This window comes from Neolamprologus multifasciatus, chromosome 18, assembly GCF_963576455.1.
Source record: "Neolamprologus multifasciatus chromosome 18, fNeoMul1.2, whole genome shotgun sequence".
NCBI classification, from domain to species: domain Eukaryota; kingdom Metazoa; phylum Chordata; class Actinopteri; order Cichliformes; family Cichlidae; genus Neolamprologus; species Neolamprologus multifasciatus.
Window position 1 is genome coordinate 11395514 of NC_140456.1, and position 64230 is coordinate 11459743.

Sequence of the window (64230 nt, forward strand, 5' to 3'; positions counted from 1 at the left end):
CAGTCCTCTGAAGATGGCCTGATAACCTACCTCAACTGGTCCGACTCTCGCCATCCTGATCAACAAAGACATACATTGTCTGTGGACACACAGGGTCACAGTTAATAAACCTACATCTATGCAGTCTGATGGGAACGGGAGGGGAAGCAGGTTCGAATAGGGAGGCCCATGCGTTCAAGGTGATGAGTGAACCGCCCCAGGAAAATTCCTCAGAGATCCTCCTTGCATTAATGTGACATTCACTCTGAAGACGAGCCGTTAACCGAGCGTTATTTTACAGTCGTGTCACTCTAAGTGCTATCCCACAAATCAGTTTAATAGCCCGAGTGTGTTTATACAGTACATAAACTGGAGATGCACAGTTGTTCAGTGATTTATACTTTTCTTCTTCAACATTTAAGATGCCTCAGAGATCATATCGGGAGCATAAAACTACTCGTGAAAAGACAGCAGAGGACAGAGCGACACAGCACGATCAAAAAAAGTCCCTTTAGAGCTGAAGAAATTCCAGATGGCGCTCAAGTGGAGGACAACATCGTAGGAGACTATATGGCTCGTGAATGTCAGCAACTCTGATTAAAAGCCGTTCTCCGCCTGGGAGGAAATAAAACAAAAAAACCCAAAACAAAACAAAAAAAACCTGCTGGCTTGGCCTTTCATTCTCATCTATCACAAGGAATTGTTTATATACAGTTATATTATTCTCCCCAAGCGTGTGTGTATGTGAGTGCGAGAGAGATGAGATGAATGTAATTAAAGTTTTTTAATTAGACACTGTTCTTTTCTGGGAAGCCTGTGGCAGCGCTGGGTGGAGCCACAGTGGAGACAGGAGGTTTGTGGTCTGGCTGAGGGAACCACGCCGGCCTGGGTAATGGAAACCGGGTGTTCATTGTACACATATACACATACATGCCAACACACACTGTTGTACACATGCACTCGCGCCCCCACACACAAACACACACACACATAAACCAAAGCTGAAGAGAGAGTATGCACGCAGAGAAAGCCGCATAAACTTCTGCAGACATGAATCTGAACGCACAGCCCCCCACACTACTAATGTATGCCACATTCAAATACATATATTCATTCATGTGACGCGGAGCATTATGGAATTCATACTGCTGAAGCAAGAATTCCCTAAATAGTGTTGATGTGTGCTTCTGCACGCACGCGCAGGCAAGCTCATGCATACGGAAGAACATATAAGCACTGACACACAAATGCATAATCCTAATACAGGCACGAATGGGTGCGCACGCACGCATGAATACACATTTACTCGTTGCCTGTCACTCACACAAGAATGTGTGTTTGCACACAGAGAGCTCATTATAGATGCATGTAGCGCACAAAAACACTCAATGCAAGCGAACACACACACACGCTATCCACCAGCCCCTCCTCGCTCAGTCATCACACATGCATGCACACGTGTACGTGCGTGCACGCACATATAAATGCGCTACTTTAAAAAGCACACAAAAAGCTCTCATCACACCAATCCCTAGGCGTGCACAAACACACACACACCAATTCACATACACATTACATTTCAACCTCCTTCACAGATACTGACGTGCAGGCAGTCACGACACAAAGACGCACACACCCAGCCTCGTTCAGCCTAACAATGTGATACAAACCCATATCCTGCATCAGTCACTGGCTTTAATGCACACTCCCACAACCCCACATACACACACACACACACACAGTACAGTCCAGCAGGGCCAGGAAATGCAGAAAACAGATCTCGGGCATCTACTGACATCAGTGAGGCAAGGCTCGCCTTTTCCATTAGACACTGACGTCAGTTTCCCCACAAAAACGGCTTCACCCCAAACTACAGGCGATCAAATCTGTTGACAGCTTAAAATAGATCAATGTGAGATACAGGCATCAAACAGGATCAGCGCTGATGATGTTCTCCTCTTCCTTAAACTGTGTGGTCAAACTGTCATAAATGAGCACAGAGCTTCTCCATCTGCCCGTCACTGCAAACAGAAAGGAGACTGTAAGGCCCCGATGCTGCAACTGGCCTCGCTCCAACCACTGGAGTCAGATGTATGTAAATATATGGAAAAAACTGAGGTGTGAGAACGCATACATTTTCAACACACAGGAACCATATGTGCTCCCCCCCCTCTCTTCTCCTCCCTACCAGTGAGCTCAGCATCCATCCGAATAACTTTTATACTGATACCTATATCTTTAGCTCCAGACAGTCAAAGAGAGAGCAGGTCAAGCTGGGCAGCAATAGGTCAATCACTATGAACAGGGCACCATCTAGTGTTGCATGCAGAGTATGAGAGAGCTGCACTTATGTTTGTCTTTTTTTTCCCCCCCTTCAAGATTAAAGGACAGCCATGTTGGGTGCGCTCGCTGGCTTCATGCCGTGTGCAAATTGGCTTTTCGCTCACATGATGCTCGGGTCAGTGCGAGGTTCGTTGCATGTGTTAAAGTATAGAGATGCAAGAAAGCTGAAACAAGCTGGACAAACACACAAAGGGCTCAGCGGACTTGAGCGCTGGTTAAAGCGGGTGGGAGCAGGGAAACAGATGTGATTGTTTGCATAGGCCAGGCTTATAAACCAAACCCCGAGGTGCTGCTACATGTGCGGGAGAAAGGAAGTTTAAGCTTCAACTACCTGCAACATGTTTTGTTTTTTTCCCCACTCTCAGTGAGTCTGTTGTCCATTTTAGAGAAACATTTTTGAACAACTAAATTATTGAAAAACACTTAAAAAGTACCAACCTAAAAAATAAATAAAAACAAAAAGCTTCCCCAAGATCATTTTGGCTTAACAGGAGGGCAGGCACAAGTGGATTAACGATGGCTGCGGTCCAACTTTGAGGAGCTCCCGCCTCTTTGCTGGTTTGCCATCAAGGCTTACTGGGAAACTTAATGGATCGGAGCCACTTGTGCTTTCTCTGCTGTGACGAGTGGACACGCCTGCTGCTGTTTCAGGCAGCTCTTTGCTTCATGTAGCAGACCAAACTCCATCATTGCATGTTGCTCAACTTTAAAGAAAAAGAAGATCAGATCTGTGTCCTGCGGCTGATCTGGGTGTGGCACCGTTACCTTCATGGTTTGATATGACAGGAAAAGTTATTCTGCATGACACATATCCCACGGAGCGTGCTCAGCTCACTTCTACCTTCCAAAAAACCCCTTTGACAAAGCAATAAAACACAGCAAATGGTGTTTATTGTCAAAGTGTTGGAGTAGGACAATGTTATATGTGCATAATTCATTATTGTGTACTCTAATTGTGCAACAAACTAAGCTACAGTATATACAGACATCTATCATTAACTGTTGATAGCTGGATGACAGTTATACTGTATAACAGTAAATCTAGTTGGCCGGTTGCTTGGGCAGGACAACCTCAATAAAGGCGATCCATCAAGAGTCCCAAGACTTTGGTATCATCTGCGCTGAATGCAAAATGGTGACTCTTACTCTTACAGTGTAATATCAATCAATACAACTAAACACAGCCATTAAAAACATCCACATGAATATACTCAATGCAACAAATGTTATGCAGAAATATCTCCCCGCCCTCCCCCTTTCTGTATTACACTCTCTCGTTTCATCTCCATAAAATCCAGTAAAGGTTAAACAAACATTTAAATGTTACATATCCCATTAAAGTAAAAGAGAATAATGTTATGAGAACCCTCAGTCTACATAGCAACAATGCTTTGTGAAAAATATATGTAGAGTGTGAACTAAACATTTACATGATTTTACAGGTGGAAAGGAAACATCGCTTTGACATAACTCTTTAGAATAATAATACAGCCCCACAGTCTTATTAACATGCTATGATCTCTTGTTACTCACTCCGATTGCTGTTCATGTGATGTCAGGCCACGCAGCCTGTCACAGGTTTGTGGTTGTGTCAGTCTGTATACATATTTATTTGTATGTAAGTGTGTCTGCGTGTCAGTATGTGTGTCTGTGTGTGAGTGTATGCACGTGTGCTTGCAGGCTCAACAGTCCCCAGAGTTATGCGAGTGCAGCCCGGTCTCCATTTTCCAGTCTCTCTGGTCGGTGGCGTCTCCCTGGCCTTGCTGGGAGGCGGCGGGAGACAGCGACATCTGTCTGCGGGGGTTGGCGCTGTGCATGGTGTTCCAGTGGCGCTTCAGATCCGACGCTTTGATGAAGGCTTTGTCGCAGGAGCCGCAGTTGAAGGGCCGCTCGCCCCGGTGCTGCCGTTCATGGTCTTTCAGGTGGGACTTGTGCTTGAATGCCTTTTCGCACATTTGGCACGCGAAGGGCCTCTCGTTGCTGTGGACCCTTTCGTGCCTCTTCAGGTCGGGCCCCCTGATGAAGGCCTTGCCGCACACCACGCAGCGGTGTGGCTTGAAACCGGAGTGGATCTTCAGATGCTCCTTGAGGTGGGCGGCAGTGGTGAAGGCTTTGGGGCAGTGCTCACAGCCGTAGGGGCGGTTGGCGGTGAGCAGCCTCTCCTTTTTGGCGTTGTGGTCCATGGGTTTTGCTCCCGTGCTCTGGCAGGAGCCGTGGTCGCGGTGGCCATACAGCAGGTACTCCAGCTTCATGTCGCTGGAGGTCGATGAGCCCCAGGTGTGGCTGTGCGGCTCTTTGCCCATGTTGGTGTTATAGTTGTGCGGCTGAGACACGTGTGAGCCACCAGGCCCCATGCTATCCATCCCCTGATCATAGAAGCTGTTCTTCCTCACCTCCTCCATAGCCAGCTCCTTCAGGATGGCATCCTGAGCTCTCATCCCATGGTCACCCGGAGCCTGGTTTTCCCGCGTTTTCATGTTGGTCAGCTCCCGTTTCTGGGTGCACAAGTTATCCAGGAAGTTGATGCCCAGGATCTGACCAGACGACATCATCATATTGATGTCCTTCTTCCTCACAGCCAGCCTGGCTGTGTACATGTAATTAAGCACCTCCTCGAAGATATCCGAACGGATGAAGTCCAACTCCACGATGGAGTTGTCCTCGTCGCTTTGTTTCTTAAAGAGCTTTTTGAAATAGTTGCTGCAGGCGGCCAAGACACAGCGGTGAGCCCTGAACTCTATGTTTTCCACCACGACCACCACATCACAGTGCTCACCTTCCAACCTCTGCTGGTTGAGCATCTTCAGAAAGGTGGCTTTGTGGTCATAGTCGATATATCTTAGTAAATCAGACATGTTGCAGGACAAACTGGAGCAACCTGCAGAGGGGGCAGGGAAAAAAAACAAAAATCAGCAAACGTGTCAAATATTTTGATTCCCACCAAAGAACGAGGGCATGCATGCACCCTGCACAGCTGAGGGGTGGAGCTCTATTTGCATGCCACTTTGGAAAATATATACAGGTAGCGTATGCAGCGCGCCTAACAAACAAAGTATCGGAGAAACTTGCAACCGAAGGTGAACCTGTTCATAAATAAGCGCCCGACAGACAAGAGAGCAAACAAGTGGCCAAACAACCGATGCAGAAACCCCGAAGAAAAAATACGGCAGGGCCCATAGCCGCAGTAGCGCTAATAATAAGAAGCAAAAAGAAAAAAGTAACGGCAGCAGAAACAAACACGCGCACTATTCTCCACTTAAAAAGCGCGTTTTGCCGCCGAGTTCGCGTGACAGTCGCGTCGCGTGCAGGAAGGATAACCTTAGCAAGAATATTTCACATTTCACTGCGCCCAGCCATTTTGGTCAGCAAGCCTCCATTGGCATGTTTCTGGTGCCTTTAACTGAGTTCACAAACAGCGGAGGAGACGGCGGCGAACAGACCGACAAACCTCCAAAAACCCGCCGCGCGCTGTTCCGCGCCGCCCGAGCAGACAAAGAGGAAATAAAAAATGTTATTACCCGAAGCCTGAACGCGATTCCCTGTGTTGTCACGCAAGGCAGTCGACGACGATCCAGAGCTGTCGTTTTTCCTCTTCCTCCTCTTGTTGTGACTGTGCGGCTCCACAGGAAATGCTGCATTGTTCTGCTGCCACCTACAGCACCGGAGCGAAGCGCGCTACCGAGATCGTCTACACACGCGGCGGTGACTCACTCTGCCGGAAATCAGACGACGTGCTGAATATGATTGATTTTTAAATATAATACAAGCAAACACCCATCAGATAGCCCGTCTGTTCACGTCTTGAAGTCAAAATTAAGAACATTTGATTACAAAAAGTATTTATTTATTCATATTAACTGAACAAAATTCCCAAGAAATGCAGATACACAGTGACACTCAATGAGACACCCTCTTAAGGGACAATTCCCACTAGGATTTAAATACCCGGGACTCTCCACCATTTGGTTTTAGAATTGAAGAAGTCTGTTGGATGAAAGTAGGGCTGGGCGATATGACCCAAATTCATATCTCGATATCTTTTTAGCTGGATGGCGATATAAGATATATATCTCGATATTTTTTTTAAAGCCACAAGGTAAGAACAAAAAGAGAGTTCTTAGTCAAAGCTGTGTCCCAGATGTCACACGGGCACTTATTAACATACAGCATAGATGTACATGAAAAAAACTACTCAAAAATAAATTATGAGCATTTATTAAATAATAATGCTCCATAAATAAAAGAAAACTATGTTGTTTTTGTGCATAACAAAGAGCTCACCGTAATGCCGTGAGCATTAATGCTAGCCGTAATGCTCCGACAATCCATCAAGCCGGTGCAGCTCCGTAGCTTACCAAAGTTGTACTAAAACATTTTTGACAGATTGCTGAGCGCCGTGTACCACATAAAATCGGTTCGCGGTCATCAAGCACAACCAGAATTCATACATAAGGCGCGCTGTCAACTTTTGAGAGAATGAAAGGATTTTAGGCCGTATATAGCGTTAGCGTGGTTAGCTCGTCAACACGTTGACGCCGTCCAGCCCCACGCACGGGGCGATGCGCTGTAACTCGTTAACGGAGATTTGCCGTGTCCATCTTGTCGCTGCCTGCAGGTGAAGCAATGGGGGAGGAAGGGGAGTTGTGTTCAGTGAAGGAGAGGGAGGCCGAGTAACGTTGCGTAAAGACAAAAGTGGACGAAAGAGAGGCAAACCTGTGGCTCCACAACTATAGTTATAACGTAACATAGACTATATCGATATAAAAGATATTGTCACATCTTATATCTCGTATAAAAATATATCGATATTTTTAAAAAACTCGATATATCGCCCAGCCCTAGATGAAAGGTGAAATGTCTTCAAGAAACATAAAGAAGTCCACTCGCTTTCAGTCCAAGTCTTAGACTACCATAACCTGGATGTCCGAAAACCTACCGACAGACACAAAGTATCATCTGGGCTCCAAGCTTTTCTTTTTGATAAGCTTTTAGCAGGGGGAGACCTACAGGGGGGCACGGGGAAGCAACAGCCCCCAGCTGCCCACCACAACTTTTATGTTCATCACCCCAGTACAGTAATTTAAGTTCTTTTTCTGTATTTATTTTGGGGAACTTTTGGGGATGTCTCATTTAAACAAAAAAATTCTTTGTTTTCTCAAAAGAGATAATAATACAATAAATAGATTTGAAGTGTTTTTCTGGATATTTTGTTGACTCGGTTACATAGGGATTTTCACATACTTGCTGAAGAGGTATGTGCCCCTCCTTTGCCCCCCACCCCACACGTACAATTTTCTGTTTTTTGGTGGCTGAAATTAAGGTGCTGAAATTTAAGAGTAGCGTTCACAAGATTAGAAATTACGGTGGCCCCTAGAGACAAAGCACGTACAAACTCCAAAACACTTGCAAACTCCAAAACACTTGCAAACTCCAAAACACATGCAAACTCCAAAACACTTGCAAACTCCAAAACACATGCAAACTCCAAAACACTTGCAAACTCCAAAACACTTGCAAACTCCAAAACACATGCAAACTCCAAAACACTTGCAAACTCCAAAACACTTGTAAACCCCAAAGCACATGCAAATTCCAAAACACAACGGAAGTGCTCCAGGACGCTAGGGGCAGTGTTGAGCTTTTGTTACCTAGTAACTACACAAGCCAGGATGTACCAATGACCGGATTTGGGGTCTGCAGCCTTAAAGTCCGCATTTTAAGGCCGATTACGTCACAGCGACACGACGAAGGCTGTCCCAATTCAAAGGCTGCTCGAAATGCGGCCCTCAAATGCGTCCTTAATTTCCCTGAATTTTAAGAATGGGTCGCTGTAGCCTTCATGGCCCAACATATCCCAGATTTCATAGCTCGCCTGTGGTGTGGATAATTTTGCCGAAAAAAACGGCTGAAGCGGAGCCGCCGAAGAGTAAACTTTCAGAAGTAAGTACTGAATATTATGTCACTTATTTATGCGCAAATGTTTTTTATAATGAAGAACATTAAAACATTACTGTTGGCCACATGTCGGGAAAGTTATGTGACATTAGCGATGTTTGTACTAACTTGGTTTTAAAGCCTTTACTCCAAAATATACGCCGTTCAATAGTTGACTTTAATCTTACAGAGAATGTGATGATTTTATGGATAATTAAAGTCAGTCATATATCCACAAACACAACAGGCTGAAAGTCAGTGATGCTGCTCGGTTTGCAGTCCTGAATATCACGGCACAAGCAGGATTCACTGCACTGTTAATGTTAGCTATGTTATATTGCTGCCACTGTTCGGTGGTGTAGAGCCAAACGGACTTTAACGTGTGTTTGAACGAGCTGACGGTTCACTCGTTAAGCTGAAAGAAAGGTGCTTTAATCACAGGAGTCACACACGTGTCCACTGTACCATCTGGGAACTCTTCTTGTTTCGTAATAACACAGTCCTCCTTCTTTTGTGCTGTTTTGTAGCAGTGTATACACCTGAGGCTGTCACCTGTCTGTCTGTCCTGCACTCTCTCTCTTTTTCTTTCTCTCTGATTGTGTAATAAAAGTATGAACATGTATTTATAAGTTACATTTGTGTTTGAATCCTGCAGCTTATCACGCATTTGATTTCCATGTGTGACAACTGCAAGTGTCCAGAGTGAGGACAGACTGAGGGACTCACTGCTGCACATCATCTGTGAGGCTTTGCACCCCTGATGATCCACCAGGACTCAGCAGTGTGTGAGGAAGAGGAGGAGGAAGAGCCAGCAGCAGCTGACAGATGGAGAGAATAGACAGACTGTTCCCTGTTTGTGAAGGACTGCTAGGAAAGTTTAACATAACTAATTGTCTGTCCTGAATCAGTCTTATTAGGTAATGTTCAAATAATTTTATCATTCCAGTGTTTGCAGTGTGGGAGAAAGTACTCAGGGCCTTCAAGTTACACACTATGAAAGGAAGAAACAAGTTTAATATTCAGAAACCTAAAGTATGTATCAGCAGCTGAATGGACCTAAAAATAAATGTTTGTTTCAGTTCTATGAAGCTTTGAGTATTTTGGATTAGTAGCAGTGCTGTGTTTGTTGCATCATATTGCTGTAATTGTTTATATGCTTTATATATTCTGAGGTAAGTTGATCTATAGTGTTACATCATATTCTATAATGATGCTATGTGTTTGTATACTTTCTGCCCAGTTTGACCCATTTAGCAGAAGTCAGCCTGTTTAAGGCTCTGATATCTATTCTGTATGACTTAAAGCAGTTATGACATGGTCTGATTTTCTCACCCAATAAAGGAATATTCAATATATCAGTCTACTCTTCATTTTATCAGAAACAGTTATCACAGCTCATATAATTTCTTTTTACACACGTATGTAAGCAATGAGCCAAATTTAGTAATGCCAACATACTGAAGGAACAACATTTCTCTCTTATATATGATACACCTATATATGCACTGTCAAAGATACTTGTCTTTGAGTGAAGATTTAAGGTGATAAGACCTATAAATAACTGCAACTTGAATCTGTACTGTGGCTCAGTATTTGACACAGAGTTCATGTTCACTGCTGTAATAGCTAATAATGATTAATATAATAACTATAATATTGGCCATATTATATTTACATTACCAAAGTGATATGACTTTAGTCTCATGAACAACATTAGCTAATTGTTATTTACTAACTAATCTTAAATGACTGTTCAGTACAGAAATGCAGCCCAAAAATCATGTTTTACTGTCCTGTGGTCTCAACCTCAGATACTTATCAAATCACACAAAGCTCTTGTAGAAACAAACAAACAAATGAACAAAATATGTTTTCCTTCTTTTCTGTCAAACAAAGTTGTATGACACGTTTCCAGCGGTTAGTATCATGGTTGCTAGGCAACCTGGGAAGCGCGACAGAGACTAGACCGTCCCATACAGACAAACTTGCCGTTTATTTTGCAAATCGAGCTCAACACTGCCCCTAGCGTCCTGGAGCACTTCCGTTGTGTTTTGGAATTTGCATGTGCTTTGGGGTTTGCAAGTGTTTTGGAGTTTGCAAGTGTTTTGGAGTTTGCAAGTGTTTTGGAGTTTGCATGTGTTTTGGAGTTTGCAAGTGTTTTGGAGTTTGCATGTGTTTTGGAGTTTGCAAGTGTTTTGGAGTTTGTACGTGCTTTGTCTCTAGGGGCCACCGTAAGAAATGAATACGTGAGGCAGAGTGGTTTAGAGAGGACAGGCTGAGATGGTTTGGACAGGAGGGATGGTAGATATACTGGACAAATGATGCTGAAGATGGAGCAGCCACGGGTGTTTACTCCAATATTGTTCAGCAGGAGTGTTTGTTCATGGGCCCAGTGTGGTCTCAAGTGGGCTAGAATGCTAAAACACTTACATAATACACCATTGTGCCACATGTTTTCTACTGTCACTACATGTGTGACAATTCTTTAAAACAAACAAACAAACAAACAAACAAAACATTTCTATTGTAGATTTTTAAGAGTTGCAAAAGTTTCCTTCCACCTGGAAATACATTCACTTTTTATAAATTTCTAATCCTGTGTGTAATTAATATTCTTTGTAACCACTGTGGTGACATTCATGCGACTCTGAGGTGCACTTTAGTAACAAATGCACATTTACTCACACAATAAGAGACGGAGTGAGCGCTCTTACTCTCTATAAATCTTGGGAAATAACCGCACGTACGCAGAGGGGCGGGGCTTCCGCGTATTCATAGTAATTACCTCTGACTGCACACCGCCTGTCTTAATTAGCCCGCGGGCTCTCCTTTTAACAGGTCAATTAAGGGTTTGGAGCATTTGGTTTCATAAATAATAGATGGGCTGCAGCTTACAGCCTCATCCGCCTCCCATCATCATATTTAAACATTAATTTAACTTTTATTATGTCATTTTTTAGATAATTTCACCCTGCTTAAGTTTGATTTTACCGCTTAAAGATCGATCCGTTTCTGCCGTGTACTCAGCATATTTCCATAAAGTGAAACTTTAAGATTGAACAATTTAATATCAAATTAAAATCAAAGTTACACATAATTTAAAAGTAGCATAACTATTCAATCATATTTCCACTATTTTAACTATATTTGGAGATGACAAAAACTGATACTTAAAGAGGCATAAATGAGTGCTGACACAGGTTTCAGTACTGTGGTGGTTTTTATTATTTTAGAAGAGACCAGCAAATTAAAAAAAAACAAAACAAAACAAATGCACTTGCCACTTTTGTTGCACCTTTTTGAGGAAAACACAGCTGTACATCAATAATACTCTTTTTTTTTTTGGATACATTAGAATGGATAAGAGGGGGGCAACACAGCTGATGTGTTCAGGGTGGGCGAAAGTGGAGGGGGATTATAGATCTCTCTTGGCTTTGAATGTAAATCAGGGGAGAGCTCGCCAGTCTGAACCCTTTGCCTCACAGTCACACAAACCTGGGACTTGTGCTGCAGCTGATCATCTACCCTGGAGAAAAAACAAACCCTCCACAGGCAAATAAAATCCATTTCATGCCCAGAAACCTTTGATTCCTTGACTTTTTTGCCAGGACATAGTCTCTAAAAACCTTGAAGTGGGGGAATCAATCAATGAGAAATGATGAAACACTGATATAAAGGAAAATGCTATTCAAGTAGACATGACAAAAAAAAACAAAAAAAAAAATCAACTGTGAAAGATAATTTGCTATTTTCCTAGGAAAGCTTTGATATGTACAGTACGTAGCTGTAGTGATTTCTGTAGTGACATACCTGCTGGATAACCACGGAGCTGTTTGAAGGAATGAGGCGATGCTTGCTTGTAAATAACGTTGGCACTTCTACTGCGAGGTTAAATAGTGTACGCTCTCTAACATATACAGCCTACAGCGATTTTAAGTTTCCGGAGTGATGGCTTTATTTCATAAATAAAACGTTGCTACAATAATTATTCTCAATAATCATAAAAATGCATCAAAGTCATATAAGGCAGTGAAAGCAAAAGGTTTTGCTTGCTGCACACAGGGATTTGGCGTGCAGATGGATTGAGGAACCACTTGGAGAATCACATGGTTTCCTGTATAATCTTGTTTGATAATGCAACGTTGCTTCCTTCTCATGCAAAATGCATTTAGTTGTTTTGCAGATGATGGCTGTGACTAGCGGCGGAGCTGCAGCACTTGGAGAGTAGGAGGCCTTTCTAGTCTTCTGAGAGTCCCGACGTTATATGTGGAGTTCTGGATGCTGGATTCTGGGAGGGTGCAGAGGTTTAAAAAAAAAAAAAAAAACAAAAAAAAAAAAAAAATAAAGCCCTCAGAGTTATTCCTGTAAGAGGAGAGGAAATATAAGTCAGTGAATCCTGTAAGCTGAACAACAAAGAGTGAAAATGAGCCTCACTTCAGCTTAAAGCAGTTAAGTTAAACAGACGCTCAGAGAGAAGTTAGAAAAATGCAAATATACAAGACAGATACACACAGGCTAGTCGGGCAACAGGAAATCCACAAAAGTACCATCCTGACAACTGATTCAACAACTCCTACACGTGTTTAGACCAGGGCTCTCAATCATGTGGCTCTTTTACCCAACCAGCAGCTTTTAGAAAAAAACCCAACAACTTCACTTTAGACCCAATTTCCCTGAACTTTAATTACAGTAGCTAGCACAGATGTATAGCACGGATGTATACACACAAATGATTTATCATTAGTCTCCCCCCCCCCCCCCCCCCCCCGACTAGGGATGGGTATCGAAAACCGGTTCTTGTTGAGAACCGGTTCCCACTGTTTCAATTCCTTGGAATTGTTTGCCATTTTTGCAAACGATTCCCTTATCGATTCCAGTCGCCCCGAATGACGTCACCACGTTGCGGAGCGTCATTTACCTGGCAGGAAACACGGCGCCTAAGCGGCTCAAACGCTCAAAAGTTTGGTTATACTTTACGAGAAAGGATGACAACAGGGCAACTTGCAATACTTGCAAAGTAGATATTTCATTTAAGGGAGGAAACACTACGAATATGCAAAAGCATTTGCTCACAAAACACGCGATAACCTTAAATGAATGTCGTGTTTTTAATTCCGCTCCGGACTCGTGAATCTCAACCCAGCAGCAGCGGTAATGTTTGCACGTCCTCTCCCGTTAATGCGGCAGGTAAATAATCAACTAACAGTGCATATTATGTTAGCGCGATCTGCCTTATTACAAAACCTGCCATTACTGTGCGCTGCATTTAGGTGACCATGATGAGAGAGACAGACAGAGTCTGGCTCAGATGCTGGCAGTTGTCGCTGCAGTCTACCGTTAGCGTCTCCTTTCAGGCCAGGATAGACGAATGTCACCGAGCAGTGACTAAGTTTGTGGTCAAAGGTTTGCACCCATTTGCCACAGCAGATGCCCCGATTTTAGGTAAGTGAATGTGTTTAATTGTAGGCAGGAACATTACTGGATATTCTTGTTTTATTGCTACAGAAGAATATTTATTTTATTATTTTACAGTTACAATTTTTTTCCTGGTGACCCTGTGACACCCCATTGAAAAGCCGTAGGCTGTGGATCTCTTAAGATCTCACTGTTGGGTTTGTAAGGCCATGTTACTCCTAAATTTCTATCTCATTCAAAGAGAAGATATAAAACAAAGTTCTAAGCTATTTGACCTTAGTGTTCTCCTTTTTTTAAAAAGAATCAATAAGAGAATCGATAAAGAATCGAATCGTTAAACAGAATCGAAAATGGAATCGGAATCGTGAAAATCTTATCAATACCCATCCCTACCCCCGACTAAGAATTATTATTTTATTTACTGTATTTAAAACTGCCTCCACTTAAACCCAGCTCCACTTTGTTGGTACTTGAAATAAATAAACAATAACTAAACAACTTCAGTTATTATGGCTCTAAAATGTCATAAATGCAACAAATGCTAATGCAATAAGAAGTCCAAATACCAAATAATCATGAACATCTGCATAGCAGTCACAAGTGGTAAACATTTGAACTATTTATACCTATTGGTAATGTTTAATGTTATTTATACTTTATTAGGTTGGGAGACTTTAGAAAAGTTGAGGTATTTTTTAGTGACAGCTGGTAAATAAGTTAAAAACAACAACCGCATCACTAATAGCTTAAAAAATAGGCCTTATAACATTGCCTTTTTAAGTTATTTTAAAAAGTTAGGTGCTATCATTACTTATATCTTCACTCACTGATTTATTGGTTAAGGGGAGGGAATATTTAGGAATCATTAAAATCACATAGTAACACTAACAAACTAGTTTATTTTCCCTTAAGAAGAACATGTTTGATTTTACCTGTGGCACTTCACAGTTTGACAGCTACTGATTTGTTTTTTAACTACCATAAACCACCAAAAACAAAGAAAAGAAAAAAAGAAATCATCATTGTCCTGATGAAGACGCCCGTCTGAGGCATCTCATAACAGTTTTTGTTGCGGGAAGTAAACATGCTTCCAACTGACATTTGTTTCCAGGTTGTGTTGACCGTCACAGGCGATTTGTGTCCATGTCACATTTCACTTTTTCAATCTGTCATGAGGCTGGGCTGTATATTTTTTTGCTAACGGTCTGTCTGCATGCACGTGGGAATTTTGGAAAGCATGGCTTTATTCTATGTGTTTTGGCCTTTCATCCACACGTAAACATCATTTTAGCCCCCCCCCAGAAACTCTGTTCTGTGTTTACATGTGGACAAGGAAAACCAGGATTTTGGCTTGCAATGTCAAACTTGTTCACCTTCATCTTCTTTTCCAGTGTCAGACTGTGTCACACTTTATCGCCCTTACTGGTCCCCCTACGGCTACGATTGGCCAACATTTGTATACAGCTAGGCCTTGAGTCACCACCTGTTGATATCAAATCCTTCACACCCACATTAAATTGCATATAAACAGGAAACTATCTCACGCAATTTAAAACAAAAAAAGCTACATTTTGACTTCATTGTGGACGTGTTCCTAACATGAAAAACAAAAAAGAAAGAAAATGGTGATTTCCAATTTTTCTGGTTGCACCACCACTCTGTGTGTATCTAGCACCCAAGGGAAACAACAACTACCCACAACACTACAAACATTTATTATTATGTTAACAGAGCTGTTCAAGCACACTCAGATAAGACAGCACACACGCAAACACAGGACTGAGGGCAAGGCTGCAGAAACAAAGTCAAGCATTCCCATCTGGTGAGTCACACAAGCACACACATGCACGCTCGCTCATCCCAAACGCAGCGCCTTGGGACCATTTCAGTCAGAGAATAAAGGAACAAGTTTCACTGCCAAAAGGTGAACTAGAGTAAAACTTGACAGCGAGCACTTTCCAGAGACTATAAATGCTTGAGAGAAGGCAACTAGAATGACATGCTGTGCTGCAGTGAAATGCAAGGTTCCTTTATAACAGCTCCACACATGAGAAAATCCTCACAATACCCACAGTGGTCAAGTTGAAACACAAATGGCTGTATTTGCAGAGTTTGTTGAAACGCCATAAGGACTGCTGGCCTATTTTTCCCTTCGTGCAAAAACAGAGAAGTGCAACTGAAAGCAGAAGTGTGTCACAGTGTGCCCTAGAATCATCTCAGGGATGAACCCCAGGCTCTGGTGTTCATTTCCATGAAAAGCAGGCTGCTGTCTGCTGCAAAATTATTGCGGTTTTCGCCTTTGTGTCACAAACTTTTCATAGAGTTTTTAAAATAACAATTAGTGAACAACTTTCAAATCAGATTAAATCTGAAATTTTATGTCACATGCATATTCAGTAGTTTAAAAAAAAAGTCCTAAAAATGAACTTCTCCAAATGTAATTTTTTTTGTGACCTGTACAACTGGGTACACAAGGATTTCTTCAGCTAACATATATAATTTCAAATTTAAGAGCAGAGTTGAAAATAGACCAAAGCACATCTGTGTGCACTCAAGATCAGATTTCAGTCCATACGGGCGCGTCTGCAGTCGCAGCCTCGGAGCGGAAGCCGGTTCAGCCGGAATTTAATCGCTCATCCCTGCCTGTGCTCTTTGTGAGCTACCACAATGCAGGCAGAACAATATATGGAAGATGTTTTCACTCAGTGTTTCACAACATGCAGGCATAATTTCAAACATTTTTCCACATGTGTGTCTAATAAACATTTAGAGAAGAATACACTTCTTATTTAGAAAACTGTAATATTAGCACAGCAATTTAAACTTACAAAATATCTTTAAAAAAGGGAGTAAAGACTTCTTTAAACACACAGTACATGACTGTAGATCTTAAATAAAAGTTCATTGTGTTTCTCTCCAGCAGAGGGAAGCGTTGTAGCCATATTGCACTAGATTGCATGAGACTGCCGGCAGCATTGCTGTAAATGTTTTTAAGCCTTGTCATTATGAATTGAGATTGTAATATCCGGCCTGTGTGCACACATGCATCTGTAGTCCTTTTCCCTGCAGAGGGGAATGAAATGACAGCAGCATGATGCATTAGTTGTAAGTACCACAGAAACAGGGCTATCTGCACCAGTGAGAAGAAGTGCTGATGGAAAAGCAGCATGCCTAAGAGAGGAAACCAGCTTGAAAGAAAAAACAAGAAAAACAAAGCCCAGTTCAACCAAATTAAAACCAGACTAAACAGGACAGCGCCGGGATCGGGACTTGGGGCCTTGCTGTCTTACCTGGTTCAGTCCTCCCCCTCCTCTGGCGTGATCTCTGTCTCTTTATGTACCACTACTTTGGTCACTGACATGTCAGGGTGCTGTTCTTTAGCCTCCTTTATGGCCTGAGCCAGAGCCTACATACGGGAGTGCAGTGCCAAAAGGGATCACCAGGGGGAGACAGAGAACGGAGAAAGGCAGGGAGGGAGCGGGGATGTTGGATTGTAAGTCAGTATGCCAACAGGGAAGTCATTTTTAGTCACATTTCTTATACGAACAGAACTTGTTAAGCCATATGATGAGTTAATTTGTTTAAAATGTCACGTTAGCCCATTCCTGTCCTAAATATCCTGACGGTTACTAAGTCACCGCTCAGCACTTGACCTTTTTAATTTACCACACAATCAAATAATCAGCTTTGCAGAAAGAGAAAAAATAATGAGTATGGGTAAGCAGAGGAACACTATGAAAGGACTAAAAGACCTCGTCATGGTCGATGTCTGCGTCTCCAGTGATAACGATCCTTTTCTCGATTCTTGTCTCCGATATGCCTCCTTTCACCGTCTGACCAACAGAAAACACATCAAATGACTGCAATATTCCCATCTGTCAGCTCGTCATAAGAAAATCTTAACCTAGGTATCTGAACTTGTTTGGCCTTTTTTGTAGCTTAAGCAGCTGATGATAATACTAATGATAATACTAATGATAATAATAATAATAATAATAATGAAAGCACTGATAAAAACAAAACTGTAATAACTCATGAAAATAAAAACCAGGGGATGGATATATGCAGAAAAACCTCCATCAGGTTTCTGTTTTCATCCCCTTGGGCAGGCACACACTTGCGATCACTTGATGAGAACACTTTCCCGGCTTATTCAGCGATTCAGGTTTCAAACTTGCCAGAAAGAAGAGAGACGCTCAGATGTACAACAAGCGTGAAGAGTCTAAAGCATAGGTGTCAAATTATGGCCAAATTTGGCCCGCAGCCTAATTACATTTGGCCCGCGAAGCCATACCAAATTACTATTAGAGCTGGCCTACTGGTATTATACAGCTAATATATATATTGTTTAGTATTAAGCTTTGCTTGTTCCATATTCAGTTTTTCAGCAAAACATGTTTGAGTCCATAAGAAAAGATTCATTCTTATATCTAGAGGAAGATTTTTTTCCCAATAAATATTAATGTTAGCCCGCGACTTTGTTCCAGTTTTGAATTTTGGCCCACTGTGTATTTGAGTTTGACACCCCTGGTCTAAAGCAACAACAGATGTGCCCTGACCTTTGTGATGTGTGTGGTTGTCGTGGTGCTGGTGGTCTCTGAGGTTATCGTCTGAGCACTCAGCAACACTCCGGGGTCTGCATCACCGTTAGTCTCAACCTGTTGATACACAAAACACTCTATATGAGCACTGTACATAAAACCATCCAAACACAGCAGCAGTACTACCTTCTTTAAATTAAAATAAATACCGATTAGTGGAAACCTCAAAGCTCAAACTCCTTCACGTTTAGTTCTTTTTCAATTACGTTTCAGCCTCAACTAACTCCTGAGAAAATTATCTGGATTGTGCTACATGCTGCTACATGTTGACTTTTCCCACCATATAGTAGATAACTGTGTGTGTGTGTCTGTTGCTGTGCAGGTAGTGTGTTTCAGCCAAGTCTGCAGCTGAAGACAAACAGTGAGGCAAACTGCAGGTCAGACGATAACTCTTGGTGGTTTTAAGTGAGCCACACATTATGCACAATTATTTAATCAAGTGCTTCTCATTTTTCCCAGTAGTGCAGCAGTCCCCAACCTTTTTTGCGCCACGGACAATATTTTCACAGACTGGCCTTTAAGGTGTCGCGGATAAATACAACAAAATAAAACTAGTACAGGTACCGAAAAAAAGATTTATTCATAACACACGTGAAAAGACCAAGGAAAACTGAGTTAACGATAAAAACGATAACAAAATAACGCTGAAAACCGATAAAAACCCTGAAAACCATACATTTCACACCTGAGCCTCAACGTTTGCGGCCCGGTACCAAACAACTCACGGACCGGTACCGGTCCGAGGCCTGGGGGTTGGGGACCGCTGCAGTAATGTACCAACACTGACATGTTTATTCAGCCCAGTGAGTCTGTTTGTCTTGTGTGAGAATCTTTGCCTCTCTTGGTGGCAGGAAAGCAACTAGTGAAACACTTCACATTTAACAGTAACCAGTAATGTTTGTACTAAATAAATAATTAAATGTTGCCCCATCTATCAATGTTACACAATCTTTCCAAATATTCCTGGATCCAGATTGACTGCATCAGGTAATCACTCCAAGTTGTGCTAAGCTCCACCTCTGGTGAAATTTTAATGCAAATCCCTTCAAAACTTTTCCAGTAATTTTGCTAAAAACAAACAAACAAACAAACTGAACCAATCACATAACATCCTTGGCAGAGGTAGACATACTTACCCCCCCCTGCAGTTTTTAAAAGCATGCCTAAGGGATGCGAGTACCCCATTTAACAAACGCTGACTTAATCCATCGCTAATCCATGAAAATTTATAGTTGAGCTTTAAAGCTGCGGTAACTCCAACCGCTGCAGTTCCCATCAGCTCTACAAAGCTTCAAAAATGTGTTTTTATCTCATTTCTTACTGCTCAGACTTTCCAGTAACTTTAGTGTTTTGACTCACTCTCACTGGTCGTCTGCTGTCACAGCAGGCAGTTGCTTTACCTTTATTCTTTTTGCGTTTCTGATAACTGTTCTCCATTAAATGCTGGCTGCTCACCAAGCAGATGATAGCCAGAAACTAGCAGCTGAACACAATCCAGCTTTAAGCTTCAAAACAAACATTTCTCACAAGAGGTAGTGGAGAGCAAAATGGCGCTAAAAGTCGGGTTAATATTTGACCTCCCAGGCAAATGCAAACACTGCACTCAGTGAACGAGTGCTGCTCGGCATCTTCGGCATGTTTAAGCAACATGATTGTCAGTTCACCTCAAATCCTGTTGCTAAATTTCTTATACCAACTCGTACACTATTCCTCAATCACTGCCATCCAATAACTACGACAGTCACACATTGTGGTCACATGTACCTCTGCAGCTTCATAGGTGATCGTTTTTGTCTCAGTGTGGATCACGGGCATGTCTTTGGTAGCCACTGCGGTAATGTCGGGACTCTGTTTGACAAATACACAAAACAGGGACAAATAAATGCCTGCAGGGGAAGACCAGCATTATGAAAAGCACCCTACCTGAGCCGGATCTTATGCCTGAAATCAAATGCTACAGGTGTTCACTGTTAACTGTGTGCTTCTGTTCTTAAAATAAGTAAATCACATTGACTAAAATAAGCAGCGCATGCTCATAAGCTAAGCAGAGGATGGTCACCGAGTGCCTCAGATCTCTAAAAGAGCATGCAGTCATGTGTTAGTCCTTCATCCAGTGCAGGGGAGGACACTGAAGAATGGGAATCACAAGTTTTCTATCAAGTGTGTGCACCACATCAATTACAAGGTCAGCTGATCTGCACAGCAACAAACTGCGAAGTTAAGAGCTTGAGAAATAAATCCATGCGTTTGGCAGAGCTAGATCGATTAGTAGTGGCGGGCCGTGATGCGGGGGGTGATGGTGAGTCTGTAATAATGAGGCTGAGGCCTCTGAAGCTTATGCAAAGTTACCTCCAACCGAGGCACAGCAGAAGGCGAGTTGGAAGCTGGTGTGTGTGACCTAAGGAGTTCAGATCGAGTCCCTTTGTGTGGGCTTGTCTGGCCTCGCACCTCAGTTTCTTTTTCCAGTGCTTTGCCCTCCACAATTTCTTCTGATGCCATCATGTCTCCTCTCCCTTCTGACTCATTTTCTTCCATTTCACTTCTTTACTGTCATACTTGTGATGTACTCCCTTCTTTACAGCCAATGGTTTAACCTCTGCTTCCTCCGTTTCATCTTCTGGGCTTTCCATCTTAACATGGTAGTATTTCTCTTTTTCAAACGGCAAACGGTTTGACATCTCTGAAAGTTTCTTTGAGTCAGCCTCTGTACACTCAGGGGCCACTGGAAAACACTCCACCACCTCTTCATCCACCTCCATACCATCTTCTGTCTTTACGGGGAATTCTTCTTTGAAAAATTGTACCTCATCAGAGAACTGGACCCTCCTGTTCCTCACTTCTCTGTGCTTCTTCTCCCCTGCATGTTTAAAAGCTGCAAACTTCTTTTCTAAAGACTCCAAAAATCTCTTATTTTTTTCTTCATCGGGTTCGTCCTCTGTTAAAGGCAGCTCTCCTTGCTTTCCATAACCACTAATGTAAACAGGAAGAGTAAATCTGAACCCATCATTGCCATTTGTTAACATCGGTGCCTCCACCTCTACATCTGTTAAGCTTAGCTCCCCAACATTTTCATCTACCCCCAAATGTTTTGCCACTGGCTGCCTCTCTGCCTTCATCACCAAAAACAGTCATAATGCTCGGGTCTTATTTTCTACAGTTGACAGGCTAACAAACCCTCCTGTGTCAGTGGCAGCTGAACTTCATTCGACCATGGCCTGCAATGACTTTGCCAAATTCTTCACAGAAAAAATCCAAAAGATTAGACAAGCAATTGGTACATCAACAGCAGATCCAGAATATGTACTGTGTCCACCGAAAAACTGTTTAAACACCATGAAACAGTTTCACCCGATTAACAGCAAAGACCTGGAGGACATCTTAGGTCAACTGAACTCCTCCTCTTGCTGTTTAGATGTCCTGCCAACAAGTTTTTTCAAAAAGGTCTCAAAGACTTTAGAGTCAGACCTGTTACAGATCGTCAATTTTTCTTTATTATCAGGTATGTTTCCAGAATCACTAAAAACTGCTGTAATAAAACCTATACTAAAAAAGGACAATCTTGACAAGACACAAATGAACAACTACAGGCCGATCTCAAATCTTCCATTTTTAAGTAAGATCATTGAAAAAGCAGTTTCTCAACAGCTCAATTACTTCTTAAAACAGAATTTAGAAACAGGTTTTAGACAGAACCACAGCACTGAAACCGCTCTGACCAAAGTGTTTAATGACATATGTCTGAATACAGACAGTGGAAAAATGTCAGTCTTAGTTTTACTGGATCTCAGTGCAGCATTTGATACAGTTGACCACAACATATTACTCAAACGACTGGAGAACTGGACAGGTCTTTCAGGAACTGTACTAAACTGGTTCAAAACATACTTAGAAAACAGGAAATACTTTGTATCAATAGGTAACTTCACATCTGAGCAGACAACTATCACATGTGGAGTTCCCCAAGGTTCCATCCTGGGACCCCTTCTGTTTAACATTTACATGCTTCCACTGGCACAGATTATAAAGAACAACAAAATAAACTACCATAGCTATGCAGATGACACACAAATATATATCACAATGTCACCAGGAGACCGAGGCCCTGTACAGGCTCTTGGTAAATGCATTGAGGAAATTAATGACTGGTTGTGCCACAATTTTCTCCAGCTAAACAAAAACAAAACTGAGGTAATAGTCTTTGGCGCCAAAGAAAAACGATTACAGGTCACCAGAGAACTTCAGTCTATACACCTAAAAACCACAAACCAGGCGAGAAATTTGGGTGTAGTGATGGATGCAGACCTAAACTTAGAAAAACACATCAAGACAATAACAAAATCAGCTTACTATCACCTCAAGAATATATCAAGGATAAAAGATCTGATGTCTCAACAGGACCTGGAAAAACTAGTCCATGCATTCATCTTTAGTAGGCTTGATTACTGTAACAGCATCTTTACAGGTCTACCTAAAAAATCAGTCAGACAACTACAGCTCATTCAGAACTCTGCTGCTCGAGTCCTCACTAAGACCAAAAAAGTGGACCACATCAGTCCAGCTCTGAGGTCTTTACACTGGCTGCCTGTCCGTCAGAGGATAGACTTTAAAGTTCTGATGCTGGTCTATAAAGCTCTGAATGGTTTAGGACCAAAATACATCAGTGACCTCCTGACCCAGTATGAACCTTCCAGATCCCTCAGGTCATCTGGATCCGGTCTTTTATCAGTTCCCAGAGTCAGAACCAGACACGGAGAAGCCGCATTCAGCTTTTATGCTCCTTATATCTGGAACAAACTCCCAGAAAGCCTCCGATCAGCTGAAACACTCAGTTTATTTAAATCCAGGTTGAAGACTCACCTGTTCTCAGCTGCATTTGAATAAAGCACCAAATCCACACTTAGGCTTAAATTTCAAAACTCACATTTTAATTACTGATTTTATCTACTGTTCTGATTTTATCTGTTTTGATTTTATATACTGTTTTGTTTGTTTGTTTGTTTGTTAATTAGTTAGTTTGTTTGCTTGTTTTAATCAATTTTAAATCATGCTTTTTATTTGTTTTTGTTTCTAATGTCTCTGTAAAGCACTTTGAATCACCTTGTTGTTGAATTGTGCTATACAAATAAACTTGCCTTGCCTTGCCCTTGCCTTCACCTGCAAAGATGCCCTTGGCTCATTTTTTAAGAATGTGGCACAGTCAGGAAAAACAGACTCTTCATCTCCTACCCTACAGCCACACATTTCTGATTGTGGCATTACTGCATAATCTAGTACCCTCTTAGCAGCCTCTGCTAACACTACTGCAGCTGTGAGCTCTGCTGTAGGGTGCGATTGCTCGGCCTGTACAGCCTCTGTGGTCTGGATATTTACCGTTGGCCCTGCAGACTTGGCTGGGAGTGCCTCCGTCTCTATCACCGGTTTCTCCTCCTGAGCTGGTGCCTGTGAATGATAATCATATCATTAGATAATGTCAAAATTCAAACACAGGGCAATTTCAAACCTGTAAAGGGAAACAACTGTTAGTTATGAACATGTGTACATACCAGTACAACAATTACATACAACCTGTGTTCCAATACTTATTTACTGTAAGGGCCAGAGAGCAGTGGTCACCTTTTGAGAGGAGGAAACACACTCCAACGTAGACTAATGGGACAGGAAGATGGATGGACACAAGAACAGAGAGAGAGGTGAAGAGGGAACAGTCAAAAGTCACAGTCTGGATTTAAAGAGCCAAAGGAGAGAGCATGGAAAAGGAAAAAAAGGACTGAAAAGTAAATAATGTAATGATTGTATGGAATACCATTATGTAACTTATTAAATGTGCTGACTTGTGACAAATCCTAAATCCTTTAAACAAAAATCCGGTTTTAGAATCACTAAATCCACTAGGAGCAAATTTCCACTAATCTGCTTTTCAAAACTGCTCCATAAGAACAGTGAAATCTCTTCTCGGGTAGATCCATACAATTCCCCCCCCCCCCCCCCCCCCCCCCACTTGTTTATGAGGCAGAGGGGATTTTGGTGGATGAAAGCTGCAGCAGTGGCACCGAGCCAGGGCTATGAAGTCACCGCTTTCAGGGAACTGATAACGGAACCGAAAGAAAGAAATGGTGTCGCTTAGCAGAGCTGTAGAAACAGACAGAGACCCAATTTCTTCCTTTATCAGCTGCGGGAGTTAGCTGCTACTGTAAGGCAAGCTGTTAGCTGTCAACAAAACTCAAAAACAAACCCAAAGCAGCTGCACTGAAAAAGAAGCAGCAGGCCCGACTGCAACAGAAACTGGCGGTTTGGCAAGAGTGCGTGTAAACGCTAGGTGGTAAGGGACTGTTAGCCATGCACGGGGCTTGAGTTATTAGACCGGTTTGATCGCTGCTGGAGTGAAGGCAGTAAATGGGGCTAGGCAGCGGGTGGTGGTGGTGGAGATATGAGGGGAGGCAGCCAAAACTGAATAGTTACTTTTAGTTTTCATACAGTACCACAACTAAAGATGTAGTTGAAGATTCAGAAACTGTAATCTGCTCAGATTGGACTTCTTTGAAAGTGAAGATTTCTGCTCTCTCCTGTAGTCCATCAGAAGTCTTCATATCTTTTACTTCCTTTGTTGACACACTGATGAACTCTGGAGTCTCCGTCTTCACCTTCTCAGAGATCCATGATGCCATAGCCTTTTTAGGCGAGTCAATACCTTTAATCTGAGTCATGCCGTCTGTTTTTATCTCCACCTTCGGACTCAGCATCTTGGCGGCTGTAGTTTGAGCTTCTGTAACAACTGAAGTGTCTGCTCTGGGGATTTCTTCCTCTTTAGAGGCCATCAGCATTACATGCTCATCAGCTTTAAACTCTCCAGGGACAGCACTTTTCTCTTTGCCCTCAGTGTCTGATTTATCCTCGACGTCCTTCAGGATAATTAGCGTCCCTTTCTTGTCGCTGATGGCTTGGGACACTTCTTGTCTCATAGCTCCGGGGCTGACCTTCACCACCAACCTCTCTGACACCTCGTCCTGGGACTCAGGGGTTTTCTCCTCCACCTCCCTCAGGGTCCCGTCCATAAAGACGTCGTCTTCCATAGTGGTTGAGAGACTAATCCCATGAGGCCCAGAGGAGGTGGGCCCATCAGCTGTCATACTATCCACCACATATTTCACCAGATAACCTGCTGCCTGGGGAGACACTTGGCTTATTGGACATGGATCGTTCAAGTTAGTAGACAGAGGACATGACAAAGCCAATACACAGCAGAAATAAAGAACGCACAAGGAGAAAACACACACACACCTTTTGCTAAACAAACTTAAATCCCAATTTTACATATTTCAGTACATTTAAAGACTGGGCAGTCCCAAACACTGGCCATAGGTTTAATTTGAGATTTATTCTGTTGTTTGAAAGCCTAGAGAGTGTTGAAAAAAAGCAAAAATGACAGAAACACTGTTCTTTCAAAGAACCACATGCTACAAGTAACTCTACATAGATAAAGGTAAAAACAACAACAAGTCTCACACATGTTCAATATTAACTCAGTGGAAGCAGCTTACCTCAGTGATTTTAGGTTCCACCTCTTTTGTCTCATCTGCTGCTGGCTCATCTTCTTTAGTCTGCAGAGGGAACAAAACATAAATAGACATTTAAAGAAAGTCAAATATATCCAAGAAAAATACAAGAACGGACACAACCAGTGGAACCGCATGTTCCATTGTGGCAACTCTGGATCCTAAAGCTCCTTCACCTCCTTGCATTTTAGTCAGACACACTGGTTGTCAGTGACTCGTCTTCATAGACTTTAATTAGTGCCGCTCATTTGTCCTGTGCAAGTCCATCAGATAATTTTACACATCACAAGTAAAGGAGAAACTCTGATAAAAATGCATATAATGTCACTGAGCACAACAATCACACCACTGATTAATGACTTCATCATCCATTACCGAGACAAGTTAATATGATAATCAGTTACCGAAGACATGAGCTGATAAGAGGGAAAGAGAAACACACTCACTGAAATTAACTTTATTCAGCTCTGAATAACTTTACAGATAATTCTCCTCTGTCAAGGTGCCCATCGTCTCCTTTCATATGTACTAACACCATTTGGGATGCAAAATGTGTGACCACACTTGCACCGTTTAAGAGAAAAAAAAAGGCTCATTATGAATATTAAATTTACTGCTTTATGAGTCAATGTGCACTAAATCCTGAACGGACTACTTTTTTTTTAAAAAGCAAAAAAACCCCAAAGGAAATCTCCTTGGTGATGTCATGCTCTACACACACATGCCATCATTCAGTCTGCTGTGGTGCTCCAGCTTACATCCAGCTCCAGCGGCTCTATCATTGGTGCCTCATCCGATCTAGGTGAGCGCATAGGGGACGAGGAGAGTCTCTTCTCCCACTCTGTTAGACCGGGCGTGGTGATGCTTCCGTCGGTCTCCAGGAAGGAACGCTTCAATTCGCTGATGTTGGTTTGGTGCTTGACGACCTCCGCCGGAGGCTCTGTGTCCTAAAGTGGCCGATCAACCGTGATACAATGATGAGGGCAGGAGCAGCGCGGAGGGAACGACGGCCATGCTTCATGTACGCAATGGTAGCTTGCATTTCCAAAGAATTACCAAAAATACACGGACAGCATAAAATGCAGCTCGGAAAAGATCTGCGACGTAAACTTCCGCAGACCTAAATCAGTTGCATTATTTGCTTCCTCGGCTCTTTATACTTATTGTTCACAGGCCTGTTTAGGACTTTGTGCAGGCTACCTGTGCAGCAGCTAGCACAAAACGCAAAACAAAAGCAAAAAAAAAGGTACACCCACATGGCAGCTGTTAAGAAAGTAGCAGCTTGTACTGAAATGCTAAAGAAGCATTTAAGACTAGCTTAATTTTCTGGGGGGGAACTGGTTTCATGCAGAGATTTACAGATTTAGTTTCATAGGTTTAGTTAAGAAGAACACTCCCAAATCTCATACAAGGTTAATAATGACCTATTTCAACTTAGCCTGTTTTGTAATAAGAATGCATTTGGATGCTCACAGCAAGTCTAACTCCCCAAAATCTCAAATACTAGCAGCCACTCATCAGTTAGACACATCTGTTACCACTTCGATTACCAGTTAGGTTTCCTCTTACCAAAGTAACCTGCATGCACATTTCAGTCATGCATTTTTTTTCTTACCAACCTCTAGCATCAGATTACTATGTCTGATAAAAACGTTTTCCCCTTTTACTCGTCTTATGAAACTATACTGCAAAGACAAGAAAGGGGGAGAGGAACTGTAAATAAGGGAATTAGATGCTTTATTAAAATCAAAATAGTTTTAGGAGAAACTGGGAGCCTTGGTTTGTACAGTATGACTGACAAATGAGGGTAAGCTTCAACGCACTGAAAAGTCACAGGTTATGAAGAACCTTGAAAACTGAAATCTGAGTCCTGGGTGTAGCAACAGCAGGAAATTAAACATAACCACGACTCCACAAAAAAGCAGCAGAGGTCTGCGCAGTGGATTTAAGCAAGAGTCTGATGTAAGGTATGATAGTGAGCAGCAGCAGCAGCAGCAGCAGCAACAGGCAAGCGAAGGCAGATGGATGGAACAAAATGACTGATGGCTGATTTGTGAGCGGCTCAGTGCATCTGATGTCGGTGTGATGCACTGAGCAGGGCTGCGAAGCAAGCCCGGTGTACCTGCGTCCGCATCTCAGAGTCCTCATCTGCTTCAGACTGGCAGCAAGTAAGGAGGAAAGCATAGAGACAGTGAGACAAGACAGTAATGCGCTATTAAAGAAGAGATGCAGATGGAAAAACCAGGTGAAGGGAAAGAGAAAGCGAGCAACAAGGACAAGCAAGCAGAGGTAAGAGAGGGAAGGAAAGGGTAAAGATAATGAACAGAAACTGACAGTTAGCTAATCCCCGGCTCTGAACAACTACAGTCCACGACAAAATATGTAACAAGGAACTGCAGCCATGTCCACCTTTGGATCTTTCCACAGGTTTAAGAGGACTGACAGCAAGTTTTATCAGGCAGCTGATTTCATTTGAACTTTCCAAATCAAAAAGTGGAAGAAACTGAATAAACAGTGACTTTCTCTGCTCTATACTACACAGCTATCGATCTTATTCTTAAATTAATAAACAAGTATTACCAACATCCACAAACCAAGTGGACGTTGACTTGTGTGCTGGGTTTTTCTTTAAAAAGCTCTCTCTTCTGACTTCAAGTGTAACCACCAGTATTTAGCCATTAGCTTCTAGCAACAGCTATTTCTGATGCTGCCAGACTTCAGCAGCGATTAGATAGAAACATCCAAATTAGTTTGGGATGTTATGCCTCCCCTTTATGGCCAAAATGAGCGTATTACAGGAGCTTAAGCTAACAGAATCTGGCAATATTTTTCACTTCAGATGATGAAATCAGACAGACACAAGAAGCCTGTCTGAAATCCTCTTCGTTTAAAAACCGCTTTTGTTTTTAGGTATTGCAAATTAAAGTCCATCATCAACAGACACTGCAACAGGTGCAGGGCTTAGCCAACAGTCAGTATTAATGGAGTCTGTAGAAAAGACTGATAAAGAGATAAAAGTGCAGATATTGTGACATGCATTTTAATACATAAAAAAGGGCAGGAACTAAAATGGCATAACAAGATCCAGAGCATGACCTACACGACTTTTGCATTTTCGCAAAAACGTTTCAGTGGTTACCAGACCTATAATTCCCCGGCACTTCCTTGCTTTTCCTTTTTATTTTGTATTTCCTGCATGCCTTAATTATGATGGTTTTCCTTTGTGTACAAACCTCTGTAGCGGTCATCTCTCCATCAAAGGCAAAATCAGTTTGTTCGCTGTCAGTCTGCATTCACAGACACACCCAAATGGGTCCAAGTCGAAAGCAAGAAAAACAAGAACAACCAAACTTGTGAGCGTTTGACTATTTGCATTTATGCTCTACAGAAATTCTTCATAGCCACAATAATGGGGAAGATGGAAATGCATTGGCTATTTGCACTGTCAGCTACAGATTATTAGACAATACTGCAGATACGTTCTGCAAAAGAACAACCACAAAACAAACAGTTAAAAAGCAAATGAAAAATAAGCAGAAGCAAAACAGACTCAGAGGAAGATGAAACCTTCGGTCAGTCACTTTGACATTTCAGGGTAACATTTGATATATATTTTTTAAATCAATAATACAAATTTGTGATTACGAGAGGCTACATCCTGGTTTATGTCAATCACTCCACGTGGATATGACATTTGCTGTGTAGTCACTGTACAAACACAAAACACTTGACAGTAAAAATTTGTTGCCGAACAGTAACCTGACTTTCAGGCCCTCCCCCTCCTCTCACGTCATGCATGCTGGGGTGATTAGGATGCATTTATCTGTCACCGTCTCTCTGCATCACAGCGTGTATTACACTACACTCGTAATTGGTGACTGCAAAGAGTGCTGCTTGAGGGAAAGGTAGCACATCTTTGCACTCCACATGGCAAGCCTCTTCACCGAAACACTCGGTGCCCTTTTCAGCTGATGTTCAGTTTGAATGATTCATTTTAATTAGTGCTGCTCTTCTGGATGCAATGCAGAGAGACTGAGTGCAGATATATATGGATGTGTTCCCATGCAGCTGGTATGGATCACGGTTTAATCTATAAAAGCCCTGAATGTGTATGATAACACTGAGATGGGTTAGCCACAAAAGCCGTGTTTTTCTTTGTGGGGTTTGGTGAAGGATTAGTGACTAAATGAAGACAGGTGACTTCTTCTGATACTCATAATCTGTAAACACAATGTGCTCATTCAGAGAGTGAAATAGTCACATAATGAACTGTGTTTTTTCTTCAGTGGGAGTTCATGGTAACGTGTCACTGAAGCAGCTCAGAAGCTCTTAATGTCCCTGACTATTTGTGTCTAACCCTCTCTTTAAACATACATCAAATATGAAATGGTGAGACTTGCAAGTTCATCTCCGTGTACTCGTGATGCTGATGAGGATGTAGTCTACAGGATGAATGTGACTGGGCAGAGATGAGGTTCTGAAAGTAGGAGACTGACAGACACTGGGACAGACACAGTCTCCAGGTCAGCTCTGAACTGGTGAAACGGCAGAGGACACGGTAAGGGGTTAACCGATATCATGGACTGTCATTCTAAGCCAGGGGCGGGTACTGGAACATACAGGCGTCCGCAAAACACACCTCCTCTTCCTCTGAACTGTCATGGTCATGGTAACTCTGGGCTAGGGAGGCGGTCAGGGAGGCTGCCTTGGGCTCCAGGTAGCAGAGGCACAGCGCCAGTGGGAAGGAGAGGGTGAGGGCATAGGGCACAGAGAAGGAAGTGGAAAGCAGGAAGAAGAAGATGAAAAGGAAGCAGGGGATGAGTGAAGGTGACTTAATGGGGAGGAAGTTCTGCGCACACTCGGGAAGGAAGCGCATCTCTGACAGGTCAGGGAATGTGATGTAGCCATCCTCATCTAGGATGGACGACAGGTCGGGCAGGTGCAGGGAGAAGGAGAAGAGCGTGCCGCCCCGGCTCTTGCCCTGCTCCAGCCTCTGCTTGCGGGCTGACAAAAGCAGCGCCTGCTCCTCCAGCAGGGCGGCTTTATGATCGGCGCGGGCTTGCCGGCGGCGGCACCCAGTACCGCTCTTGACTGGACTGACTGATGAAGCCCGCTTGCGGGCGTTCTCCCTGTGCCTGCGCCGTACTTTAGTTGATGAAATGGGGGATGAAGGGAGCGAGAGCTCAGAACGGAGGGGGTCAGATGTGAATGCATGAGGGGTGCACTGACGGAGGGAAATGACAATGAAGAGATGGCCGTGTGTGTGTAGGGGAAAGGAAGGGGGCGAATAAGCATGAGCACACACGAGTATAGTGTGAGGGTCAAAGGAAAAACAAGAAAAGAAAAGCTAATTAGTAAAGCGCACAGAAAATGAGAAAAAGCATTTAGGCCTTGTCTACTGCAGAGGGTTAAGCTGATAGCAAGTGGGAAATTCTCATCAGCCAAGAAGAAGTCTATTAAGAAAGAAAGCAAAATTAAAACCTCAGAAAGGGCTTAAAACATAATAACTGCAGCTTCTAAGAAACAATCTTAGTCTTTCACGTGTAGCACCTCTCTGAATCAAACAGAAAACATCCAATGTCTCTGCAAGTTTCCTTGAAGTCTAAATGTGGACAGCAACTTACCTTTGTGTCTTGTCTGAGCGGTGATGTGGCAGCAGGTTCTGGTGTCTCTGCTGTGTCCTTCTTAGCGTCCCCCTCCTCAGCCTTCTCTTCCTCTGCTTTTTTCTCAGTTGTTACAGTGGTGATAATGTCTCCCTTGGCAATGACTTTGGCTTCCCCGTCAGCAGCACTGTCCTTCATCAGGGTCTCATGGTTCTCCATAATTGGAGCTGAAACACCGGAGGACAAAGATGGATGTGATGGCCAACTGCATGTCATTCACTGTAAAAAAGCTTTGATTTGCTCCTGGACATTGCTGCTATTATATCCTTTATGCATTTGTCACTGTGCTGCTAAACATGCACCAAAAATTTAACAGCTACGTTAACATTCAGGTGCAAACATTTTTCTTCCACTTTCCCGAGGCATAGCAACTTCCTCTTGTACAGAAACACTTCCAAGAATCTCTGTGCTCAAAATGAGCTGAAAAACCAACACCTCACCTCCATCTAAGCTGCGGGACATGTTGTAGCGTTTGCTGGAGGTGCGTTCAAAGAACGGAGCAGGTCTGATGATCTGAGAACTGGCCCTGCGTGTCTGAGCCTGTGTTCTGCCGCTGTAGCGAAATTTGGAGCCGAGAGTCAGGAACTTCTTTGGGGGTGCCTCGGGGGATACGAGCCTGTCAGAAGTTACCAACACTCACATTATTCAAACCAAAAATAAAAACACAGATTTAAGCATAGTGCTCTGAAATGCTAACTGCTACTTTAGTGAACATTCCCCAGAGAGCCGTGGGGCTGAGCACACTACTCAAAACCTCCCTGGAAACCAATTTTTTATTTTTTATTTTTGCTTAAATGAACAAACTTTGAATATTTTCCAAATGGCAACAACTATTAAGAGTCTGGACGATGCTTCTCTCACGACATGAATTCGTGTATAATGATTAGCAGTAAATCTGTGCCGACAAAGCTGTAGGATCACATGTCTGATTCACAAATTCATTTGGGAAACAATGTATTATACATGGTATTGAGTGGAGAATAAGCTTGAGCTGCCGAGGTTCACCTATTATTTATAATTAAAACTTCTCAATGCTGTGTTCTCATCACAGGTCTGTTGCTTTTTCTTACCTGAAGAAGGTATGGTGTTCCACGCAGACTTTCCAGAGCCTTTTGGCAGCACGATGATTTGGAAGCTTGAAACCAATCGTGCTTTCAAACTGCTCGAACTGCAAGTGAGACAAAATGCTGTGGTTGGAGTCACCATGGAGATCCCTTTGACAATCACAATTCATTACTTTCCCCTCTAATCATATTAATGTGTTTTACAAGGTATTTGTCTTTAATTAAAAGGATAACTGCTTTGCATTCTAGCTTGATAATTTAAGTGAACACAATTCATTATTAACATTTGAAAACAAAGAAGGAAATTTGCCCAACTTTCTTTTTCCCCAAAGGGTTGCTGAACTTAGCCAGTAATTGCTAGATGCCCAGAGGCAGCAGCAGTTCTTGACTCGTCTCTACTTCATGAGATTTCTGCAAGAACTGATGTCAACTATTCTAGGAATGTTTGGTTTCATTCTTCTTTCATACATGAAACAGTAACTGAACTGTTGATTTATTGTCAAATTACTGCATGAATTCACTTTCATTATTACGGTTACCTTTTGAAAGTACTAAATATAGTAAAGTTAAGCTTGATGGCGTTTGAGTCAAGTTTCCTCAGAGTATCAGTGGTACAGATGGTGTGTGTAACACCGATGAAGGCTCTCCCCGGTTGCTCTAGACACTGAAATTAATTCCCTTTGCAGTAAAAGTACATGCACTTTGAAAAATCCAGCAACTAAGCACTGTTACATTTAGAAGGAAGCTGATGTTAAAGTATCGTTGTCGAGGAGCTACAACCCTGCTTGCTTCTAAATGTAACTGTTGTTAGTTGTTTGCTATTTTTAAGCTGTAAATGCACACCACTAAAAATAAATAAAATAAGGTGACACTGAAGCAGAAACCATTGCGTCACCTGTTTTTGTGCAAATCAAAGTGACTACAAGTGCACTGAAGAAGCAACAACAAGACAGCCCACATAAAGGGAATGGTGGTGGCTACAGACTTTTGCTGTCTGATATGAGGAAATGGGGGCTATTACAGGAGAGTTGGACTGAAGAGCTTCAACCCAGCTGCACAACAAGCATCTGCTGCTTCATGTGAGGAGAAACAGGATGAAGGGTGCACGAGCACATCTCCTGGTATTTTGTCCATACTCTTGAGACACAGCAAACATTCTTGCAACAGCAGGTACGGATGTGCCATCCTGGAGGAGCTGCACTACCTGTGCAACCTGACAGGGCTGCAGGTACCAGCAGGTCATGCTATCAGCAGGGCCCAAGTGAAAACCAAAAGTAATCAGGAGGGACGACGGGAGGCGCAATGGTTTGCTGCCACCACCCGCAAAACAATTCTCTTTTTTGGTGCTTGTCTTGTTGTTGCCACTGTGCACCAAGGTAGAGGAAATGAATTCACACTGGTTAATATATCCTAACCAGACAGACTGACATCCCTGAGGTTTGACTGACTGTGTGCAATCTAGTGTCCCCTTTGAAAACCTTTGAAACAAACATGCTAAACAAGAAAGCTTTAGTTTAAATGCAGATGCCTTACTTTGTTTAATACTTGCAAAAGCTAAGAGCAATAATTGGTAAAGCTGCATTCAATATTTAGAAGTGCAGCCATTCAAAAATAAATCGAAGTTAAAATCATCTGCCTCTAAATTACATATAGTGGTTCCATTGCATTCTTAACACTGGAGGTCAAAACTCATCAGCTCTTAGAGATGTTTCATGAAGTCCAGAAGAAGTGCTACCCACTGCTGCCACAGGGTTTTTAGTAGCTACTGGCTGAATGCAGACGCCCAGCCAGGCAACTGAGAGCTAAGTTGCTGTTACTCAGTCTCTCTCTACTCCAGCTGAGAGATCCATTGCTCTTCAGAATATTGCTTTAGTCTCCAAGCAAGAGGAAGTGCACACCAACATACCTCCATCCCACCATTCGCCTTAGCAATCAAGTCAAATAAAGCGTATAATGGATGGCATGATCAGGCCCATGACTGCTTTTTTGCTGTCCTTGTGTTGTGGATTTTTAAAAGTGCTCTATAAATATGTATTTTTTTAGTTTAAGCATAGTGAAATCCCAGTGCTGTACTATCTTGTGCCACAGATCTCAATGACACATTTTACAATCACCCAATTCCCTGCCCTAATTTTATATTCATATTTCCAACATAAATCAGCTACAGACTACAATGCATAATACCCCATAGCAGAGATGGGGTATTATGAATGTAGTGGCAACAACACATGTTAGAATTTAAATTATTGATCTTTATAGCTGATACACAATTTTAAAAAGGTTTCAAGTTTATGTTTGCTGCTGCAAGAAAGTCATTTCCAGTATCTTCATAACGTATCTTTACCTCGCCGGGCCGGATTTTGATGTAGAAGTTGTTCCTTTTGTAGGAGATTTTGAGGATTTTGGGCCAAGCGAATCTGTTGATCCGCAACCTGTCTCTGTAGATGAGTAGGCCACTTGCACAAACTCCCAGCATAATCTCCACACCCTCCGAGTCCTGGAAACAACACAAACATCAACACACGACAAAGCAAAATATGGAAATACGTTATGTTTGAAATATTGTTTACAAGATGACACAAAAGTCCTTGACAAGCTTTACAAAGAAGTTCACTGACCACGGCACCGTTTTCTTTTTCTTTTTTTGTGGTCTCTAAAATATGAACTTCCATAGACTCTACAGGATATACGGGAGGCGTTTAGGTGTCGGTGCACAGCAGGACAAAGTGGAGTTTAAGATAAGAGCCAGGTTTGTGATAATAACAGGGTTAAGCAGGCAGGTGGAGAGTGGATTCAGGCATATGGCACTCTAAACTCTTCTATGCAGGCTGTGTGGAGTTTGAATTAAGACTGAAGGGGTTCCAACTGGCAAAAGGAACAGTGAAGTTTCGGGAAACGGTAGATGAAGCACAAAAATGACGCTCTTCACTGCACAAAGCATGAGATGAGCAGGTAAAAATGAATGACGACGTTTTGAAAAGGGAGGCGCTGATCCAAAGCATGAACAACCAGCCTTAAGTGATTTGTGGGGTGCTTAAAATGACACCTTTGAAGGAAACCATGCACAAGTAGAGACCACATAGACACACACTCTCATTCGGGCAAAGCACATGGAAAGCAGCCTCTTACCTCTCCCTCAGCTGGAGCCAAGCATTCATAGAGATTCCCTACCAACTTTGCATTTAGTGAGAGAGGAGAGAAGACAAAAGAGGGATGCTGGTCTGATATGTACATCTTTTTTTCGTGTATCAAAACTGTGACTCACAGAAGCAACACTGAGCATTGATGTCTGCTCGGTTTGATCAAGGCCGCTTCCGCATCTCTGTCATCTCTTCTATTCTGATCTAAATCTGTGAAGGCAATTTCCTCCCCATCATGTGCATCTAGACCCTTTTTTGACTTTCAAAGCACATTTGATAACAGATTCATATCAAGAAGACTGATGGCTGTAATTTTCTTTTATGACAACAGCGGCCCCGCTGTCCTACACCAGCTCTCTGTTTTTACCGCCCGTTTTCCAGTGATATATTTGATCCAATCTGGACAGTAGAATAAAACAGATGGGAAATTATCCAAGTCAAGCTGGGCTCCAGACCCCCTCCCACCTATCACCCCTCTTAAACCCACCCCAACCCCAGAGAGGCAACAGTGACACAATGTCAGTCAGTCAGGGGAACAGCAGTGGCATGTTAAATCGAGGCATTACTGTGGCAGCCATGATGTGTCTGAAGCAGCAGTGTTGTGGTAGCAAGCGTCAATACCGAGTGCATGGGTGATGTGTTTGTATAAAACCTCACACAGAAAACGCCAAAAACAGTTTACGTCCACATTCTGAAAAACATGAATTATTTTGAAACGCCCACCACATCTGACGAGGTGAAAGTCCTTCAGCTCCACCTCTTTGTTTATAGTAACAAATTAAATAACTAGTTTTTACATTTTGGTGTTTTTATCTTAGGCCTCTGTGATATCGTGGTAGCTAAGTCCATCTTTTACACAAAGACTATTCTAACCTCACATAAAGGTGAAGCCTCTCATTTGTGTAAATTAGCGATATATTCATGTACTGGTGGGAGAGAGACTTTTAGACTCTGTGCCAATGTTAACTTCATATTTAATGAGTGAATATGAGACTGAGTGATGGTTGTTTGCTTTCTTGCACACGTTGACTGTAAAGAGGGGGGAAAAAAAGTTACTGTTTGGTTTGCATGTATAATAAAGCACGCCGTAAAAACTCACAGGTTAACCTTTAAAAAAACAACTAAATCGTTTTCTACATTTGACTTCACATTAACCAATTAGGTTGAATCCTATAGACTGATATATCATTGTGTTGTAAGAAATATTAATAAATAAATACTTAAGATTTGCTACCTTAGCGTGGTGGAGGTCCACACCGTACATGGATAGCTTCTTGGCATTTTCCAAGAAGTGCATTTCGGCATCAGCCGGTGACATCCCCCTGAATGCACACAACAGAGCACGTCAGACATAAACACGTAAGGCAAAGAGATGTAAACCTCTCTTTTTTTCTTAAAAGCAGACTTAAACCTTTCTGACCAATGTGACGAGAGAGAGAGAGAAAATCTCTACATGGATCATTAGCAGGATTATAGCTTGAAAGAGTTTGGAAAAAGGCTGTTTTCGTGGATGTTTTTAGCTGAAGTTCTATAGAGATTTCTAAGTGTATCCATTTTTAGATTGTCTTTAGAGAAGACCCTAATCCTGGCAATGTCACTGCCTCACTGCAGCCAATGGACCAGCATCAAATTACAGACAAATCATTGCAATAAAGGGGAATGAGGGGGCTCAGAGAGAGACTTAGGTCAGATTGTGAATGTTCACTCAGATTCACAGATTGATTCAAGGCCTAATAATGACATAAAACCTAGATGTGAAATTCAACTTCAGATTTATGAAGAATTTGATCAGAGGACCTTATTACGCACATGTCATCACTAAATGCAAACAGAGCATTTTATTAGTAGAAAAACAATGATGGGTCCTTTTTAGTGCTGTCAACGTTAATTTTGTTAAAATGACGTTAACGTGCTAACTCACTAACGGCATTAACATCATTTTAACGAGATTAACGCTGACAGCACTAGTCCTTTTATGTTCTATGTATCATATGCAATCCATTCAGTGAGACGAGAAAAGCCGTTTATATTTTCTAAAAACATTCTACGAACATTTCATGTGTCATTTCCACAGAAGAAATTTAAAGTGACATGTTTATGACCACAAATAATAAATTCACTGGACTATTTGACACCCTTCTGACTCTTTCTATTAATAATCATTTTCTTCTATGCTGTGTAAATGAAATAGTACTACAGATACTAACTTGTAAGTCTTGTGGAGCTCCATGACCTTCTCCTCTAGCTCTTTGGTCTGGTTGGGTGCGAAGCGCAGTTCACTGAGGTAGTCGCTGGCGAGTTCCTCTGAGTCATAGTCTCCAAGTTCAGACTGCGCTGTATACGAGCCCAGCACCGTGTGGGTGGCAAAGGAGCAGGGCAGGCGACCTGAAACTACATCATCTCTCAGCTGCAAGCACAGGTAGTACCTGAGAGAATGAGGACAAAATATACAATATATATGTAAACAAAACTGCAATTTCGTGTTTTTTAAAAAGATCATATCTAATGTCTGGATTTTCTCATTTCTTTGAAAACTTCCTGAGATTTTTAAGTGCTAGAAGTACATTTTTATGCATCCAAGTCTATAAAAGGTTTATAGAAGAATATAAGCAAAGGACAGCAAAACCGACCTTGTGATGTCCTCAGTCAGTTGTGAGGGATCTGGTGGGTAAAACTTTACATTGAAAGCAAAGTTCCAGGGTCCAGCTGAGGTATCGACAGAACATGAAATGATTAAAAATCAACATTCAACAACAGCAAAGGCTTCTCTTGGAAATTCAGAGCATATAACATTCAGGTAGCGTCACTGGATTGCTGCACTTACTCCTGATCTGCTTCTTCAACTCCTTGGAAGGATCCAGCCAATTCTGCGAGACACAACCACAGAAGATGAAACATTAAATCAATGCTAATTTGGGAGCAAATTACCAAGAGCCCAGAGGGGGAAATCCTGCCTGGTATGCATATATAACAGTTATCTTATAAATGTCTTCTCGAAAGAAACATTTAACTTCATTTCCTACTGTCGATGAACCACTTTCCAAGTAAAAATATATAACATGTTAGTTAATAAGATTGCCTTAAAAAAAAAAAAAAAAGTACCTTTTGATTCTCTACATCTCTATAAGTAATGCCAAAATAGTCCTTCTCTAGTAGGTTGAGGTGATCACACACTTTATCAAAGAGGAACTGGCCCTTGGCTCGTTTCTGTGAACAGAAAAAGAATAAAAGCACATGTTAAATGCAGAGTCATTTGATGGGTATACTGATGTGCAACATTTGAACATACAGAACACAGAAACTCATTTAAAATAAACCATCACACCAAATTAGATTAGTAGGATTGTGTAATTTATTTAAAGAGTTTTTTCAGTAATGCAAACCCTTCATTTGTCCTGATTTGCTTAACAATTACACACAAAATAATGATAAACACAAACAATAAAGCAATATTATTAATCCATGTTGCAGCTTAAAAAGCTATTTTATGCTGCCGTGGAACTGCGTTCCCCTTCAAGTCCTTCTCTTCTTATTGTTATCTCGATAATTAAATGAAAGTGAGCTCATCTCTGCAAAACCACATTAAGAATATAAATTCGTGAAAATGAAGCAAATTATTATTATTATTATTATTCTGCTGCGTGATGTAAGCCTCGGTACCGGAGACACAATCCACCAACCTGGCAACTTTGGATCAATTCCCTCTATAAAAAGCATAAACACACTTTCAAATTCCTGACCATTGGTTGCGTGAATGCATTACATCGATCGACTGCACATCTGAGTGCTGGACGTCATCAGCTGGAGCTTTGTCATCCCCCCCCTCGTGAAGAGGTTGGACTTCCAGGACTCATTTGACCAGCTCACAGGGGATATTTTAAGGCCTGAGTTGCCATGACACAGACGTCTCCTGCTTGCACAAAACCAATGCCAGCTCTTCACGTCTGGATCGGCTGAAGCCCACAGCCACAGCCTAACCTATCCAGAACACGGCTATGTATCTGCCACACTCACATGGATGCAATAATACATCCTGGATGTGAAACGAAGAACTAATGGGTGTGTGCATGAGCACACACACACTTTTAAATAAGAAGATTCTTGCATGTGTGTGCACGTGTGATTTTAACAAAGCTGGTAGAGGTGCTGGTGGCAGAGAGTTAATCCTACCAGAACATCTCCGAGGGAATTAGCACAGTTATGTCAGACTACTGCTGCCTGGGTGTGACAATCTCCTCTTAATGCAACACTTAAAGCTGGCTGGCTTAAATGACACAGACAAAAAAAAGGCTGTGATTTGCAAACAGAGGTTTTCAGATCAGTCAAATAAGCTGCCAATCATTAAACTATATCTATAAATAAGCTAATGGCGTACTGCACACGTATCCCTGGAGTTCTCTAGCAGAAGAAAGACCAGAAATCAGAAGTATACTGATCTTAAATTGGGAAAGCTTGATCGATCAGGACAGTGAGGCCTTCACAGAGGTTAAACACTTCCAAGGATTAAAAATTGATTGTGCATTATGGTTTATCTGTTACTTTAATTAGAGTTACCTAGTCATTTTAAGAACACTTTCAGTCATTACTTGACCTATAATATGTTAGACAACACATTTTTCCAGAGTCTTTGTTCCCTTCAGTCATCTTGTGTCATCCAACTGGCTGTCCAAAAGCCAACAATATTAATTTCACAAAGATAAAAGACTAAATTTGATTAACTGACTATCAAAATAGGCTAAATAACTGCCTGCCAACAGACTCACTGACTAATCACTTTAGCTCTAATTAAAGCCAAAATTTAGCATGAATTCTCATGTCCTTTAGAGAAAGGATGATTTAATTGAAAGCAATTCAACACATTGTGTGGGATGTTTTTCTGCCTCCACTTAGACTCAACAACCTTTGAAGTGAGGGAGAGCGGTTCAGCTGTTCTGTGTCATAGAAAATGATAGGAAACGATTAGTGCGGACATTTTTCCCCCCACAGGAGGAAATTGAATTGAGCTGGAAAACGACAAGGTCAGGAGGATAAAAATGTCAAATCCTGACATTCTGGACCAGTTTCAAGTCTTTACTGGGAGGAGGAAAAGAACTCCCTGGCAATTATCTGAGGGTCTTCTGACATCAGCTGTACCACTGTGTCAAACACCATAAGCTGACCTGGCTCACCCTCAGCTGCAGGAGCAGCACACAGAGCATTTTTTCCCCCTAAAGCTGAAATTAAATTCTTCTGACTGGTCATGTTAGTGCCTTAACTGCTGCTATGAAAAGCCTTACGGGAAGCAGCGAACTTATTAGTCTCCTGCTTTATATCATAGTGATTGCAAGTATTAGTCACTGTTGTAAACAATGCACAAATGGAGACACCTTTACTGTGATTAAGAGCATTATCAAGCAGGTGTCATGCACGCCACTGCATCGATTAACACAGCTTGATTTTGTAGCATTACTCGTTAAAAAGGTGTGCAGAAAAGTAAATGTCCCGAGTAGGTGTAAAGAGGGCTTTCCACTTTTTGATGCATTTGAACAACACACAGGACACTTCTTTCTGCACCCACAAATTAAAAAATACAAATAAAAAAACAAAACAAAAAAGCACTGCTTTTTAACACAAAGTGTCACAAAATGTCTATGTTGTGCATTTCCTAAGCAGAACACTGCACTGTAACAATAGTGTTATTTATTTAACCAGGGGTGTCAAATGAAAGGCCCTGGGTCCAGAATCAGCCATGTCAGACTCCAATTCGACCCACTGGAAGGTGTTGGAAAATGTGAACGAATGTATAGATTTTGAACTTTTACAGCTTTTCCTATGAATAAAGCCCCCCCACCCCCACCCCCCATTACCATTTATACTGCACCAAAGTAGTAAAGTAATAGATAAACAATTAAATAAGATAAAAAATCCTGTTTTTACAATCTAGCATTAAAAAAAAAAAAAAAGTTTTTCTGGTTCAATTGGGTCCATGGTGAAAAAGAAAGACAAAAAAAGTAACATTTTTGACACAAACTAAATAAGCACTAACTTCTCGTTTTATAAGTACGGGAAAGTCTAGGCAATGAGCTACGCTTGAGCTATGCTTGAAAGGTTAAATGTGAATTTTCTCATTTTTGCTTGATGTTTTTGTATAATCAAACATTTTAGACGATACAAACGTCAACTTTGCTCTGATTTATATTTCTTACTCCACAGAGTAGTTCATATCCCCTCTAATACATCAAATCCACCATCATCTGGAAGCATTTCCTAAAATAATGGATCTTAGTGTCCAGAAATAGTAAAGTGGGGCAAAGAAAGCCTTTGCTTTGCACATCCTAGCAGGTGGGCAGCACTGGGAGCTTACAGGATAGTAAGCAGATGGGATGCAATAAGTAAACACTAACTATTAAGATGAAAAAAGAAAAGAAGAATTTAAAATTAGATTAACCTTTATTTAATTTTTAAAATTAAAATTTATTTAATTATCAATTTTTCTCTTTTCTAAGAATTGTGAGCTCCTTATAACTGATCGTCTATTCATAATAACCTGAAGTAAACTCAATTAAAATAAACACAAATGTACTGATACATTATAAATAAATCTCATGAGGTAACATGTTTGAAAGCACACGATTAGGTCACATCTTGCTGCTGTCTGGTGTAACCCTACTTATTACACACACAAGATCAGTTTGCTTAAGAAAAACATCAATAACGTTTTCTGTGAATGTGGAGGAGTGGACTTCAGTCAGAAAAAAAACTAAAACAACAACCCTTGGTAATAAAGGTTATCTCAGCTTTGGCTTAAAGACCTTTATCTCTTAATATTAAGCTTACTTTAAACCATTTACAAGCCAACCAAGCCAAACTAAAACCAAAGATGCTGCTCAGTTGTGTTTGAATCCTGTGTTTTGGTGCTTGAGCCAAATGGGTCCCTTTTTTCACAAGGGTTAAATTACCTGCCATTTGTGAAAGAAGGCTTCAGAGTCATGTTTTGAATTTTTCAGGTTGTGTAACACATTTATTAAACATTTTAATAAAACATGAAATGTTTTTAATTGAAAATTCTCAAAAATGTCTTTGTTTTCTTACAGTGTTCATATTTTAGACCATGTGTAGCTCTTTCAGCATAAACTAAAACAAATAAAAAAACTTTTTCTGACTTAAGGTTAACAAATCTGGACTGATCCCCCACTTCCACGTCACCATCCTTAATAAAAGTCCTTCCAGTGGCACAGTGGGCCTTCGTAATCATGCCAACCCACTGTGTCAATGACACTGATTCCCTCCAACAATTGCCCCCATTGCCCCAAACCAGCCAGCCAATCCCTCCATCCCAGCCCCTGGTGGGGAGGAATCCGCTAAAGGAGATTTGCAGAGGAGGGTCTGCTTCTCTTTTTCAGCCTGAACACATTTTGGGAATCCTACAAAGTTTCCTAACTTTGACAAAAGACTCAACTTTGCTATGGAAGAAATATTTCATGAGCCAAATGTCACATAAATTCAGAAGTCAGACTTACTCCTGAATTAATGACACTCAGACAGAAAGAAAGACTGTTTGAAGGAAAGAGAGAAGGACAGAAAGACAGAAAGCAGCTGTTCGGCTGTGGAGCTAAACTCATATTTGCCACTCAAGCGAACACAGTTCTGCTTTAGAAAAACTTTACAAAGCAGAGATAATGAGATAATACAAATGGAGAAATTCAAAACAGTCTGACACAGTTGGTCAAAACCACACAGCAAACCGACAAATAAATAAATAAAATTCTTTGACAGATTATCGAGCTCTGAAAGTAATGACTCCATCCACACCCCGCCATGCTAATAATGATTAACAACCAACTCATGCTCCATTTCTTCTCCTCCCCAAATATCCCATTTCCATATTTAATTTCCCTATATTATGATAAAAGCCATGCTTCTAGGCTAGTGTGGGGTTCCGAGTTTCACATTTACAACACAAAGACACATGTTTTTCACTGATTGTTGGCTCTCTTTTCCTCAAAGGGTTTATTTCTGGAGAGCAGATGAGCTTTGAAGTAAGAACTGAACATTTAAGAACCATTACATGAATATTTTTGTTCCCCCTACAGACTATCCAGAGAAGGTTTGGAGGAAAAACAAAATCCCATAAAACAGTTTGACAATGCAAATGCGAGTGTGCAGAGAAAAGCGTGAAATCACTGCTTCTCAGCAGCGGCGTCAAAACAGCAGCTTTATTCTGTTAATACAACGTGCATGGATCATAAAAGTAACACACAGATGAATTCTGGATAATGGAGAAGACCACTGGCACAAGCTATCAAATCATGTGAGTACTGATGATCACTGACGCCCTGACAGGAAACATTTGTTTTATATATCAAAGCAATACGTAAGGTTGCTCCCATCGTTCAACTGTAATAACAATAATAATAATAATAATAATAATGCAGTGGAACGCCATGAGCTGCATTTCACATGCAGAAGGAAAAATAAAGATAACTTTACTTGACAAATGTGATGGAACAGGGCTCATAAACAAGTTCTTATATAAACACGACATAAAGGGAGCCAACCAGCCATTCAGCAGTCAGAGCTGAAAACACTAGAAATCAGCTGATTCCGGTCCCCACCAGGCGATCGGTCCATCTCTACAAAAAATTTAACTGTAATATAACTATAATGTAGACTGGTGCATGTTTACCTGTTACTATATTTGCACAAATAATTTGTATGTTCAGTTTAGTGTCCAAGAATGATATTTTTCATTCAGCATCTCTCCCCCTCTAATGACCACAGTATTGACAACCTCGGAGTATGTGGCAGGGACTAAACACAATCGCAGACTTTAGTGGGAAAACCAGCACACCGCAGACCACGGCCTCTCTGTGTGAGGATCTAAACGTATTCTACACTAGATTCGACACAGCGAACACCATGAGTCCGGACAGTGTGCGCACCGCGGATGACGTCAGTGCGCACACTGTGTTTGAGGAGGATGTGCGGAAGTGCTTCAGGAAGGTGAACGCACGCAAAGCTACTGGTCCGGGCGGGGTTGCTGGCTGCGTCCTCAAGTCATGCACGGCTCAGCTGGCTGGAGTGTTTACACACATCTTCAACCTTTCCCTCTCTCTGTCTGTAGTCCCAGCCTGCTTCAAAATGGCCACCATCGCCCCTGTACCCAAATCCTCCACCATCTCCTCATTGAATGACTGGCGACCTGTAGATCTGACCCCCATCGTGAGCAAAGGCTGATCAGGGACTTCGTTTGCTCTGCACTACCCGACTCACTGGATCCTCTACAATTTGCATACCGCCACAACAGGTCCACTGATGATGCCATAGCCCTGACACTACATACTGCCCTCTCGCACCTGGAGAAGAGAGACACGTATGTGAGAATGCTGTTTGTAGATTACAGCTCAGCATTCAATACCATTGTTCCCTCGAAGCTGGACAGGAAACTGCAGGATCTAGGACTGAGCAGCTCCCTCTGAAGCTGGATCCTTAACTTCTTGTCTGACAGACGCCAAGTGGTCAGACTGGGCAGCATCACCTCATCCCCCGTCACACTGAACACTGGTGCTCCACAGGGGTGTGTACTGAGCCCTCTCTCCTGTACTCACTCTGCACGGCCACTAGCAACTCCAACATCATTGTGAAGTTTGCGGACGACACTACAGTGGTGGGTCTTATCACCAACGGTGATGAGACGGCCTACAGGGAGGAGGTCAGCGCCCTGACCCACTGGTGTCAAGACAACCATCTCACCCTCAACGTTGCAAAGACAAAGGAGTTGATAGTGGACTTCCGGAGGTGCAGAGAAGTACACACCCCATCACCATCAACGGCGTTGCTGTGGAGAGAGTAAGCAGCTTCCACTTCCTTGGTGTACATCTGGCTGAGGATCTTACGTGGTCAGTACACATAAACAAAACAGTGAAGAAGGCGCAGCAGCGCCTCTTCTTTCTCAGGAGACTGAAAAGATTTGGCATGAGCCCCCGCATCCTCAGGACCTTCTATCGCTGTGCCATTGAGAGCATCCTCACTGGATGCATCACCACCTGGTATGGCAACAGCACCGCCTACAACCGCAAAGCTCTCCAGAGAGTAGTGCGGTGCTCTGAACGGATAATTGGAGGTGAGCTTCCCTCCCTCCAGGACATCTACAGGAAGCGGTGCCTGAGGAAAGCGGGGAGGATCATCAAGGACTCCAGTCACCCCAGCAATAAACTGTTCAGACTACTTCCATCTGGAAGGAGGTTCTGCAGTATCTGGTCCCGTACCAGCAGACTGAGAGACAGCTTTTTCCATCAGGCCATCAGACTGCTGAACACTTCATAGACACCTCACCTTCACTACTGGAACTTCAACATTATGCACTCCACACTGTACATTAATGCCACTTGTTTTACACAATATACAACTACCAACCTATGTATATTTTATATATTTTATTTTATTGTTTACTGTCTGTGAAGGTTCTCAGTCATCCAGGTCATTGTAGTCAAAGGAGCTTGCAAAGAAAAGCGTCTGGACTTCTTTAAGTTGCTTGAAAAGCAAGCAACTTAAAGAAGTCCAGACGCTTTTCTTTGCAAGCTCCTTTGACTTTATTGTTTACTCTATTTAATTTTTAAATATGTATACACACACACACACACACACACACACATATATATACACACACGTAGATATACATATTTAGTATACACATTCAGTAATATGCATACACTCTTATATTGTACATATATTTATTCATATAATTCTCAGATTTAGCCATTCTTATATTTTACATGTTCTTATGTTATTGTATTTTTGCACACCTCTGTTGCTTGTGAAGCTCGCACACAAGAATTTCACTCACATGTACTGTACCCGTGTACCTGCACATGTGATGTAACAATAAAAGTGATTTGATTTGATTCTTGCCTTCTCTTTTTGGACCTGAACAGTTTCCATGTGGCTCACGTCTCTTAAATATTAAAGTAGTGAAGAAGCTGATGAAAACAGAATATTTAAAATGACCACCACTCTGTGTTAAACTTAAAGCGTCTCACCTCTACATTGAGTGTGAAGTCTAAGCCATCCAGCAGAGTGACTTTACACTGCATGATCTTCACCTTCTTGACTCCTCTCAGCGGAGACCTAGACAGACGACTGGTGGATGACCTGTGGGATACCAGATCCTCTTCCTGCTGCTCCTGGCAAAAAGAGGAAAAGGTGTCACTTAAAAATAATGAGAATAACACATTTACAATAACAGTTTTCTACATTTGGGATAGAGCTGAATGGAATTTCCTTGTTAAAAGTAATGAGCTGCCTCTACCTTGTCATGCTAATTGTGGATAGAAGTATTACCGTCTCTAAATGTCCACCAGAAGAGAAGTTTCCTTACCTAAATGACCGTTAATGTAAACCTAAAAATAGACACTGGAACCCTGACTGAGTGTAATCAGGTCCCACTGAGAACAGCTAGGGGTGTACCGCCATTTTGTCTTAAGGAGAGAAAATCCAATTTTCCACTTCGCTGAAAACAAACCCTTTGCTGACTGACTTTATGCTGAATAGACGCCTTTGCTTCGAGATATTTTTCTTTCTTACATACAGTGAATTTAATTCCCCCCTTTGAACATTTCTTATCTTGCTCTTCAAGCCATTTTCATTGCATTGTTCCTGCAGTATCTACTGCAGCTCATGTGGACTACTCTCCCTGTAGACTCATTTTGATGTAGTATTAAACAATAGAAGAAGAAGAAGATGACTCTAAAGAACACAAGAATGAAAGGTCAAGTTAACATTTCTAGGAAATACCACAAGACACATTTCCCCCCATTTGTTTGACGTATGACTGGTGAGAACAGGCACCACAGATGTATGAAATCACAGTTATATGTGCACCCTGCTGGAGAACATGCCTCACAGGGAAGGCCGACAGTGTTGCGTCAGACTGGTGCAATTTCCCCTCAGTCTTGCTCCTGGCAATTCACACAGGTCTAACACTGATGGTGCATCACTGATCATCCTCAGTGTGGAAAAACAAGGGGTGCATAATGTAGCTGTGTGAATTTGAAAGAATCCTGAGGTCCATCAGCTCAGTGGGCAACACTGCAAGTTATAAAAGAAGATCATATATATATGTATTACTATTCCCCTGGAGCTACTTGGATCTAGGAGAATAGCAATGTTCACTTTGGACCAAACCACAAACTGTAGCCTGAGAGGTGAAGCCAACAGGGATCTGCCTTAGCCTTTTCTCTAGTGGCCAGCAGGGAGCGACTCATCTAGATGCAAAAAGAAACCTCAGGTAGAAACCTATAAGATAATGATCCCACTTGCCTTATTATCCCAGCAGGTGCTTTCCTAATCACTTTATGGTAACAATTGCCCATTCAATTGCTTCAATTCCTGATCCTGATTTAGATAAAAGCAGATGACGGAGCAGGAATGCTTTAGGACAGCGGTCCCCAACCTTTTTTGCGCCACAGACCGGTTTATGCCCGACAATATTTTCACGGACCGGCCTTTAAGGTGTCGCGGATAAATACAACAAAATAAAACTAGTACCGGTACCGAAAAAAGAAGATTTATTCATAACGCACGTTAAAAGACCCAGGAAAACCAAGTTAACGATAAAAACGATAACAAAATAACGCTGAAAACCGATAAAAACCATACATTTCACACCTGAGCCTCTACTCTTGCGGCCTGGTACCAAACAAGTCACGGACTGGTACTGGTCCGAGGCCCGGGGGTTGGGGACCGCTGCTTTAGGACATGGCTATGCTGTGACTGACGAGTCACTACTGTGTGAGCACGCAGAGTCCTCGGTTTCTCAGAACACATGTTTGTGGTGGCCATATTACACCCATCTTTTATATCCAGTCTCTGTATACATCTTAAATATCTCACCAAGTGCTTGACTAATGTCTGAGAAATGCAGCACAAATAAGCATTACCCTGGGAAGACAGGGTAGTAATTGGATTCCCCGTATTTTGAGTCCAAGATTTTTGGTTTATGACTAAAAATCCCATTCCTAAGGACAACTGAGGCCAAAGGGAATATGATGCTCTTTTAGCAACGCTAAATAGCTTTATAAAGATTGCAGACACAGTCAAGTTTTAGCATCTGAATGAAAACAATGCTACGCCCATGTAAAGCCTAAAGCTGAAATTAAAATCTGGCTACCACAGAAGTGTTTAATGTAGACAAATGATATCAATAACATCAATGCAAAATATTGTACAAGTCAGACTTTGTTAACATGAAAATATGTCATCTATTTTATCACCGTTTCACCACATTACCCTGCATTGTATATAATTAATTTATCCATCACCTCGCCCTGCGACTGCTGCTCTCTCATTACAGCCTGTTATGATTCACGTGTAAGCTTCTTTTCAACAAAGGCACCATTTAAATCCTTCTCCTTTCCACATCATGATAAGAACCTGCTGAATGAGTGGGGTTGTGAGCCTGAGCACATTCAAACTATGGTTACACGCTCCAACATATTAAGGAGTTAAAAGATCAAAGTCACCCAGATGTGTAGCTTTTGGGGGAGAAAGAAAATTGCTATTTAATATTAGTTTTCCATGCAAAATAAAGCCTACACCTTTAAATATAATCCAGAGTTGCAGTCAAAGACAGCCCCCAGCTTCATGCCTGGGATGGCATGCGAAAGACAAAATAATAACAGCTCAGAGCTAATCCCTACTCTAATGCGATCTCAGACCCTTCATATATCAAAAATCAGTCAAACCTATTACAGTTTGTTTTTTTAAATGTCGACTAGGTGAAACCCAGCAATAGAAAAAAATATATAAAACATGGATTTAAAGTTTTCTGAGTGAGTAAACACATCCTAGACGTTTAAAGCAACACAAACACTATGTAGACTGGGAATGTGAACTGTTAAGTTGTTTGAGATGTACCTTTTTATATACATTTTCCACTAACTACCACAGTAAGAGACCACATCTACAAGCATGTGCAGCTGGTGAAAATGTTTTTCTTTCAAGTAATAAATTAGAGAAGAAGCAGGGATCTACCTCACACTGAACCTCTGAAGTTTGGAAGCACTGGAAATTCAATCTGCAGATCGATTAAATAGTGAGCCAGAAGGCTGTTTGGGCCAAAACCTGAAGACAAGCACTTAGTGCTCAGATAACATCAGTAGCTTCCCAGGCTTCATCAGAAATAACATGGATAGGCTACAGGGTATAATATTATACTACCAGAGATCACTGTTCTCTGGTTTTAGACTCGTCCAGCTTCTTTGTCAAACATGTAAAATCATTAAAACATGTTCATGCGTCGAAGTGGTGTGCAATCTTACGGATACATTTTAAAATACGCCAAAAGTCTTCATCATAGTTCAGACTCAACTCAACTCCAGGTTGTTCCCTAAATTCTTCCAATCATTGTCCCCACAGCTGCAGGAAGTTGCAAATTGGGAAAGATGTAAAAACAGTCAGTACAACAAATGATTGTTGTGATGATTGCAAATAATGCCAGGTTTCTACTGAACTACATTCATAAGTTATTCAACATAACAGCAAGGATGGCTGTGGCATCCTTGCTGTTATGTAGACAAGTTATTTAGAAAACCTGTGAAAGAGGCAAAACACAAAGACGGCAAAATAAATCACTAAAATCATCCCTCACCAAACTGCCCGTGCGTGTGGCCAATCAGTGACAGTGACTATATCTGTCAAACTGCCTTAGTTGCTGTAAAGCCTGAAAACAAAGCACCCACAATTGAAGGTTTCTTGATCTATCCGTCTTCCCATTTCTAATATATAAAAAGCATGGAGCTCTAACTGAACACCAGGCTTTCCTCACAAACAAACAAATGCATCTGACGCATGGTTGTAACCGCCATGGAGGACTGAGGTCACGTCTTCACATTCTCTCCCCCTCCCAACGTTCATTTCCATTTTTCCTCACAAAGCCACAATTCATTCAGAAGAGGGATGAATGGTGTGTAATGTTTTGTCAAATTCAAAAGGATCTATACAATGTTTACACCACAAAAGAATCATTCATAAATAAAGTGGCAAAGTTTGTTTTGTTCTTTTCCTAATATTAAATTCAGTAAAAGTATGTTTAAAGGAAAATTATGGTGGATGTGATGGACGGATGTTCCATTTTTAAAAGAAGTGACAGTGGGTGGATGTGGTTGCAAAGAGGCTGACCTGTTCTTTCCTGGCCGGGGTGCTGTGTCCGACGGCGGCTGGAAGCTGCTCCGGTTGGTTCTGAGGCAAGGCGGGCTCGGCTGCCACCTGGCTGGGTTGGGATGCCGCTTTTGCTTTCCCCTTTTCGGTCTCCTTATTCTCCTGTGGCTGCTTGGCCTCTGAGTCGGCGCCTGATTCAGTTGTCATGGTAAATCACACTGGAGTGGAGGAAAATGGAGGGTAAAGAGGAAAAGTGGATGAGTCAGCTGACTTGTTATGAATTGATGCAGCGCCGCTTTTCGGGCCCGTCTAACGATAAGCTCCCCTCTGATGCAAATGCAGAGATGTGGATATTGTTTGACAGCAGAATAGGCATTAATGCAAGAGGCTTGGGTGCACTCACGTCCCCCTTTTAACTAATCACAGTAGTGTCAGTAGCTCACAATGCTAAGGGCTTGGACTGCTTGAACCATGACGTCAACAAATTCTACAATATATCCAAAGCTCACTAAGGGGAATTAAACGAATTTAAAATAATATCTACAACTGTAACAAATATCTATTTCCGCAAGTATTTTTTTTTTTAAGAAATTGGTTTCTAAAATATGAGAAAAAAGAAGTCTAGGAAAATGTCTGAATATATTTGCCAATTACTTTTCTGCCAGTTTATTAATCAAATACTTTATGAACTTCTGCAGTTGTTTCACATTCTGATAAAAGCATCTGTGAAAAATTTACATGTGTAAATCAATTAAATTGGGCTAATTTGCTGATTAGGAGGAAATTAAGTGACAAACCATAATAAAACGATTTAAATTGATTAAATATTTGAACAAAATCCGATGGAAATGTCAAACATCTCAAGCTCTTCAGTGTGGACCTCCACTATTTTTTGCACAAGACAAAAAAACGTCACTTTATGCTTCCTACCTGTTGTTCAGACAATTCTGGGAATTTGAAGTTGGAAAATATTTTACATTTTCGAAGCAAATATCAAAAAAAAAAAAAAAAAAAAAAAAAAAAAATCAAACTTAAATATATTAATTCCACAGAGGAAAACTAAATGAAAAGCAGCAATTCACTGGAGAAAGCAGAAAGTAATCTGCCTTTTTCTTATCTGCAGTTACTTTAACAACACAAAATATCTGATTAACTCTGTGTTAAAGTACAAGCCCCCGGTTTCTCTGTAGTGTTTACACTCAGGAATCCAAAGTGTCTGAGCTGCACCAGTACGTGTTTTTCATGGCATGACCTTCTGCTTCTGTGAATAGCAGCATACCAGCGATGGATGTAGTCCCAAGGGCCTGAGGCTGGGTAAGGAGGATATATCTAATGGCTAGATTTGACAAACAAAAATGACAGAAAGGACAGCTCACACCAGAGGCTAACTGTACCCACATTCTTTGACACTGGGATGTGGGGTTTGGAGGCTGTTTGTGTGTGGAACGGCATACTGCGCCTCTGCTGCACTGAGCCTGGGTTTTGTAGTATGGATGCCTGTCATTCTGCTGCTGGTATGCTTTTCCCTGAGCTCTATTTATAGGGCTGTGTTTACTGCAAGCACAGAAGATTCCAAGGAAGATCTACTTCTAGCTGTGGGCATGGTCAGCACTGTCTGGATCAACAAAACCAACCCTTCTTAGGGGCAATCCCCAAAATAATCAAACAGTCATTAAGAAATGGCAACATCTGCAACTCAAACGTTGAGCACATTAAAACAAGATAACATCTACTTGGTATGACTGATTACATCTGATTGTTACAAGCCTTTCAAGACATTTTACCAGACTGAAAAAAAAAATCTCTGAAAACCTTAAAGCAGCGGTCCCCAACCATTTTTGCGCCACGGACCGGTTTATGCCCGACAATATTTTCACGGACCGGCCTTTAAGGTGTCGCGGATAAATACAACAAAATAAAGCCAGTACCGAAAAAAAGGAAGATTTATTCATAACACACGTGAAAAGACCCAGGAAAACAGAGTTAACGATAAAAACTTTAACAAAATAACACTGAAAACCGATAAAAACCCTGAAAACCATACATTTCACACCCGAGCCTCAACTCTTGTGGCCCGGTACAAAACGACTCACGGACTGGTACCGGTCCGGGGCCCGGGGGCTGGGGACCGCTGCCTTAAAGATTTAAATTTGGCAAACACGTCCAGCTCCATGCGTCTAGATTATCAACAGCTGGACTACATGACCTCATGCCTCGGCTGTGTTGTTCATCTTGGACTTTTTAGCTTCAAAATAGTTTTGAGCTGAATAGACTCAAGGTCGTGTTGTCAGCCACTTGATTCAAAGCCATTTGGTATTAGCTGCTAATTCAAATGCAGAACGATGCTTTACTTAAACAGGCAATTGCTTTTTAAATGCCAGAAAATATTTCATCTTTGCTAATGAGCACTCCTCTTAAATCCTGATGGAATTGCTTCAAACTAGCAGTTCAAAAATAATGCAAACTCAAACTTTGCCAAGTAGCAGAAACACTTCAAACCAGCATGTTGTTGGTCATTTAATGGATCAGAATGATGCTGATATAAAGCAACAGTAATTCATGGACTCAAATCAGTTGAAACTATGCTTTCTAAAAAGTCATGAGCATTCTAAGCTCTAAGGGTCACTGAATGCAACGTGCTGATCAAACACTTTTCAACTTCAGACCTCATAAAAAGGGCTATAAAGATGACCTAATCAAGATTAAAAGCCTGAGCAGCAGCACTTTGAATAAAGGAATAAAGTCACAAGGTCCAAATTCCAACCCATGTTTTCCAAGTGAAGACAAGAAATGTAAAAGACCACTGAGCTGAATTCAAGCAAAAATCCTGTCAAAACCTCTTTCGCTGCAACTTTGTTGTGTCATGTGTGGCAGAGTTGAGGCACGGATCACTAATCAGCTGACTGAAGATGGCTGCGTAGCTAACCTTTGCCTTTCTTAATCCTTTTATGAAAAAGGAACTATGGAAGGAGTGGTGGAACGGAACATCTTAGCACCATAGAAATGGAGGAAGAATAAGTTCAGTCACTGGTGACAGGCACTCTTCACAGTGCAACACAACAGCCTACACAGTAGTCCTGTGTGTGGCCCTCCACCATGGACTGGTACATAAATTATGCATTCAGAAAGAAAGCCATGTATTGCCCGGGATTACTGCTAGTAGCTGCCCAATATTGTACCAATATAGAATACAAGTTTCAGCCAAAGTACTTCAAAAATGTGTGTTTAGAAAAGAAAGGGTTCAATGCCATTTTATCAAGTTCAAGTCTTTTTGAAGGCTCTAGTAAACTTACAAGATTTACCTTTTAACAGGTATATAAGGACAGAAATAGACAACTCAATGTGCTGACAAAGCAACTAAATTACTGCTCATCCTCTCACCTCAACTTCACTAATGTATGTACTTGATCTAGAATCAGTTACATGCAAAACATTTTGTTGACCGGGAACCGTCTCTAAAACAGAAGCGTATTATAAAAACGGGAAGTTTTAAAACATCTGTTTGTTCCCCCTGTAAATTCTGGAAGTAATAAAAGTGAAGTCAGCACTTGCAGAAGAAAAAAAAAGCACTTAGTGTCAAAGATATAATCAAATTTACCTCTTGGATTAGTAGCTTCACGGTCAAATGTGAGCTGATGAAAGCAGATATAGTCTCCTCAGTCACACCTTAAGATAAAAGCTAATACTCTCTGTGTTATGGCTTCCAAGGAAGGACAAGTAGAAACCACCCACCTCTGAAGAAACATTAATACTGCTTTATCATGCTTCATCCTTCTGTGAATCCAAAGAGGCCCACAGTTAATAAAACCTGCTGTCTGTCACTGGACAGACCAATAAAATCCCACTGAGCTGCAATGGTTGGGTAGTACACTGCAGTGGATATTCACATCCATCCTAAAAGTGCAGCCAGGGTTTTATCGGTGTGTAGCTGCATTATTACATAATTGATCACAGACACTAAATACTGTAGTAGGACTGCCCATGCATGCAGACCTCCATTTAAGGGCCATGTGTGATTGTAATGCACACTGCTGGAAAGGGGCCTGTGCACATTAAGTCTCAGGCACACACATGGGAGGATGAGGGACTGCCATCTGTGCCGAGTGCTATTAGCCAGAGTACACCACAGCTGGGTCCATCCCTGCCGCCCCTGCCCCCACAATCATTACCCCTCAGGGACTTATGGAGGTTACATGGAGGGGAATAGTCTGCGTTGCTTGACACGTCAAGGCCCATCCCGAGCAGGCCTGCCAAATAAGATCTGACCATTTTGCAGATTTGGCTGCAGGGCCGACAGCTGTCGCAGACCAAAACCCAGCCGCTGTAACAAGATATCACGTAGCTGGTCTGGACATTCAAATTAGGCACCCCTGCAGATCCCCAAAGTCTTATCAACTGTCCTGACTAAGAAAATTATTGACATGTTTTTGGATAAGTCTGTGGTTTAGTAGATTTAGTAGATAAATCAATTAAGTTTATTACTTAAATAGTTATTTATCAAAATAAATAACTTAAGTAATTAAAACATTTTTTATTTAAAGCTCTACCTCCTCTAACTTTGCTAAAAAAAATTTAATTAATTTAAAAAAAATGTTGTTTTGGGTTCGTGCTGTACTTGTGACACAAAAAGACATCTAAAGATTACCGCCATATATAAAAGGCCAAGTGCTGTCTTAACAAATTCAATTACCAGATTAATCAAAAAAAAATTTAATCACAGCTTTAGAACTTCTTAAACCTTCAAGACTTCTGCCAAAAATGCTGTCCAGCATCATCCCAGGAAACTTCAGAGTTTACTGAAACAACAAAAACCTGATTGGACATCACACAAGGTGACAACAATGAAATAGAGGTCATTATTGCCATTTCCACTTAATCAAAAGTTGAGTTGAAAACCTTCCTTACAACATTTTCATATGACATAGCTTTGTGCATTTTAGTTGTGCACTTGAGTCAAGAATTTTATACAACCCAGATCTGTTTTATACCACACTGGGTTGAATGTTCTCCCGCTCTGGTGTAGGAAAAATTGAGCATGTCAACAGTTCTAACAATTAAAAACATGGGTTTCATTTGAAGAGCCAGCAAAGACATTCCAAAAACAACTCTCTGTAAAAGGTCCCTGCAAGACAATAAATGCGTGAAATTGTAAAATCTTAGACTCAGCAAGCATCTGAGGCAGATGTTTTATGGCTTCTGTGTGTACGCTCCATTGCAAGTTTACAGCTTAAGAGTGCAAGTCATTCAAATGAGAAGGTTTCTCTGAGACTTCCATGAAAAAGGCCTTGTGACATCTGATCAAATAGTATTTGCACATTTGATTATATAATTTAGCAGCCGTTTCAGATGTAAATTTTAAAAAGCCCTTTGGTTGAACCCTCACAAATCTAGCTGACACGTGAGACCTCAAGAGCAGAATTTGGGGAAGGTAGACTGGTCACATGAAGGTGACTCCAAGCAGGGAGCATTTTTGCTGAGGCGGCCATAAATCCTGTCGGCTTTCTGCGTTTACATTCTTAGCATTACTGTCTTTAGCAGTGAGGCCTCCGATGATTCGGTGGGCAACACAGCTAGCTTACTGTTATTGCATTCTGACTATGCACACCGTGTGACACAATCAACGCGGGATTGTTGACATGCAGTTGCTTAAGGCCATGGATGACTTCTGTGAAAGGGTAACACAAACACAATCTGTCTGATAGGATTTGTTGGAGTTAGTGGCTCTCGATTGAGTTGTCTGCCTTAGTTGACAAAGGAAAAAACCCCTGTTACTGTAAAAGATTAGAACTAAGTCTTTGTATATTGATGAGAAGCTAATAACTTCTTATACTGTGGCCGAGACGGACCAGAAGGGATTAAGCATTTTAGGAGATTTGCAATCAGTAAATCTGACTTAATTACTAATAATGCCTGCTGGCACTAATAAAAAAAAGTTTAAATAAGCCTTTTATTTCCCCGTTTACGTTGTTTACTGTGTAAATTTGAAGGCACATTTGCTCATTATGTTTTTAAATTAGTTTTATGCTCACTGGACAGTAATAGGCCAAGAATGACTAACTTGAAAAATACTGATGGAATACCAGTGCATTCCCAGTAAGAGCAGTCACTAAATGGCATTGTGTCTACTAGAACTTAAAGGTAACATTATTCTACAACCCAATCCAGCTTGATGAGCTGTTACAGACAAAAAAAATACAAAGATACACTGATGTCTGAGTGAGCTAGCAGAGCCATAGTCTTGTGGTTTACTATTAAAAATATGTTTTAGTAATGAGCAGATAATTAAAAAGCTATTCATGTGATTTTTGTGTTACAAAATCCTGATGATTAAAGTGCTATAATCAAGTCACCTGTCTGTCTAGACATTTTTACATTATATATACACACAAACACAGTTGGACAAATAACTGATGAGTGACATTTAGAAGTAGAAAAAAGTTACAAATGGTCCTTGCTCATCTTTGTAGCCTTTGACATGAGAGTCACCATTTGTATCACAGCTACAGATGTCAGAGCATCTTATTCTTTAGTATATGAGACAAATTATGGTTTATATGTGTATAAATACAAGCCAAAAATCATGATTCAACAATACTGACCAATATAAATTTGGGTCTTCCTCATATAAAATCAATGGTCTCAGCAGTTTTTGTGGAGTGAAATGAAAAGACTGCCTCCTCCATTGTCACTGTGCAAACTAAAGCTGTAAACAGAGGTGCAGCCTCAGTAAACGAGCTATGAATCCCTGCCTACAAGGCCCACAATGTTCTTGCCTCTCAATGCTACTGCAACAGCAGCTTACTGTGCATCTTAATTAAATTGTCAAGTCAGTCTCCAGCCATTGCATGCTGTGGCAGCAAGGATGTAAGGATGCTAAAAGAGGATCCAGACCGTGTCATCCTGCCCCTAACCACGCCTACCGCACTGCAGATCAAAAACACCGAAGTATGTCGTCTTAACCTCGGACAATCTGACAGTTTTAAGCCATTAATTGTCTGCAAATTGTAACATTGCCTGCCAGTGACTCAGCGCTCTCCTTCACTGATGTAAAAACGGGAGGGATTAAAGGTCGGACAAGCATCTGTATCGTCTCGTTTCACCAATTTCACCCACTTTCTGGCCCCGAAACTTGAGCACGTTAGCCAGCTTCACCTCAAGCGGTGCGCTTCTTTAAAATATCCGTGCATACCCCGACTTTTAGCTTCAGATTAACCACCGCTGCAGGCAGCTCAGTCGGCAAAAAGCAACATTTTCTGCTTCAGTGTTACGCGCCGAATGGTTACAATGTGAAAGACAGTGGGATTAAAAAAAGAAAGAAAACCATATGACCCCCGTTTCTGACTCGGTTAACCACGTCCACTAGACTTTTCCCGCCTGAGTAGATACAGTAAAACTGTACTCTAATGTTAATCATCTGTCATCGGCCGCGGGTGCTGTGAGCACGCGATCGAAAATGTGGCACGAGACAAAACCTCACAAAGAGTCGTTCAAGCCGCGAAACTTGCATCTTCTCTAAGTGAGCCTCGGTGTAATGGTACAAACGACAAGCAGCGAAGAAAATGGGTTTATTACCAGACACGGCGTCCTCGTTCAGCTGGTTATGCGAGTTGCATTCGTAGTGGGCTTCTGTTTCCTGACAGCGGTGCTACTCTGCTGCAGTTCCCCTCTCCACCAGCCTATCAAACTCCACTATGCAGCCGAGAGTAGAATTGTGGGATATCAGGACAGCCGGGGCATTATTTTAGCAGCACCCTCCTCCCAATACACATACACGCACGCACACAGCAGGGCAATTAATGGCACGAGGTTTGTTGTTTTAGTGACGAACAACACTAAGAGTCATCTCTATGTACGGACATGAGATTAAATTAAAGTCAATCAGTGGAGGAATGTAACAAAGGAAGGATGATGTGCTCAACTGATTGTTCATTAAAGGTGTCTGTGGGCCGATCTACAGTCTGCAGGGTATTTTCTGTCCCACCCATGAATTTGAAAATAATGCATGCGCAAAAGACTAAAGCATACTTTTGTTGCGTAAACTGCACTTTTCCTGAGAGAATTTTTTTTAAAGCCTTAAAATACAAACAGTTATTTGAGAACATTTTCTCAACTTCTTTGTAACCAAATAGGATGTTAAAATGACTTAGAAATCCACTAAAAAAAATAGTTGACACTTCTTTTTTTACATCAACATATTTTAAAGAATAATTTTGCAGCGCTGTTACCGGAACTCATTTAAAGGAAGAGACAACACGGTGATACGACATGCAACTTGTGCTAACACCATGGGGACACTAAAGGCCCTCTTTGACATATTTCGTATTTTTCCAGTACTTTCTGGCTAGATGGAGTGTGCCACTCCAATCAAGGCAACACTCTTACCCATATTCCCCAAAGAACACAAATCAAATTCCAAGTTTCCTTGCTTTATTTCCACTGCTAGCATCTTTCCCCATGAAAACACTAACACTTTGCCCTAACAGTGATCAGTCTGTTATTTGCAATCCTGTTACCATAAAACAAATCAATTTAAAACAAACATATGCTACAAACATTTAAAATATTAATAAAAAAATATATCTGCGGTCCTGAGTATTTACTTATCATATGTATGTCATCTGTTAAGCCATGTTAGCGTGTACAACCCCGTTGCTCTAACATGTAATTTTCAAAATGGTTTAATCTGTTGCCTTTATAATCACTTGAATTATTATGTGAATAATGTGTTTGAGAAAAATATTTCAAAATAGATACAAAAATTTCTAAAATAAACTGACTATTAAAGAGTTGGGCAGGATAGATTTCAAAAGTTGTTTAAATTAATCTAAATTAAGTCTTATCTAAAATTGAGTTTTCAATGTGAGTAGGACCATTTTTAACTGAATGGTCAAGAATTCATTAAACAATTTTGTTAAAAAAACAACAAAAAAAACCTACTGTGCCAAGCATAGCACACAGCAACCAAATCTCATAAGTGGACCTTTTTATTTGTTTAAAAATCGTTTAAAATAAAGAAATTTTAAAAACAATTTCTGAAGCCTATATTGTTCACCAATATGCTCCATTCATTTACCTAATGTGTTATAGAGGCAATTGTTGTTTACAACACAAATAACAAATTATTGCCAAAAATATCATCTTTATAACACTGGAAAAAAAAACATTCCACCAACCGTTCCACCAATATTGGCATCCGTGTATGTATTGTCTGATTTGGTGATGTAAAGTAATGTCTTGCCTGTTAGATACAAAGCTGGAGACACAAACTGAAAATATCTATAGCAGAATGCTTTTAGGCTACAGAAACAGGATCGGCCACAAAAATCCAACATAGGTCACGCTCCAAGAATTAAAAGCATAAACATTATCACTCTGCCATGTTCTATTTCAACATTTCAGAATCTTGTGCGTATAATATAAATGTGTCTAGACAGAGCAGTGACTTGAATCTCAGTTCAACTGTGTACATTAAACTGTGTTTTACTTTCTACTTTCTGATATTTATGTAGCGGCTAAAGTTACTTTGCAGACTAGTATTTAAATTCAACTTTATTAATATTGAGCCAATTTACAACCACTGTCACTTCAAGGCACTTTATATTGTAGGGTAAAGACCCCACAACAGATATTCGACATATATAAGCAGTAATAAGCTTAAAAAACATGCTTCAGGTTAAAATAGTCACCACCATTAAAAAAAGCTCACTTTGACCATCCACAGGAACAAGTTTTTGCATCAGTATCATTTTTCCAGAAATATAACACTGACAGAAACTGCACAACAAGCACTTTCACTATTTACATTTCAAGTACATTTTTCCATGAATATTTCTGAACAATGTAGGACATTTACTCTGTGGTATAGTAGTAATTTTACTTGCATAAAGGATTCAAATACTACTTCTGTCACAGAGGTGAAGCTAGACAATCTCTATATCATCCACTGCCAACTGAAAAACAATCTAAGGCACAATTAAAAAAAAAGGAAATTATGAGGATGTGAACGCAGCGACGCAAACGCACATCTGCATCACTCTCCCAGGCATACATATTGGTTTGTGTGCATTCACAAATACAGACATAAAAGCGAGTTCTTAATTAGAGTCTGGGTTGTTCCCTCTGGGGATTTGTGGGTTTTGCCTCCCGCCTCCCAGTGGGAATTTGACCCAACTCGATCACCCAGTTGACTTTTCTTTCATTGAACTGCTTTCATGCTGGATGCCCACACTTACAATATGCTACACAAATATAAACATGCAGTCGTGAACACTAATGAGAACTTTCTGCTGAATTCATACATAAATAGTGACAGTGGCAAAGTGGGCGTGCACATAGCAGAACAACACACAGTGACACTTGTATACAGAAAGCAGACAGCTGCTTCCTCATTCAGTCTCTCGGTGGACAAGTCATAAAACAAAACCATAAAACAATGTTTTATATTTAGTGGATATAGTAAAGTAGTTAAACTACACTATATACAGTCTTTTTATTCAAACAACCCTTACTTGTGTAGTTAGGAGATGATGTAATACCTGTAATATATAATAAATGTAAATGTAATAACTTAAAGGGCTACCAGCCTGAGTGTTAAAGTGATATGTCCATTAACCACAAAAAAGTGAAAGGATTTGCTTTTGTCACGTACCGTTACCACCAGTGGAGATCAGTGATGGTCTGTTACACGCCCTCCCCTTCACGTCCTGTCTTGTTTTTGTAATGAGTACTATAGCTTATGCTTCCAAAGCAAATTGTTGGGCACATTACCACAATGAGGCTCTCTGAGAAAACATAGTGTACAAGAGGCTGTAACAACTAGCTACAATATCTTTTTTTCTGTCCAGCTAAACAATGGTTATCTACATTTAGAGCAGGTGGAGTCTGGCACAGTATGACCAGACTGATCGTTTCAGACATTGCTCATCGGGGCCTGTCTAGCCAGCGGGTCGCGGCGGTATGACTTTAATACAGTGAAATAAGGGATGAGAGCTTGCATATTAGCTTGTCCCTCCAGGAAATATCAATGCACATTGAATACTTGAAGCATTAAAATGTAATGGAGCTTGGTCATTAGATAACTAATAAAAATGGTTAAATGTTGAACATTTAAGCTGCTTAACAAAGGCAAACAGACAGTACTTTATTGCTGGTCATGAAAAACTACTTAAAAAAATGTTGCCAATAGAAGATAAAATATGAAACTTGTTTCAAATCAATCATCCTCATTCCTCCCACTTTCATATTTGAGGGTAGGGAGTAGCTTAAATCTATTTTGGGTAGTTCTGTAATGAAGTTGTTGCAGTCTGTGATGGTAGTGACATTGGGGGATTATCCCCTAAACACCTCATGAGGTGGTTTTTGGCTACCACACAGCAAAAAAAGAGACCAAAATACACCATCAGAAAATTGATCCTTGTTAAAGCAGACACTAATACTGGGTTGGATCCCCTTTTGTTGCCTTTAGAGCTGCCTTAACTCTTCATGGCAGATTCAACAAGCTGCTGGAAACACTTCTCTGCGATTTTGCTCCATTTGACATGATAGTACTACAGTTGCTGTAGATTTGGCAGCGACTCATCCATGATGCAAATCTCCTGTTCCCCCACATCCCAAACATATCTATCAGACTGAGATCTGCGAGTGTGGGGGCTATTTGAGGAGGGTGATCTGATTGTCATGAAAGCAATTTGAGATGATCTGAGCTCTGTGACATGGTGAGTTTTCCTGCTCGAAGCAACCATCATGTGCACACTGTGATAATAACGGGATGGACAAAGTCAGCAACAATACTCAGGTAGGATGTCGCGTTTACACATCCTGTTTTTTAAACACTAAAAAATGCCAAGAAAATATCCCCCACACCACTACACCACCACCAGCATGTTGTTTATGCCAAACTCTGACCCTAGGGTCAGAAATCAGGACTAAGAAATCAAGAGACATTGACAACCTTCTATTGTCCATCTTTGGTGAGCTGGTATGAACTGTAGCCTCAGTTTCCCATTCCTAACTCACAGAAGTGGAACTCAGTGGTCTTCTGCTACTGCAGTAAATCTGCTTCAGTGTTCAACATGAACAGGGGACTGTATAGACTAGGTCTTAAATATGCTAATATTTTAAGCCTGGCTTTGTCAGAATGCCTTTGGTTTTTGTCAGCTGGTATCCTAAAAAAGTTCCTGAAAGTGGAAGAGTATCTATTGTAGGCAGGGTTTTCACAAATCCATGACTGGTCTGATTTAATGTTAAATTTACAGCCAGTTTTGAAGTTCCAAAGCAATGTTCAAAATGTGTTACTGTCTCAATTGTTTTGAAAATCCCCAAATTTCTAAGTCCGTATCTATTAGAAGGCAGAAGGTAAACAGTCAGAACTGTTCTGCAGAAAAATATTTAAACACTTGTGTTTTTTTAATATATAATTGTTAGCTCAACATGTAATAAAACAGGCTGTGCGTGTCACCCTTTCTCAATGGTTATTTAAATCTGAGGCAATGAAGCCTTGGCCTTTAACTGTGCTGTGACTTTCTATCTTCACATATAATTACTCACAGATAAGTGAGTGCACATCGGTGACTCTTCCAAGTCTGTAGAGCAGCCCTTGGTCAGCAAAATGATTAATACCACGCAAGACAGACAACATGTGATCTGTGGACTCGACTTAGCTTATGTGGCTGCTTAACTCTTCACTTTTTTCTGCTGTGTACAGACACCGAGTTCCCGTGTAGGTTGTCTGCTGAGAACCCTGACCTTGAACCCAGTTTACTTCTAAAACCTTTTCTTTTCTTAGAATCAAAACAAGTATGAACAAAAGCAGAAAGCATAAGACAAAAAAAATAGTTAACAACTCTACCACTGTCTCTTTTATTTCAAATGACTCAAAACTGAAATGTAATAGAAGTTGCACTCAGCTAATCTTCTTACATTTCACTTTCATTTAACACAAGAACATAAAAAAGTGAGAAGTAATACTACAAGCCCTAGTTTTTTGGGGAAAAAAACCTTTTTCCTTCAAATTCACACTGTAAAGCTTGTTAAGTATAAATATGTCTATATGCTCATTCTCTATAATCAGGAACCTCATGAAGTTCATTACAGCAATCCAATTTACAGTACTGTGGTCAGAACAAGCAAGCTGGCACTTCATCAATGTACAATTAAGTTAAAGCATGTCCCTTACAAAACCTGGCAAATCACCCGTGTGATCCAATTACAAAAAGAAGAAGAAAGAAAATTCCAGCAGTTTCAGCAAATCCCAGGTCCGGGGGAAAATAACTGCTACTCTAAAATGTGTTTTTTTTTGGTTTGTTTTTTGTTTGCCAAACACAGGATCACTTTCCATTTTGTCTGCTGGGTTTTCAAACACAGTAAGAGAAATACTTCACTAGACGATATTTCTATGCTTACCT

The 64230-nt window shown here is 41.2% G+C and overlaps 2 protein-coding genes across 19 annotated transcripts; both read right to left on the reverse strand.

Moving 5' to 3' along the window:
* Positions 1–2145: 2145 nt before the first annotated feature.
* Positions 2146–5975, reverse strand: LOC146497417 (zinc finger and BTB domain-containing protein 14-like). 2 transcript variants are annotated; one of them, XM_085140165.1, is made up of 2 exons: positions 5771–5975; positions 2146–5200 (listed from the first exon to the last, which is right to left on the reverse strand). In XM_085140165.1, exons 1-2 carry the CDS (start codon positions 5958–5960, stop codon positions 4005–4007), a joined length of 1386 nt encoding a protein of 461 aa, XP_084996291.1. In that variant the 5' UTR covers positions 5961–5975; the 3' UTR covers positions 2146–4004. The 2 variants fall into 2 exon arrangements, with proteins under 2 accessions (XP_084996291.1, XP_084996290.1); XM_085140164.1 differs by having other exon boundaries at positions 5841–5971.
* A 5482-nt stretch (positions 5976–11457) lies between these two features.
* Positions 11458–59587, reverse strand: epb41l3b (erythrocyte membrane protein band 4.1-like 3b). 17 transcript variants are annotated; one of them, XM_085140123.1, is made up of 27 exons: positions 58400–59587; positions 50849–51045; positions 46711–46854; positions 38795–38899; positions 38517–38559; positions 38323–38398; positions 37900–38118; positions 36927–37014; positions 35682–35726; positions 34897–35049; positions 32559–32656; positions 31929–32104; positions 31450–31655; positions 30465–31049; positions 29059–29112; positions 27948–27983; positions 27445–27510; positions 26584–26772; positions 25811–25870; positions 24752–25435; positions 23879–23918; positions 23643–23707; positions 20037–20120; positions 18231–18329; positions 17424–17504; positions 16962–17077; positions 11458–12618 (listed from the first exon to the last, which is right to left on the reverse strand). In XM_085140123.1, exons 2-26 carry the CDS (start codon positions 51032–51034, stop codon positions 16967–16969), a joined length of 3693 nt encoding a protein of 1230 aa, XP_084996249.1. In that variant the 5' UTR covers positions 51035–51045; positions 58400–59587; the 3' UTR covers positions 11458–12618; positions 16962–16966. The 17 variants fall into 17 exon arrangements, with proteins under 17 accessions (XP_084996249.1, XP_084996250.1, XP_084996252.1 ...); XM_085140124.1 differs by lacking the exon at positions 27445–27510 and having other exon boundaries at positions 27948–28037; XM_085140126.1 differs by lacking the exon at positions 27445–27510 and having other exon boundaries at positions 58400–59586.
* Between the last annotated feature and the right edge of the window lie 4643 nt (positions 59588–64230).

Bases quoted from the DNA above. Each gene is read 5' to 3' on its own strand.
- LOC146497417 (XM_085140165.1), bottom strand. From the start codon at position 5,960: ATGCAGCATTTCCTGTGGAGCCGCACAGTCACAACAAGAGGAGGAAGA. The intron at 5,201-5,770 runs GTTTGTCGGTCT...CCCCCTCTGCAG, and splicing joins CGCGCGGCGGGTTTTTGGAG to GTTGCTCCAGTTTGTCCTGC.
- epb41l3b (XM_085140123.1), bottom strand. From the start codon at position 51,034: ATGACAACTGAATCAGGCGCCGACTCAGAGGCCAAGCAGCCACAGGAG. The intron at 46,855-50,848 runs GTCAGCCTCTTT...TCTTTTTGCCAG, and splicing joins CCCCGGCCAGGAAAGAACAG to GAGCAGCAGGAAGAGGATCT. The intron at 32,105-32,558 runs GTAAGAAAAAGC...AACTTCTGACAG, and splicing joins GAACACCATACCTTCTTCAG to GCTCGTATCCCCCGAGGCAC.